Source organism: Brassica napus, unplaced genomic scaffold (assembly GCF_020379485.1).
Source record: "Brassica napus cultivar Da-Ae unplaced genomic scaffold, Da-Ae ScsIHWf_1518;HRSCAF=2116, whole genome shotgun sequence".
NCBI classification, from domain to species: domain Eukaryota; kingdom Viridiplantae; phylum Streptophyta; class Magnoliopsida; order Brassicales; family Brassicaceae; genus Brassica; species Brassica napus.
The window spans coordinates 76,442-136,786 of record NW_026014934.1 but is presented as its reverse complement, the minus strand read 5'-3'; the positions used below and the strand labels follow the sequence as shown (position 1 = coordinate 136,786).

The 60,345-nt window shown below is 33.7% G+C and overlaps 6 protein-coding genes and 1 pseudogene across 7 annotated transcripts; 3 read left to right on the top strand and 4 right to left on the bottom strand.

Moving 5' to 3' along the window:
- Nucleotides 1-872: 872 nt before the first annotated feature.
- Nucleotides 873-9,285, top strand: LOC125597701 (protein ALWAYS EARLY 3-like). 2 transcript variants are annotated; one of them, XM_048772270.1, is made up of 20 exons: nt 873-1,104; nt 1,524-1,649; nt 1,897-1,995; nt 2,187-2,249; nt 2,336-2,413; nt 2,830-3,001; nt 3,402-3,661; nt 3,822-4,167; nt 4,635-4,712; nt 4,814-5,022; nt 5,114-5,170; nt 5,321-5,575; nt 5,691-5,869; nt 5,960-6,242; nt 6,605-6,826; nt 7,290-7,448; nt 7,847-7,990; nt 8,084-8,296; nt 8,420-8,692; nt 8,916-9,285. In XM_048772270.1, the coding sequence occupies exons 2-20, from the start codon at nt 1,545-1,547 to the stop codon at nt 9,078-9,080; spliced, it is 3,360 nt and encodes a 1,119-aa protein (XP_048628227.1). In that variant the 5' UTR covers nt 873-1,104; nt 1,524-1,544; the 3' UTR covers nt 9,081-9,285. The 2 variants fall into 2 exon arrangements, with proteins under 2 accessions (XP_048628227.1, XP_048628228.1); XM_048772271.1 differs by having other exon boundaries at nt 922-1,104; nt 1,533-1,649.
- Nucleotides 9,286-11,403: 2,118 nt separating this feature from the next.
- On the bottom strand, nt 11,404-13,517 carry LOC106446003 (protein SRG1). Its single transcript, XM_013887669.2, has 4 exons — nt 13,093-13,517; nt 12,658-12,905; nt 12,006-12,333; nt 11,404-11,932 (listed from the first exon to the last, which is right to left on the bottom strand). The coding sequence occupies exons 1-4, from the start codon at nt 13,354-13,356 to the stop codon at nt 11,681-11,683; spliced, it is 1,092 nt and encodes a 363-aa protein (XP_013743123.1). The 5' UTR covers nt 13,357-13,517; the 3' UTR covers nt 11,404-11,680.
- Nucleotides 13,518-35,045: 21,528 nt separating this feature from the next.
- LOC125597700 lies at nt 35,046-36,527 on the top strand. Its single transcript, XM_048772269.1, has 3 exons — nt 35,046-35,341; nt 35,479-35,591; nt 36,099-36,527. The coding sequence occupies exons 1-3, from the start codon at nt 35,209-35,211 to the stop codon at nt 36,360-36,362; spliced, it is 510 nt and encodes a 169-aa protein (XP_048628226.1). The 5' UTR covers nt 35,046-35,208; the 3' UTR covers nt 36,363-36,527.
- LOC106431847 (clavaminate synthase-like protein At3g21360) lies at nt 36,431-37,802 on the bottom strand. Its single transcript, XM_048772268.1, has 3 exons — nt 37,349-37,802; nt 37,006-37,259; nt 36,431-36,938 (listed from the first exon to the last, which is right to left on the bottom strand). The coding sequence occupies exons 1-3, from the start codon at nt 37,703-37,705 to the stop codon at nt 36,575-36,577; spliced, it is 975 nt and encodes a 324-aa protein (XP_048628225.1). The 5' UTR covers nt 37,706-37,802; the 3' UTR covers nt 36,431-36,574.
- An 11,191-nt stretch (nt 37,803-48,993) lies between these two features.
- On the bottom strand, nt 48,994-49,674 carry LOC111215662. The gene is made up of 2 exons (XM_022719542.2): nt 49,507-49,674; nt 48,994-49,415 (listed from the first exon to the last, which is right to left on the bottom strand). Exons 1-2 carry the CDS (start codon nt 49,610-49,612, stop codon nt 49,297-49,299), a joined length of 225 nt encoding a protein of 74 aa, XP_022575263.1. The 5' UTR covers nt 49,613-49,674; the 3' UTR covers nt 48,994-49,296.
- A 232-nt stretch (nt 49,675-49,906) lies between these two features.
- Nucleotides 49,907-51,413, bottom strand: LOC106446006 (mediator of RNA polymerase II transcription subunit 6). Its single transcript, XM_013887672.3, has 5 exons — nt 51,118-51,413; nt 50,875-51,049; nt 50,719-50,788; nt 50,350-50,459; nt 49,907-50,245 (listed from the first exon to the last, which is right to left on the bottom strand). Exons 1-5 carry the CDS (start codon nt 51,366-51,368, stop codon nt 50,084-50,086), a joined length of 768 nt encoding a protein of 255 aa, XP_013743126.2. The 5' UTR covers nt 51,369-51,413; the 3' UTR covers nt 49,907-50,083.
- A 2,982-nt stretch (nt 51,414-54,395) lies between these two features.
- Nucleotides 54,396-58,830, top strand: LOC125575195 (annotated as a pseudogene).
- Nucleotides 58,831-60,345: the final 1,515 nt, after the last annotated feature.

Genomic DNA, 60,345 nt, shown 5'->3' with positions numbered 1-60,345 from the left:
ATGAGTCGGATTTAGTTTCTTTTTTCGATGGTTTCTTTATAATTTTTAGTTGACTTTCATCTATAGTTTTTTCTATTCACCAGTTAGATTTGTTTTAGATTTAGATCTAATTGGTCATGTATAAGGTGATGAGAGCTATTGTTGATCTTTTTTAGTTTAAAATCGCTTTTGTTGCATGTTCTTGTCGTTTTAGTATATTTTTCTAATTTTCCAAATTCGTTTTTAGTTGAAATTTAGTTCTCAGTGATTGTTGTTGCATGCTGATATCAAATTCTTTTTGAATTTTCTTCGATTCGATCTCATGTTTTGCTTGCCTTCTTGTGAGTGTTCGAATCTGGAGTTGTGCTTTCTCATTCCTTTTCATTTACTAATATATGTGATTGAGATCTATTTTCGTCAAACTTCTTGTCGGCGGTTTTAAAACTCACTTTATATTTCAAAACAAAAGTTGAAACATGTTTTTTTTTATATAAAAACTTGGATTAAATATTTTCAAATGGTAAAATAACATATACAATGTTACAGTAATTATCCAAAAAACCTGAAATCCTTGTAGGTTTTTTAGAGTTGGACCAGATTTTAAAATATAGATACATAAAATTGCTGGTCCGAACCGGTCGGACCAAACTCAAATATTTACAAGTTTTGTAAATTTTGTGGTTGAGTCCGAACAGACCAGCCTAATTGACATTTCCTGCTTTAGCCCTGCTTGCTTAACCATGAGATTTGAAGGTCAGAGTAAATTCGGTTTAAAATATCAGGAGTTGAACCGGTTCAACCCCAGGTTTTATGATTGCATCTAAGTTCTTGTATGTGTGATTGATTTAGCTCGTGTAACGAATTTGCATTTATAAAAGATTTCTATTTTTATTTATTTTTAAAGTTTTTCGCGGTTATATAATCCCCAAAAAAATTCTATTTTCTCATCTCTTCCTTGTTTCATATCTTTGCTGCTTCGTCTTCTCTCTTAAATCGATCGCTTAATACGTAAGCTCTCTGATTGATTCGTTCCGATCTCTCACCTGCTCCCTCAATTTCCCTTGTGTATCCACCTATAAATCGAAGTCCCGTCGATGTCTTCAAAGTGATTTTGGATTCTTCTTGGTAAGCTTCATTTTTTATCCTCTTTCTCTCGCGATGAAGATAGTTTCGATTTCTGATTTTCGTTGATTTCTCGTGAATTATTGGAAATAATTGAGCTCAATTCATCGTATCTTTGAATTTTGAGCATTCGATTTGAAATTCGAAGCTCAAATCGAATAGGTGTCAGGTCGTGTGATTCGAATTCGCCCAGTATAAACTAACCTAGAGCTGCTTAAGGAGATTTATTTCAAATTCTCTGATTAATCGTCTTTTTTCCTGGGGTTTGAGCGGAAGTAGTGTTGAAACTGATGATGAAGCAATCGTAGAATCAATTAGGTTTCTGCATGCAGTATTTAGTATGATCAATTACTGGATTGAGCTTTTGGTGATTTATAGTGCTATTGGGTTTGAATCTTTGGTAAGACTAAACATGGTTTCAGTTTTGAAAGAGGCTTTGGGAAATGGCGCCTTCAAGATCAACGAAATCTAAATACAAGAGAACTCCGCGTCCTAAAGATGTTTCTCCTCACAAAGAAGAAGAAAGTATGAGCAAAACCAAACCACGGGTAAGCTCGCTCTTTTCTTTCTTTTTATTCAACTGGGTAAGCTGGCTTTAGGTTATATGATTTGTGATACTTGTATTAATTACTCAGCCAAGTATTTGATTTTTAACAAAATTGTATCCCTAGGTTTCAGAACGATACCAATCTTTAGATGTTTGCTAGACTTTTAAGTTGTTGTTTCGGTTCCATTTGTTGTTATTTTGCCGGAAAAAATTGTATAAGGATCAAGCTTATCTTATTTTACATGCAGAAGAGGAAGTTGTCGGATATGTTAGGTCCTCAGTGGAGCAAGGAAGAGTTGGAGCGCTTTTATGAAGGGTACCGCAAATTCGGAAAAGAATGGAAAAAGGTCAGTTCAATTTGGCAAAGATCTAAGTCTTGGAGTGCGATTTGTAGTGCAACCTTCCATTTGGGAAGAATACTAATAAACTGCTGCCATAGTTTCCGATAAATGTTAGGGGGATAGTTAATTCATTTTTATAATCATTTTGGTTTTGTGAACTAGAATTATAATAGAGTTCTCCTCTCTATGGTTTGTAGGTCGCTGGTTTTGTACATAGTCGTTCTGCAGAGATGGTAGAGGCTCTATACACTATGAATAAGGTTATCATGCTCTCCCCCTTCTCCGGTTTATCTTTTGATATTGGTCTAGATATTTTTCAACTTATGTTGTATCATCTGTACTTTAGGCTTACTTGTCTCTTCCGGAAGGCACTGCTTCTGTCGTTGGCCTAACTGCAATGATGACTGATCACTACGCTGTTCTGGTAAGAGCTATAAACCGTTCGAATAGTTATTTAATTTCGGTATTTTGGGTATTCCTAACTTACACAGATGTGGTCCAGTTCAGGATACTAATTTTTATGAACTCAAAACAATTAATAAGTCTGACACCGTTCCTATGGAACACCTGCCAACTACTAATCATGCAAAACTTTCTTGTTGTTTCTTGTTAAATTTTGTGCAACCTAGGGGTGTAGCACTCTTGTCTGTTCAGATATTGTCACTTGAAAATATAGTTTAGCTCAGGGAAGACAAATTCTTACATTTTTTGTTTGGTGTTTCTTTGCTAAGTCGTTATGTGTTGATAAAGTAATACATTTGTGTTTCAAAGGAATATAGTTTGGTAGTGTGGAGTTGGTTTGCTTTATGTTATTATGTAACAACTCTTTCTCCTCTCTAGCATGGAGGAAGTGACAGTGAGCAGGAGAAAAACGAAAGTCTGAGGTCAGCTTCTAAGCGCTCTAAATTGAAATCCTCAGATCATCCCTCTGCAGGATTAGAGGGTCTGTCTGACCGCCTGCAGTTCAGGTCCTCTTCAGGCTACTTGCCATCACTGAAGAAGAGACGTACTGGTAGTGTTCTCTGCTTCTCTTTTCCTCAAAATCTGTTCACCGATTCACAAACATGAGTTTTGCGTGCACAAACGATATTCTATATATGCACGAGTCTTTGCGTGGTACAACTTTTTTTCTCTTTCAGTTATTGCAGTCCTGATGATACGATTTTGCTCTAAAGAATTAGCTTATATAGAACTGCTCTGTTTATTTTTAAAAATAAATAAACTAGCGTCGATAATGTACACTACTACACAAAGTTACTTTGCGGACATGCAACATAAGTTAGTACCCACTATTGGCAAAGGGGAACAAAGATTTATCTTGCCCAAATTTTATTGCTCATTAGCTATCCCTCTGATGGACAAGATCTATTATTTGCTAACTTTTCTTATAATCGTAATCTGCATGTGCCAAGAGACAATGCCTCGTGCTGTTGGAAAAAGGACACCTAGAATTCCTGTCTCATATACCCCTGAGAAGGATACTAGGGAAAGATATATGTCACCTGTTAAGAAGTCTCTAAATCAGAAGGGGGGTGATACTGATGATGATATGGAACATGAGATTGCATTAGCATTGACTGAGGCTTCACAACGAGGTGGTTCTACCAAAAACCCACACACACCAAATAGAAAATCAAAGATGCTCTCCCCTGATAAGAAAAGTGAAATAATGGTAATTTTCTTTACTGTTGCTCATAATTCATATATTTACTTCATGAAACTATAGCTATGTTTCACTACATGATAGTCCTTTCGCAAATTCAGTTAACAGAAATCTAGCTTAAGTAGCAACAGTCATATAGTAATATGGACTGATGGATCTTGATATTCAGCGTGCTGATATTGACATGGCGATTGCCAAGCTTCGTGCCACTGATACGGAAGATGCCCGCTGTGAACCAAGCTTAGAAAGTACTGAAGCTGAAAATGTGGATAACCCAGGAAGTAGAAATGAGTTGACGAATGGAGAAGATAGAAGTGCCATGAAAGAAAAACAGTACTATAGAAGGAGGTTCGGCATCAGAGAAGATGATTCAAAAGAGGCCTGCAGTGGTACAGACGAAGCACAAAGCTTAGGCACTCTCGATGAGAAATTTAAACAAGAAGGGGATGGGAAGTTTTTGAAATTCACATATAGAAGTTCAAGGAGAAAAAGTAAAAAAAGTCTTTTTACTGCAGGTGTGTTCTAGTCTCTCACTTCTTTGTTAAATTCACCTATCTGCTATGCACATCGAATTAGGATATAAAGAAACATCACTTAACCTTTATTCAAAGCACCCTTATAAAGGCAGGTGACCACATGCCTGCTACACTCTAGAGAAACACCAATTATAGTCTAGCAACCCATTGACAAAAATAAGACACGGAAGTATATCTGAAAATCATAAATTGAGTTAATGTTTTGGTGGTCACTCTATCTTGCGTTTCTTAACTTTAAAATCCTTATTTCTGGTACTGTCATTGACATTTTTCTTGTCTGAATAAAATTTGGGATCAACAACTGCTTGTTCTGCTTATCTAATATGAGTTGGCTACTGAGCTTGGAATTCAAATTTGACCAAATTAATAATGAGGTTTATGGAGGCATTCTTCATGAAGATTCTTCTCATCTATGACAAACTTAAGAAGCTAATTTTTCTCTTCAGATGAAGACACAGCATGTGATGCTCTCCAGACGCTGGCAGATCTATCGCTGATGATGCCTGAAACTGCCACGGACACTGGTGGGGATACCTATGTTTGACCTATAAGCGTTTTACATTAAGCCTAGTGTCTTAAGCTGGTTAATGTTTATTAACTTTCTCTATCGAATTTTTGTTTGAAGAGTCATCTGTTCAAGCTGAGGAAAAGAGAGCTGGAAAGGCTTCAGATTATAAAGAGACTGATTTAGCATCCATGTCTAAAAGGGGCTCTCTTAGAAAATCGAAACAGAAAAGACCCGTCTGCAATGATCTTTGTAATACTGAACCCGAGAGAAAGAGTCCAAGTAGCTCTGTAATCAGAAAGGGACGGCAGAAAGCATCACCAGCTAAAGTAAGAGAAGCTATATACTTAACAAAGATACTTGCTTTTACGGTTCTATTGTCTCAATTCATGACCATGTTGAAGTTGTTTCTTCCTGCAGGTTCCTAAAGATGAGCTTGCTGCAATTTCACAAGTCACTGAGCCTTCTAAAAACAAGGTACGTGTCTGGTATAGAACACATCTCTCTATTAGACAACATTGCATATATTATATCTTCGACAGACCATTTTTTAAAATATTTCAGGTTTGTTTTTCTTTGTGGAATTTCGTTTGTAGCTTTAATCTGGTACTGATTGTATTGTTGTAGGGAATAGGTGAGGAAATTAAGCCTGTTGGGAGAGGTAAACGGTCTGCAAGTATTCGAAACTCGTATGATAAGAAGTCTGTCAAACCCCAGGATCGTACTTCTTCAAGTAACAACATGGTAGATGACGATGAGTCAGCTCCATCAACTGCAGCCACCCAAAAAGAAGTTAACTTGCCAACTAAAGTTAGAAGCAGAAGAAAGATAGTAACTGAGAAACCTCTAACTATTGATGACGTGAAGAAGTCAGAGATTTTGGTGAGTGAAAAATTTCTGATCATACAACTCTGTTGCCAAATGATAAAGAATCACCAACGATATCAATTAATCTTAGTTTGTGGAGTTCCCTTATTATATGTTGTACCATATACAGGAGAAGTTTTCGCATTGCATATCTAGTTTCAAAGCACGAAGATGGTGTCTTTTTGAGTGGTTCTATAGCGCAATTGACTACCCATGGTTTGCCAGACAAGAGTTTGTTGAGTACTTGGATCATGTAGGGTTGGGCCATGTTCCTAGGTTAACTCGCGTTGAATGGGGTGTCATAAGGAGGTTATCACTACTAAAATGCAGTTTATTTATTAATTTCTAATTTTTCTGTGTGCATATGTATGTTTCTTTAATCATTCTTTATTGGTGCAGTTCTCTTGGGAAACCAAGGCGTTTTTCTCAACAGTTTCTGAAGGAGGAAAAGGAAAAGCTATACCTATACAGGGATTCTGTAAGAAAACATTACGATGAACTAAACACGGGTATGAGGGAAGGACTTCCGATGGATCTGGCTCGGCCTCTAAATGTTTCACAGAGAGTCATTTGCCTTCATCCAAAGTCAAGAGAGATTCATGACGGCAGTGTCCTAACCGTTGATCACTGCAGGTACCGGATTCAGTTTGACAACCCTGAACTAGGGGTGGAATTTGTCAAGGTATTCTTTCTGCCACTGCAAATTTTTCTGGCATTTCTAGAATCAGAATCTTTGACATGAAGAATAAACGTGAATATGGAATAATACTGAAACTGAAAAAAGAGAGAAATGAATCCTCGGCTCCTCGCAGTTGACTGCACATTTGTGATTTTAATTAATGTCTCAAAAACGTTTGGTAAATGGAATCACTACTGAATTTCTTACAACAGAATTTTAGCACTTAATAGTTGACCAATTTATCTGGTGCATACTTCACGAGGTTCTCTACAAAAGCACTAAGAACTAATCTGATATCTGTATGACTTTTGAGCGAGAACGAATTTGAATGTTAATAACATTTAAATCTCTCTCTTTTGCTGAAGGATACTGAATGCATGCCACTAAATCCTCTAGAAAACATGCCAGCATCACTTGCAAAACACTATGTTTTGTCGAATCATCACCGTCAGAATTCCAGTGAGGAGAAAATGCATGAGCGGGTAAAGGAAAGCATGCCTGAAGGGTACCCCAAACTTTCGTGCGAGGCAGGCTATCCCCTATCCTCACCAAATTATATCATTAACAATTCACTAAAGCAGGAAAAGGTTAATATTTTCTGACCATCACACATATATTCTGCTTTTGTATATGCTATAGATTATTTTGTGGAGGTTCATTTTCCTGCATACCTGGAAGAATTGATTTAGTATCACACACATCTAGGAGTTTACGGGGTAATTTGTTGTTTACTAGTTTCAAATATTAATGGGTTTCCATCTAACGAATACAATCTCCTGGAGTTTCTCTGTGTGAAGTCTTTGACCAATAACTGTATCTAGGAAGGTATGTAGATAATTCACATCTCTTACCGATCTTGTACAAAATCAACGTGCATGTTCTATCACTGTTCTCGCTGAGGCTGTAGCTAATGTTGTTCCTCCTCCTTACTTGCATCTACTCTCTCTTGCAATGCCTTGTTTGGCATTTGACCACAATAAATCTTATCTACAGTTTAACAAAATCACGATAGATATATTAATTATATTCAAGTTTGCCTTAATTATATAGGTAGAAATCTCAAGTTCGGATCCACAAGCTCAAAATGGAGTCGATGAGGCTCTTGCTGTACAATTGTTTAATTCTCAGCCTTCAAATATTGGCCATATTCATGCGAGAGAAGCTGATGTCCAAGCTCTTTCTGAACTTACACGTGCGCTTGACAAGAAGGTTCGGCCTGTTATTAATTCTCAGCCTTATTATACATGTGTGATACGTGCTTGTTCTTAATCTTCTTCAACATAACACTTTCTCTATGGCCTGGTTACTTTTCTGTCTGTTTTACATATTTCATGATATTGCTTCAGTTTTGCTAGCATTAAGCTTCTCCTTTCTTTACTACTATAAGTAGAGATTGGAAGATGATATGTTTGATGGAGTAATAGTTTCTAATTGACTAATAAGGAATGTGAAATCATGTAACTACTATTAATGTATTGAATTTGAGTTGTTACTCTTTGATTCACTCTATTTTTGATTTTTTTTCTTCCTTGTCTTCCATGTTTGTTTAGCTTTTCGACATTGTGGTTTACATTTCAACTAATTAAAGCTTAATCTACACACTGCAGGAGCTAGTTTTGAGGGAGCTAAATTACATGAACAACGAGGTTGTGGAAAGTGAGAAAGACGGACACAACGCTCTGAAGGATTCTGAATCTTTTAAGAAACAATATGCTGCAGTTCTCTTTCAGCTAAGCGAAATAAATGAACAGGCAAGAGTTTATGAAGGAAATGTAAGAGTAATCTTGTCGTCTTTACTACGTACGGCTCCTGAAGTTTCGCATTCTATGTCTCAATATGCACAGGTTTCATTGGCACTTCTTGGCCTGAGGCAACGGAATACTTACCAGGAGAATGTACCATCTTCTTCAATAACACACATGAGCAACTCAGGGGAACCTGATGGACAGTTGACGTACGTAGACAATGATGCATCTGATACTAATGGATTCCATGTCTCTGAGATTGTTGACAGTTCTAGAGTAAAAGCTAAGAAAATGGTATTCAGAGCTATACAGGTGTGTGTATAACGAGTTGATATGTTTCTGTGTTTTGGATCTACATGTGACAATGTACTAATCATTTGTTGCGTCTCCAGAGATCTAACCAACTTGACCATTTTGTCTCTGTGTCTATTGCAGGCATTGGCGTTACTAAGGAAAGACGAAAATAATGTTGTAAATATAGAAGAAGCCATTGATTTTGTTAATAACCAGCTCTCGACAGATGAATCAGAAGGATCATCAGTCCAGCAAACACAAGCTTCCCAAGATCAGCGTCTTCCCTCTACACCAAATCTATCTACCTCTACTCAACATGCAGATGATTCCCACGTAAACCCACTAGACCAAAATGACCTGCAGGTTCCGTCTGAACTTGTTTCACGCTGTATGGCTACATTGCTCATGATTCAGGTGACAATCTCAAATAATCCTTTCTGTTTATTAACACAAAGACATTATTAGTACCGAGTGTTATCTCTCTTCATACAGTTTTAGATATTAGAGAAAGTTAAGCCTTGAAGTTGTTTTCCTTTTGCTCTCACTCTCTGTAATGGCTGATTAGTTAGTTATCTTGTGTTGCTTTCTTATTTCGTTCTCAATTTGTGATCCTAACAACTGAAACCGTACGATGCAGAGATGTACAGAGAGGCAATTCCCACCAAGTGAAGTGGCTCAGGTTCTAGATTCGGCTGTAGCCAGCTTACAGCCTTGCTGCTCACAGAACCTTCCTATTTATACAGAGATACAAAAGTGCATGGGAATCATTAGAAACCAGATTCTAGCCCTCGTACCCTCCTAGAGCCAAGACTTAATAAACCCTCTTTGTCTCTCCATGCTGCTGCTTGTTTCTCTTGTAAAATTGATGTTCCCTTGTAGAAAATCTCTTTATATATACCTCAGTTATTTGGTGTGTCTTGACTGCGAAAGAGGAAAACCCATAAAGAATTCAAGACCGCATCGACCAAAACAGTTTGTTTTGTTCCGAATAAGATTTCCCTTAATGATTTGGAGTGTGTTGATTCATTAAACTTACTCGATTTCATTTTACGTAATAAAATCCATCAATCATTGGACACGACTGCGTAGCCATCCACTGAATTGGTTTCATTTCTTATCTTACTTAAATTAATTACATTCTTGTTTTCATTGTGTCTCGCATGTGTACTATATCTATCATCTTCATCTGTTTGAGAGCACTGTCTTCTACTCTTTAAAACCTTTCCATTATTGCTTGTTTATCAGCTATTAAAACAGGACTGCACTGCGGTCCATTATCAGTGTTTTATAGTGGTACTAAACTAATTTCATTCCAGTATCTTGTTAAAATCAATTTCTGTTTCTGTTTTCATTATGATTACCATCCTCATTCATCTATTTGAATATGGTCTAATCTTTAAACGTTTCCACAATTTGTTGTTATTTGTTTTTTTAATTAAAAAATAGGGAAATATTTATTTAATATAAGCTGTATGCGACCTGAGCATTCAACAATAAATATGTATACATGTCTTGTCTGGATTAAACTATATACAATAGTTTCAAAATTCAACATTCACTATTTTTTTAAAATATAATTTAACACTTCACATCATTTTTTTTTCTTTTCACTTCGTAATTCAAAACACATTTGATTTTAACACAATACAATGGTTTTGTTTAGTAGAATCAACAATCTATTTTATTTGTTAATAATAGTAATTATCAATGTCTAAATTAAATAAATCTAATCTCTAATTAAAAATAGTAAGTTTTTGTATAAAATATTAAATAAATTATTTAATTTATAATAAAATATTTATTTTAAATAATTAGGATAATATGAAATAATGTTTTTAAAAAATCAACATATACCGTTGGTGGTATCTACTTTTTTATTTTGTTTAACATATTGAATTTTTTCAAGTCCAAATAATCACATCATTGTATTTCATTTTTCAACGAACTTATTCTAATGATTCAGTTGTTGAATCTTGTATTCAACATCTCAGTTATAAATGGTCTAATAAGTCGATCGGTCCAGCCAGGCTCCACTGTGTCCCAATTCGGATAGAACATGCTTGGTTTGGCTGAGTCCGATTTTGGATCTGGTGTAGTAATGAATTGGCCCAGTCGTATTTTGGGGTCGACTTCAGATTTTTGTCTTTATTGAAACAATCATCAAAGAGTTAAAAACAAAGTGCCTAACAGTTAGTTTATATACTTCATACACATAGTAATGATATAAAATGAAAAAGTGCAATATATTTTTCTGGAGGAGTATAATTGAGATGTGACTATTCTAATTTATAACAAAGTGAACATTTTGATTTTATACGAGAATTATTAAGTTGTAATCTTATGTTAAATCATTTTGATATGATATTTTATGGTTCCCACCATATTACCATAACATTGACGTGTAACTACATCATCCTCCGTCCATTTTTTCTCTCTTCTAGTGCTCTCTCCTTTTGGTCTGCAGATTTTTTTCTTACCATTTGGTAGAAGCGACAATAACGACAAATAAATAAGAACCGACAATGCATTTGTTATGTAATTATTATTGAGTTATTATTAACTAATAATATAATAAATAAAATAGTTTTTTTGGTCTCATAATGGGGACCTTTTGTAGTTTAGTAAAACAAGTGAAACAATAATGAAGCCTTTTGCCTTGTCTCTTCTCGATTTTATCTTCCAAATCGTTCAAATTGATCTTTGAACATGATACTTCACATCCGTGAAGAGAGAAAAGTTGAGACCATGTCTTGATCACACATACAGATGTTTCTCTTTGATTAAACACTTCCAAAGATTTATTTTTCATTTACCAACACTACTGAACAAAATTATTTTTGAAATACCTCTTTCCGTTCAGAGAAAAGTTATATTAAAATTTACATAAATATATATATATATATATATATTAGTAAAATATTTTATAATTTAATTGTAAATACTTCATTTGGTTATTAATTATTTCTCGTAATTTTAAACAATTAAAATTTAATAAATATAATTAATTTTTCAAAGTTTACAATTTACTAATAATTTTTTTTAAGACCAGGATCATTTTTAAATGAAAGGAGTATATGCATAATGATACAAACTAACGAAATACATTATATATATGCACACATGTATCGACATAAACATGGATCTGATATTGTTCTTTCTTATTCTTTATGTTCCTTCTCGGCATACATATGGATACATAAACACACCCAACTCCACCCACACACACACATAATATATTACAAGTTGTAGTTACACTGGGGAATTTAATCATGACACTAAAACCCCTAAGTGGGAAACATTCCTGTACATCATACACACAAGAGTCCCACAACTAAATTCTTAAAAATAAAACAAATTAAGTGGTAGTTAATGGAAGGTGAAAGGGGTGTGAAAGTAATATAGTTAATTGAGAATCTTGGCAAAATCAAGTGACTTCTTGCCTTGGAGCTTGTTGGAGACATAGTGATAACTATAGTCACCATGATTGTAGCTTCTATACTTGCATGGGTTGGTTTCATCATCAACCAATTCACCCATTGGTTCTATTTTAACCTCGTAGTTGGGTGCATAGAATGTCACTATTGTAAGCCTCTCCCTTTCTCTATTTGTCACTGCTCTATGCTCTACACTCTTGTACTTCCCATTAGTTAGCACCTACACGCACATGTACAGAAATTCATAATTTGTAGATATAAGTTCTCTGATTGAAGTCTATTTAAAATAATACCTCAACTGTATCACCAATGTTAATGACAAGGGCATTTGGAAGAGGTAGTACAGGGACCCAAGTGTTGTCCTTGAGGATCTGAAGCCCAACACAGCTGTTCTTGCTCTGTTGAAGAACAGTGAGAGCACTTCCATCAGAATGTGGGCTGAGTCCCATGACAAGATCAGGACGTGAACATGGTGGGTAATAGTTCATCCTTACTGCTTGCACTGCTTCCCCAAACATTTCTTCAAATCTCTCTTCCTTTAGATCCAAGCTTATTGCTATGTACTTCAACAACCTCTTGCATAATTTCCTTATCTCTTTTGAGTAACCTTCAAGATTTTCACTATAGAAAAAAAAAGTAATTTCTTAGCCACATATACTTTTAGAAAAAGGAAATTTAATAATTGAAAAATATGTATCACTAAGCTACGCTATGTGATATTTTAATTATCTGATGATCCACTATAAGTTTTTAAAATATGAATCATGATTAATCTCGAACATGGATACAGTATACATGACACTTTCTAGCAAAGACTATTTTATTGCGCGCCACATGCTCATTAGTTAATCTCTACAGAATATGATGACCATGAAAACTGAACAAAGGTATTTCGGAAGATTAAATAAATTTTGTTATAAGAAAATAGGGAGTTTTGTGGAGAACCTGAACCGGGCCGGTTTAGAAGGCCATAGTTTGGGGTTACGAATAGAAGGAGGATGAACACCAAGAGCAAACATGTTGCACCAATCAAGCTTCTGATCTTCAGAGAAGATGAAAGCTTGACCGTAACCTTGTACGGTCCCTGGCTCCATTGGATACTTCTTCTTCTCCTCCAGTGGCATCTCGAAGAACTCCTTCGCCACCTTCTCTATATCTTCCACCACACCCACTTCAATCCCATGATTTATAACCTGTATAGAAGAAAAAAATTCTGATATTCATATGTAGTTCATACATGTTAAGATTGATCTAATAAACATGTTAAGGTTGATCTAATAAACCCAATTATCTAAATAATATGTTTATAGTGGACAATAGATTACTATACATGATTTTGACTAATAGACAATGTTTTGGAAAAAAAAAAAAAAAATTTACCTGGAAAAATCCCCAGTCTTCACAAGCTTGTGAGAGCTTAAGAATCTCAAAGAGAAAATCATCATCAGTGTGAGGTTTCGACAGTTTAGAGAGATCAACAACAGGAATATGATGATGAAGGTGAGTCTTATGAGACACTAAGACACCTCTCTCATTGGCTTCTCTTATGAACCTCTCTGGAACTTTGTTTGGTTTTGATTTTATTAATTCTTGAACATCATCTATTTTCCCAACTCTAATCGAAGAAATGGGTAGAGGAGCCATATTGAAGAAAGCAAACTCGGAAGGAGAATTAAGATCTTATTTGTTTTCTGTTTCTTTTTTGGAATTTAGCTAAAACAAGTTTCTCGTTGCGGTGTGAGTCGTGAGAGAGTCTACATTTATAGAAGAAATGCGTGGAGCTCAGTGGTGTCTATTATGTTTGCATGTTGTGGGTTAACTGAGTGTTGCAGGTTTTGTGGAGTGGGGGTCCATTTTGTGCACTTTCGAATTTCTTTCTATTTTTTTTTGGTTAAAACGAATTTCTTTCTATTTTTTTTTAAAGAATTTAGTGTTATGGCATAAGTCACACTGAATAAAAATATTTGTTTTCCAAAGCTCCTTGTATATTCATTTTGTCGACCAATTAATCATTAAAATCTTTAAATAATCCTCAAATTACCCACCAACCTCAATCAATAAGAAAAGTAATTGTTATTTAACTAACTGAAAACTCTCAAGTTGTCCATTTTATGTTTAATACACTATATTTATATAGTAGTAGTAGTGAAACAATACGGAGTATTATTTTGGATACTATATTAAAAAAAGTTTCCAACAATGTTTTCAGAATTTTGGTAGAAAAATAGCTAGGGTTACGTACTTTTCCATTTTAGTTCATGATACTGAGGGTTCCGATATATACTTTTTCAAATTTATTGTATATGTTCAGAGTCGGCAAAAATTAGTGATAGAATCTCAAGAATAGATTTTATATGCGCAACCGAGTTTAAATTTTCTATAACTCATTTTTTTTTTCCAAAAACTGGTCAATTTTTTTTTACTTATAATTTTGAAAATCTCAAGAAAGATTTGGTATTTAATAAAATAAAATAACAAGTTATGGAGTAATTAATCTTCATGTATATTGTATACATCTAGTATTAAAATTTCAATACCAAATTTTTCCAAAACGTTTGTGTATTAAAAGGACCGATCATGATATATTGAAAGATATAAAAAAATTAGTTGAAAATTTAATTGTTTAATTTTGTGTGTCCAGGACCTCTGAATGTATATCTTCGAAATGAAGGAGAAGTCAAATTCATTCTCTTGTATTCTCCTTTGTAACGTTTATCGGGACAAGAGACGATAAGGAACGATTGTGATGGATATTGGACTGAAAATGTTATACTTTGGGAATTTTCTTTTCAAGTGACTACTCACAATTTTTGCAGAAAGAAGAAGATTTTATGGAAACAAAAAATTCAGCCAAAGCATCCTGCCACAATTGAAACGAATACACCAAATTCACAAAAAGTTTGAAATAATGGAAGCATCGGATACTCATCAAAGGTGATAAAACAGTGGTTGGTAAGTGGTAACCGTCGTATGTTATTATTTTTTTATTAGTGTGTACATGGTGGTGGCAAATCTTGTGCAAGTTGGTAAACCATGAAAATATTGACATAAAAAGTTACAATGACTATTTGCATATTAAGTAAAAAAATTTGATAAAAAAATTAAGAACTCGATATTTATGTGTTAAGCCCTTTCTAAAAAAAAAATCGATATTTATGTGTTCAGGGAGAAATACTTGTTTCTTTTTGAAAAACAAAACGCTAACTATATAGCCCATTACACAAATATAAGCAAGAATTATCATTGATTATTATTAATGATAATTATTTAAAAAGATATTAATGATAATTATTTATAAAGATAATTAACTTTGCACAAAGATTAACATTACAAAGTATAATTTATTTACTTTCCAGCTTCCAGTTCCAGCCATCACACCAAAATAAGGAAACAATTGTTTCGAGGAATGTATTAAACTATAGTATTTTGTTAATTGGTAAAAGCAATGAAAAAGTGAATAAGACTTGCGATCCCTACTTAGCCTTTCTATGTTTTGTGTGTGTGAATACGATAATGAAAAGATGCAGTAATACGAATTTTGTTTGGAAAATCTAAAACTTCAATATAAAAGACGAAGGGCTTTTTGCAAAATTGACCTACAACTTAAAGTCAAACACAAAATTAACCTCTTTTTTTTTGAAAATTGGTTTTGCCCTATTCACCCCACAAGTTCATATAATTTACGAAAATGCCATCAATTTTTTTTTTTTTTTTAAAATGACATCTTTACTCCCTCACCCTCATCATCTTCAAGTAATTACAAGATTGTCATTGTCATCAATACCACAACCACCATGAACAACCAATTTGAAGCTCTTAATGCTCCCAAAATCGATTTACCCTTCTTCTTTTTTCATTCTTGTGAACTAAACACAACATATCTCTCACATTCTCTCTACAATGAGCTAAAAAAACCCAAGATTTTGATTCTAAAAATTTTATGGTTCATAGAGTCATAGAAGCTAACGATTCTGGGTGGGTGACTTTCGTTTGTGATTCTGTGTGCTTGGAGAAGCCTTATGTATGCTAAGGAACTTATCTCACCAATTTAAGGTATGACATCGAGTTTTTTTTTCAGATCTGTTCGTCAGACGACTTACTTGGAACGTCATCTAACTGTAGACAACTTACCTAGAAGTCGTCTGACTGTAGACGACTTACCTGGAAGTCGTCTGGTCAACACAGAGGTTATTTTTGCAATTGACTTTGAAATCTGTAACCTGAAACGACTGAAAGTTAAGTCGTCTACTGTTGTTTGGTTTTAAAAAAATTTCCAAAGAACCTAGACGACTTACATTTCAGTCGTCATAGGTTAGTTTTGCATTTGACTGGATAATTTCAGAAGTTTGACTTCCCCAGACGACTTACATTTCAGTCGTCTGTCGAAAATTAAAATAATAATATTTTTTTAAAAGTAAACGACTTACAATTAAGTAGTCATAGGTTAGTTTTGCAATTGAAAAAAAAAACTTCAAGATTTAGTTATACACAGACGACTTATAATTCAGTCGTCCACCAGACGACTTACTTGTAAGTCGTCCAGGATTTTTTCCAAGATTCTGGTCAAACCTCGTAAATCCTGGACGACTTACATTTCAGTCGTCTCGTGGACGACTGAATTATAAGTCGCCTGTATATAATTAAATCTTGAAGTTTTTTTTTTCAATTGCAAAACTAACCTATGACGACTTAACTGTAAGTCGTCTACTTTTAAAAAAATATTATTATTTTAATTTTCACTAGACGACTGAAATGTAAGTCGTCCAGAAAAGTCAAACTTCTGAAATAATCCAGTCAAATGCAAAACTAACCTATGACGACTGAAATGTAAGTCGTCTAGCTTTTTTGGAGTTTTTTTTTAACCAAACAATAGTAGACGACTTATTTTTCAGTCGTCCGAAATAACAGATTTCAAAGTCAATTGCAAAAATAACCTCTGCGTTGACCAGACGACGTATAGTTTAGTCGTCTTGACAACTTAGATTGAAGTCGTCCGCGTCTTCTCCGCTAGTTTTTAAGTCTTCTACGTTAGTTTTTGAATAACTTGTATTTTTAAGAGTGATAAGTAACTTCAAGATATGTAAAACTCATATTTACAAAATATGTTCTCTCCCTTAGTTTTACTAAATTTGACTAAGTTTTTCAACGCAAACTTATAAAAAATATGATATGCTTTGACTAGTTACTATTGTTTGTTTCCATCTCTTAAGTATTATTGTTATAGACAATAATGATGACTATTGTTATGAGTTGGAAGAAGGGTTAAATGCTTCTTAAAATGTTGTATCAATATGAAGCTACCAACATTCTTGTTTATTAAGATGAGAAAAAGGCCATTGGAGTTTATTATTGCATATGAGAGATCCAAAGATAAGAAAAAGGCTACTGAAGTCTATTATTTCATTGATTTGTAAATGTGTAAACACATTGTTAGCACATTTAATACATCATGGAAAATATTATTACTGATTTTACAAAAAATTCACAACTAAAAGAGTATACATGCAATTCACAAAACAGACCACAAACAAAACTATTACAGATCATTCATCTACAAAGACAAGCTTGGATTCCACTTGAGTAGACAAGACCAGACAACTTTTAAGAAGTCCAGACGACTTCTAAGAAGTCCAGACGACTTCTAAGATGTCCAGACGACTTTGTCAGAAGACTTTTTGGAAGTTCAGACGACTTCCAGACGACTTTACAGGAAGTCCAGACGACTTTTAGGAAGTCCAGACGACTTCCAGACGACTAACAGGTAAGTCGTCCCAGAAGTCTTCCAGATCTGAAAAACCTGCATATTAAATCGAGATCTGAAAAACCTGCATATTCAAAAACGTTCAAATGGCTTAAAAACAGAAAAAAATGAGTGGAAGATTAGATAAATCTACCTTTACAGAACACACAAAAATACATATCTAAAAATAATAGATCTACCTTTAAATTTGTGGAAGATGAGTACCATCTAATTAAAAACATGCAAAAAAAAAAATAGATTATTAAGAAAGACATGAGACAAAATTGAAAAATTCATATAAAGTTTGGTGTTTTCAAGTCAAAGAGATTAGAGTGGGTTTGGAAAGTTTTAGTTTGGGAAAAAAGTAAGAACTTTATACAACAAGAAGTTACCAAATGAAGAAAAATCAGACATAAGAACTTACCAAAACGCTCAGAAAAATTCTGACGACTTCCTAGAAGTCCAGACGACTTCCTGGAAGTCCAGACGACTTTGTCAGAAGACTTCCAAGAAGTCCAGACGACTTTCAGACGACTAATAGGTAAGTCGTCCCAGAAGTCTTCCAGATCTGAAAAACCTGCATATCAAATCCAGATCTGAAAAACCTGCATATCCAAAAACGTTCAAATAACTTAAAAATAGAGAAAATGAGTGAAAGATTAGATAAATCTACATTTATAGAACACACAAAAATACATATCTAAAATTGATAGATCTACCTTTAAATTAGTGGAAGATGAGTACCATTTGATTAAAAACCTGCAAAAGAGATAGATTAGTAAGAAATACATGAGACAAAACTGAAAAATTCATATAAAGTTTGGTGTTTTCAAGTCAAAGAGATTAGAGAGAGGTTGGAGAGTTTTAGAATGATGAACATTACATTTTTGTTGCAGCCATTTGAGAGGAGGAGAGAGAATGTGTAAATTTTTCTTTATATAGGGAGACAAAAAATCCAATTAGGTTAAATATTTTTGACTCAGACGACTTCCTGGACAACTTACATTTCAGTCGTCTGGTGAAGAAATTAAAACAGACGACTTACATGGACGACTTTAATATTTTTAGCGGAAAATTAAATATTTTTAGCGGGAAACTAAAATAGAAGACTTTCCAGACGACTTACATGTAAGTCGTCTGTTTTAATTTCTTCACCAGACGACTGAAATGTAAGTCGTCCGAGTAAAATGATCCGGTTAGGTTAAAACGTACATTGGTAAAATATAAGGTTCGGTACGATGTGGACGACTGAAATATACGTCGTCCGGGTAAATTATTCAACAGACGACTGAAATATAAGTCGTCCACACCCTAAACATAACCCCTAAATTTAATTATCTATTTAAACACTTCATAAAACCAAATCAAACTTGAAAAGTGTTTACTATACACAGAAATAAACACATATAGGTGAAAACTAATTTTTGAAAAAAATATTTTAGTTTTCCAAAATCTAACCCTAACAATACATACAATACTACAACATATGTTTGCCAAACTCCTAAACCAAAGTATTTCATGATTCACTACTTCCACTCATCTATCTTCAAAACAAATCAATTTTATCATATCTTAATTTATATCAGTTAAAACTGTTTATAATTACTTGATTTTTATTTTTTACGCATCAAAATATTTTTTTACAAGATTTATAAATTATTTTTAAAATAAACTGGTACCAGACGACTTACACTTCAGTCGTCCAGATGACTTACACTTCTGTCGTCTAGACGACTTTCAACATCTCAGACGACTCAGACGATTTACTGGGGCTATATTCGTAAAAATGGCTTATGTTTTTTTGTTTGGTCACAAGGGGCTGAGCTGTAATTTCACTAGGCTTTTAGGTTAGTTTTGCATTTGATTCAAGTTTGGGTATAGGTTTGGGATTAAAATCAAGTTGTGGGTTAGTTTTGGCAAAAACCCCAAAGACGAATATATAGTATGTATGTTTCTGTTTCAAAAAAAAAGTGTGTACGTTTTTCTCACTTCTCCAGCTTTACTTACGTTAAAAATAATATACATGTAAAAGAAGTCTTAATGTCTTAGGATCAGTGTTTAAGAAAAATCTTGCAAAAAGAAAGATTCGTTAAGTTTACTTTGTTGACGCTCACAGACCCACAGAAAGAGACAACTTATAAACCTAAAGTCAAGTTTCTTGAAAATTCAGTTTTCCTAAGTTTCCTGCAAAAATAACCAAAAGCAAACCAATTAGAGTTGAAATTTACCTAACCACATGCCAATTAGCTAGCCAATAGACCCAAGTTACTCTATATATGTGATATTCCCTGCAGGGGCAGATGTAGGATGCTAATTAGTAGGGGGCACAACAATTTTTTCCATTATGATTTAATTTTAGGGTAGAAGCATTCGATAAACCCTATAGTATTTAGCAAAGAAAATTTCAAAACAGTTGGGGGCACGTGCCCCCGTAGCCGTTGTCTTGTGTCCGCTCCTTATTCTTTGTGTATGATCAAATGATGGTTCTTATAGCTAGCAATACATCTTTACAAAATCTCATTATAGAATTGGTTTAGAAAATACTTATAAAAATATTTTAAGTTTAATTGATTTTGGTTTGGATTGGATTACCGTATGATTGTTTATTAACTTAAATGGACTTCCAAGTTAAAATCAGTTTATGTAGAATATATATATATATTTCTTTTTGCTAAAGACGGTTGAACATATATTGGTTGGTTGATACTTACCTATGTTATTGAAATTTATACTATATAACATATGTATCTTTGGAGTATGCCATCATTAGCTTAGCAATGTAAATCCCAATGCATGCATCCACAACCGATGCTTGTCTATTATTGAGTCACTAAGACTATCTCCAATGGTTTACTCTATTTTTTACTCTAAAATAGAATAACTCTATAATAAAGTTTGAATTTGCTCCAATGATATTTTATTTTAGAGTAAACAATAGAATGATGAACAAAAAAAACATTAATTTATATTTGGAGTAAACCAATTTTTCACTCTATTATAGAATACTAGAAATATTTTTTACTCTAAACTATATTTTAAAATAAAAAATAGAATGAGGTTAGAAATGCTCTAAATGTTTCATATATGGTCAACTAATTTTCAGCGTTCATACCAATGTCTTTACTTGGAAGTCTCCGTCTTATATTCGTTCGATGTTGTTAATTACTTGGAGCATTCTGTCTTATATTCGTTCGATGTTATTAACTGAATAATTACTCACATTTTGAAACTTGTACGTCTCTTTCTCTCTCGACCAAAGTAGACTTGCCACCCAATGAAAAGAAAAATTCTAAAAGTATATAAGAATTTTTTTTCCAAGAGTTAGAAAAAGTAAAAGGGAAACTGAGTTTGAATATAAAAAAATTGAGGAGTTGAAAAAGAAGAAAGTGGGTAATTTAAGGTAGGGGCCAAAGTTTTTGTGTTTATGAGTTTCAGAGAGAAAGTGATGTGCCGACCAAATCTAGTGATCTTCTCGTAGCACTTCCTTCCCACATTGTGCCTTCTCTCTTTTCCCTTTTCACTTTCTTTTTGTTACTATTTTAATACTATTTTCATATTTACTTAGCATGAAATCACATGGTGTAACATTGACTCGCCAACCAAAAAATCAAATATAACATTTCTTATATAATTATTTTAACCGTGAAGTGTATTTTTACAATCAACACACGAGAGCGCCTAGTCTAGAGACAATCTAGAAGTAGTGACAAAAATTCAGAGGAATCTTTTCTGCTTTTTGACGAAATGTTTAGAGGAATCTCATTCATTACAACTTGGCCATAAAGGTTTAACAATGTGTGGGAGGAAAAAAAAGCTTTTCCGAAGAAAGAGGAATATGTCTGTTTTGATATCATTATATGTCTATTGACAAAAACACAATAGTTTAACTCAGACAAACATCTAAATTACAAGAAACACATAATGAAATAATTATTTGTTTTTTTTGTAAGTTTTAGCCATTATTAAACCAGTAAACCCCAAACAAGAAAAGAAAAAAAACCTTTCATTATTCTCAAAACATGTTTTGCTCCACAATAATTTGTTATTGTTATTTTTTTTTTTGGTAAAATGTTAAAATTTATACCAGATTTTTAGTTTTTTACTGAAGTTACAAAGATATACAAAAAAACGGATTTGCAGAAGATAAGCTAAACACAAGAACCTAAACCGAGAAAAAAGAACAATAGAACTTTAAACAAACAAGACTACAACTAGATCGTTGAAAGATTCAAAGGATACATAGGCCAAGGCTGAAACAAGAAGCAAGAATACCATCCCCAAGAAGATAGTTAAACCACAAGAACTCACCCAAAGACAACAGCATTCGGCTCGAGTCCACATAACTAGCAGGAACAGACCATACGCTAGACAACGCAGAACCTAGCGACTTAGACTGCATGAACAAAGTCCTAAGGAAACCAACCCCTGAACACAAGCAAGGAGTGCGACCCGAGACGCAAAACTAAGGACCACCAAAAGCGTCAAACCGCACAAACCACAACAACCACCAATCCCAAATCTACATACGAAGCTTGAGTAGCCGAAAGCAAGTAGCAGGACAAACACGGAGAGAGAGCAGAAGAAAGAGAAGAAACAACAACTTCAATGCGGCAGAGGCAGGTAGAAACCGGATGAGAAGACCCACCACCACCAGCTCATCCATCAAAACTACCTGAAGAACAGAAAGCGGACCCGACGATAGAAACACGCGACCAGAACAGAATCGAAGAATCAAGGTGTGGAACCCATCCACCGGAGAAGCCGAAGAACAACCACCAGTGCTAGGAAGAGAGGTACCACCGTGCCCCCACAGCAAAGCCTCCACCACCGGTAGACAACTCCGACGGAGAAAACGTTGCGACACGACACTTCCGAGAACCGGAGAGACACGAACCCTAAGCGATGCTTGCCAAAATACCCCTATGAACGCTTCTTCGCTTTGCAAGGGGTGGATCTACGCTGGAGAAGGAATTCCACTGAGGCACACGCTGTCGCCATGAGCGGATCGCCGGAGATCTAAAAAATTGAAAAACTAGATCTGGCCACAAAACTCGATCCTAAACGCCACCCTCTCCCCTACAACAGCCATCCCTCAGTCTCGCTGCTTTTCCATGCTTGTCGTAAATCTCTACAGTCCCGAAGACAATTCGGAGGCGCTCAACAAAACACAGAAGCACAAGTATGTCGACGAGGATAAACTGATGGAAGGAGAGGGAAAGGGAAAAAACATGAAAGGAGAGGAGGAAGAGTTCCGGCACCGAACCCGGACCGAAGAAACATGAGAGCGAGAGAAGAAATACTTTTAGAGAGAACTTTAGAGAGAGAAGTCTTATAGAGAGTGGTTTTGATAAGTTAATGGTCTGTTGTTTTTCTTAAAAACTATTGTGGGTAAACTTTTATAGTGACTAACCCCACTCCGAAAGGCCCTATATCCAGGAAATCCCAAAGGATTTATTCGGAGAGGTACAGTACCACAAAACAGAGTATCCACTACAAGAAAACATATTTTTTACGAGGGCAATATACGTTGTAACTTCGTCGTAAACGGGGTGTTACGACGAATGAACCTCGAAACACGTTTCATCGTAAAACGCCCGTCGTAACCGACGTTTCGTCGTAAATGACTTGTTAAGTTTACGACGAAATATATTCCTCGTAAAGCGCAGGGCAGAGATTCGTCGTAAACGACACGTAAAATTTCGTGGTAAACTCCACGTAATGGATTCGATGTAAAGCACACGTAAACATTTTCGTTGTAACACCCTCATAAATGTTTCGATGTAAACTCCACGTAACATTTCGATGTAAAGACCACGTAAAATCTTCGATGTAAAAGACTCGTAATTATTTTCGACGGTAATCAGTTGTAAATGTTTACGTCGAGCCTACATCGACGTTTCGTTTTATAATATATTTTGAATATTGTTTTTAACCTCAAATATATATATATAAATTTGAATTTATTTAAAATTCAGAATTTTAAATAATTTTAATTTTAAAACGAAATATGAAAATAAAAAACATTTATAAAAAAGCATTTAAAAGTCATAATATTTAAATTCATAATACAAACCGAAATATTAAAAAAACTACATATCATCGAAGTAGTCGGTGGGGTTGCTCGGCTGTTGACGGGTTGGATCGGACTCTTGGGGATCTCGTACTGGCAACCCAAGAGCGGCTCGTCTCTGACTCAACATTCTCTGCATAACCGGGTTTCCCACGGCCATCACGTCTAGCAAATCCTCAAGAGAGTCTAAACGAACCTGCTGGCTATCCATTCGAGCTTTCATCTGAGAAGTCTCTTCATCCCGTCTCGAAGTGTATGACGAAGTTGCCCTTGCAACTTGGTTAACAGAGCCTATACCGACTATTCGTCCCTTCTTTCTAGGAGCCAGCTATAAAATTAAAACATATATTAATATAGTTATTAAAAATAATGTAAACAAAAATTTTTAGTTGTACTACCTCTTCGAAGATTCTGTCGGCTTCTTCGGTGGACAATGTGACGGGTAATCCATCGGGAGACTCCTGAGTTAGTTGCGTCTCCCGTTCTTCAATCCGAGTAGCCACTGCTTGAGCGAGTTTCTCAGATGCAGGATCCACAAAAACTCCGTCGGATGTGGCGTGAGTCATCTTGAATAGGTCAGACAGAGATGGTAAGACTCCCGTCTTCTCCAACTACAAAAAAAAAATTAAAAATTATATTAATTGAATATTTTAAAATAAATATTTAAAAACAAAACTTACAACTTCTAGACGGATGCCTGCATGTGGTTTTTGGCCGGTTCTGTGAAGCATGGGCAAATTACCATCTTTATCCTTCGTTCTTCGAGAAGCCGAGCACGAATTGGCCTTTTTGATCGAAGAGGGGTGCTTCCAGTAGGCGATGAGGCCATCCCACACATCCTTCGTGAGCTCAGTGGGCTTTCCCTCATACCCGTCGAGCTCCCACTTGTCCTTCCAATCGGAGACTGTGTTGCAGAGGCGGATCTTTGCTTTTGCAACGAATTCCGCCTTCACCATCTCGGTGATTCCCAAAGACCAATGCCACTTTTGCTGAAACACAAAAAATTTGAAAAAATTACAATTAATAATAATATTTAAAAAATATATACATATTTAAAAGTGAAAATTTAATTAAATTTAAAAATCTTACCGCAAACATTTTAAACCAAGTGATCTTAACGTGATTTGGAGTCTTGCTCCAGTTCGGATATGCCCCGTCGTAGTAACCCTTAATCGTTTTCGAAACGCTCCGGCCAACACGGTTGTTAGCCCCAAACCTGAAAGGAAAACAATTTAACCGTTAAAAAATAAAAATAATTTAAATTTTAATGTAATAAAAATTAATAACTTACCAATAAGTTCCTCGGGGTCTATCGGGGTCTAGAACATCCAAACCCTCCCGTCCAGGCTGGGCAAGCAAATCCTCTACCGTATATCTCGCGAATGGGGCATATGAAGGCACACGCAAATCCGGATGAACTGCACCTTCTGGGACAGGCTCAGGTGCAGCCGCTGGAGGAGGAGGTGGAGGCATATGCGGTGGAGGCATTTGCGGTGGAGGCATCTGCGGTGGAGGAGGACTCCAAGCAACTCTCTGAGAAGGCTGAGAGTCTGGAACTGCGGTGGAGGATGATGGACCGGAAGACGATGGACCGGAAGAAGATGTACCGGAACCATCGTCGCCAAACAAATCTCTATAGCTAGGTGCTCTGGATTTTCTTCTAGGAGCCATCTAAAAAAACTAAAATAAATTTAATCAATTACGACATAATAAAAATATTATTCCGTTACCTAACTAATCACCTAAACTAATTACCTAACTAATCACCTAAACTAATTCCGTTACCTAACTAATCACCTAAACTAATTAAAAAAAAAAAAAAAAGAGAGAAGAGAGAGTTTACCTTAGAGAGAGCAAAGGAATTTGGGAGGAATGAGCGAGGCAGCCTCGCTCTCGGCGTCTCCTTATATAGATTAGGATTCGTCGTAAAAGCGACGTAATTTACGACGAATTTACCAGGCCCGCGTTTTTCTATTTACGACGAATTTACCAGGCCCGCGTTTTTTCATTTACGACGAAATTACCAGGCCCGTGTTTTTCGTTTTACGACGAAATTACCAGGCCCGTGTTTTTCGTTTTACGACGAAATTACCAGGCCCGCGTTTTTCCATTTACGACGAAATTACGACGCTTAACCCTAAACACCGAGAATGAAATCCCTAAACCCCAAAGTCACATATCATCTAACATCATATCTTATTTCATACTACTTCTTACTCTTTCTTTTAGAAAATGTTACAATAGAGAAATCCAACATTTGATACATATATTACATCACTCTAAATCGTTTTCGTTCTCATCACTATTACATCACTCTAAATCGTTTTCGTTCTCATCACTATCATTACAATCATCATCGTCGCTTCTCTCGAACTCGTCTTCACGTGCTTCATCTGTCGCATCTTCGGGAATATCTTCATATTGAAAGTTTTGCGGGTCGATCAAAAGGATTTCATCAGTTGGTTGTTCTGGTACCTCAACTTCAGTGATAGCGTCTTCTTCTTGCAAGGGCGGTTCTTCTCCAACGACAATGCGTCCACGAGGTGTAACTTTGATAGCAGTTACCCAGTTTATCCCGGAAGTTCGAAGCCGAGGATAAGGAAGGAAGCTAACTTGCTCGGCTTGTGAAGCTAAAATGAAAGGCTCAAATTTGTTGTATCTTCTCCCAAAATTGACATCCACAACACCAAATTTGTTATACCGAATCCCTCGGTTCACAACAGGATCGAACCATTCACATTTGAAGAGGACGCATTTTAGCTTCAATAACCCCGGAAATTCCACTTCAATAATCTCCTGCAATATCCCTTTCACACATATTCCGTAGTTACTCGTTGCCCGATGTCTCCCATACTCGTATGTGTGAAAGGTAAATCCTCGTGTGAAATACATAGGTGATGTGGTGACCTTTGCAACTGGACCTTGAACCAATTCGTGAAACCATACGGGATAATAAGGATCGTCATAATCAACCTGCAAAAAACATATATATATTCTTAAACACTTACTTAATTAATATAATAGTATGAGATATATTACCTGTGATTTTAACCACTTGACAAAGTGCTTATCTTTACGTGTATCCACATCAGTTGCAGATATTCCTGGTATTGCTTCTTCAACTTGAGATACAAACATCCTGCAAATTGAACAAATAATCAAATCATACATAATTAATTTTAATTCATATAATTAACATTCACAAAAATATTTACCTTTCAAAGTAACGGGTCATTGCATCCTCGCAGTTGAGCAGAATATAAGTGTGGGCACTATGTTTATCTTCTTCACATGACCACCATACTTCTTTCGTTTTACCACCAAACCGTCCAATTTCGCAGAAAATGTCAGGAACACCATCAATTAGATATGATGTCGGTACTCCACCATCATCATATCTCCTAGGAACTCTTTTTCTCGTACGAACAGTTGGAGCAAAGTAGTATGATGTGAAGTTAGATGTTTCAGCTGTCAAACTCCCTGCAACTATTGAACCTTCTACCTTTGCAAGATTTCTTGCTTTCCCCTTCAAATGTTTCATCTGTCGCTCATACGGATACATCCATCCGTTGTGAACAGGTCCACGAAGCAATGCTTCATACGGTAGGTGGACAACTAGATGCTCCATGACGTCAAAAAATGAAGGAGGAAATATCTTCTCCAGGTTGCACAATATGATCGGAATGTTCTGATGAAGTTGTTCGATGACTTCTTCTTTGAACGTACGTGTGCTAAGATCTCTGAAAAATGCTCCGATGGCTGTATATTTTAAAAGGAATCAAATTAATAACATTTCGTAACATATGTATATATATAAATTTATAATTACCTGCAAGTGCTTCGTGGACATTTGCTGGAAGGAGCTCGGCAAAAGCAAATGGAAGCAGTCGTTGCATAAACACATGACAATCATGACTTTTCATTCCGGAGAACTTTTGACCTCGTTCAATACATCTTGACATATTTGAAACATAACCATCAGGAAACTTAACTTCCGATGCAACCCAGTCAAACAAGGTTGTTTTGGCTGCTGATGACAACCGGAAGATGGGAACAGGAACGTTTCCATTGCTCTTGATATGTAACTCACTTCTTGAGCAAATATCAGGTAAGTCCATCCTTGACTTTTTGTTATCTTTTGTCTTCCCAGGGACGTTAAGTAATGTATTCATGATGTTCTCAAAAAAGTTTTTCTCGATATGCATGACATCCAGATTGTGGCGTAAGAGAAGATCCTTCCAATAGGGTAGCTCCCAAAATATACTCTTCTTATGCCAATTGTGAGATACACCATACCCATCAGGCATATTTCCAGGAACATGCCAATTTCCTCCAACCTTAACTGTTTCCTGAGCTCCGTAATAATCAATGTCCGCTTCGATCTGCTGGCCGGTGAGATATGGAGGAGGACTGTCTCTGACAATTTTTTTGTGTCGAAACAATGTCTTATTTCTTCTGTACGGATGGGCAAGTGGAAGAAACCGACGATGACAATCAAACCAACAACTCTTCCTACCATTCTTCAGTTGAAAAGCATCCGTGGATCCAAGACAATACGGACAAGATAATCTTCCATGTGTTGTCCAGCCAGACAACATCCCATAAGCAGGGAAATCACTTATCGTCCACATCAGAACTGCTCGCATCGTAAAATTGTTTTTCAAGGAACAATCGTACGTCCTCACCCCTTCTGACCACAATTGCTTTAGCTCTTCTATCAACGGTTGAAGAAAAACATCAAGAGACCGTTTTGGATGCTTCGGCCCTGGGATTAATATGGTCAAAAATAGAAATTCTTGTTCCATGCACATATCCGGCGGTAAATTATACGGCGTAAGAATGACTGGCCACAAAGAATATTGTCTACCAGACATTCCAAATGGACTAAATCCATCGGTGCATAACCCAAGATAGACATTCCGAATATTTGTAGCAAAATCTCCGTGTACCTTGTTGAAATGTTTCCACGCTCTTGCGTCTGATGGATGTGCAACCTCACCATCTCTCTGGACATGTTCGGCATGCCACCTCATCGACGCAGCAGTCCTCTCAGATTGATATAATCTTTTCAATCTGTCTGTAATTGGTAGGTACCACATCCTTTGGTACGGTACCCTATTCCTCCCACGGCCTTGCGGTTTGAATCGTGGTTTTTTGCAGAATCGACACTCTTCTAACTTGTCATCTTCCTTCCAGTAGATCATGCAGTTGTCGATGCAAACATCAATCATCTCCGAGGGTAACCCAAGACTATAAACCAATTTCTGAATCTCATAATAAGATTCAGCAGACACGTTGTCTTCTGGCAAATACTCTTTAAACAACTCCGCCCATGCATCCATGCAATTCTCAGGTAAATTATGATCCGTTTTAATATTCATCATCCTAGCTGCTAGAGACAATTTAGAGAGACCTTCTCTACAACCAGTGTAGATTGGTTGATTTGCAGCATCTAGCATTTCATAAAACCTTTTTGCATCCAAATTAGGTTCTTCTACATTTCCAGTTCCATCTGCTATTGTTGTAGTTGTTTCTAAAAATGCATCACTAATCATATCTTGAACCCTATCATGATCTACCATCTGCTCCTCTTGATGATAATTATGTTCATTATGCACATGATTCAGTTCTTCATTATGATGAGCATCCTCAAAATTAGCATTACTACTACTAGCTTCATTTCCCCCATAACCCTCTCCATGTTGATACCAAATGTAGTACTGTGGTGTAAATCCTCTGTTTACTAAATGATTCCATACAGTTTCACTACGTGCAAATTTTGAATTCTTGCATTTTGAACAGGGGCGGAACATCTTACCGCTTTCCTGCGTGATCGGTGTACAGCCCGCCTGGTGCATGAATGTCTCTAGCCCGTTCAGAAATGCATTCGTCACTCTCCCGTCCGAATCTTTGTGCAAATACATCCAACTTCGTAACTCGTAAATACTACCGCCACCGACCATTTTTTCTTCTATTTTTTTTTTTAATTTTTTTTTTCCGTTTGGATCTTGTGAGGAAGAGAGTTGTGTGTTGTGAGGAAGAGAGTTGTGGGAAATGACATATATATAGAGAAATTTTCGAGTTGGGTAGTTGAAATATAACAACGATTTTACAAGGAAACTTTTACATGGATTTTACATAGTTTTTTTACAACGACTTTACAACGAACTTCGATAAGTTTTTCACCTAAATATAACGGTAACATGATTCGTTGTAATATCGATGTAAAGTTTTCTTTTCGACGTACTTACGTCGTAATATTACATGGCGTTTACGACGAAATTTGGTTTCGTTGGGTTCGTCGTAATTGCGTTGTTAACCCACCATTTACTATTTCTAAGACAACGATAAGGAACCTGTGTCGTTCGTCTGTCTGCCAATTCAGTGGAACGACAAGGAGAAAGTGGACGGAAGTGCAGCTGGTTTGTACTTGAGAGGAACCTTTGACGATGGTCGGAGGTTCCACTCAAGTATAAACCAACTGCACTTCCCTCCATTTTCTCCTTGTCGCTCCACTGAATTGGCAGACAGACGAATGACTCATGTTCGTTATCGTTATCTTCGAAATAGTAATTGGTGGCTGAATGAGGAGTTGTGTGTTGTGAGGAAGAGAGTTGTGTGTTGTGAGGAAGAGAGTTGTGGGAAATGACATATATATAGAGAAATATGGTAAGTTTTACATGGATTTTACATAGAAAATTTACAACGCGTTTACAACGAATTTAGGTAAGTTAAAGCACATTGAATACACGTTTTCACCTTTATATAACGGTAACACGATTCGTTGTAATGTCGATGTAACGTTTACAACTATTTCGCATTCCACGTACTTTCGTCGTAAACTTACATTGACTTTACGACGAAAACGTTTTGTCGTAAATTACCATGGAGTTTACGACGAAGTTATGTCTCGTCGTAATTGCGTTGTAAAGCGTATGTAAATTTACGAGGAAATTATTTCCTCGTAAAACGCCGTTGTTACTGCTACGTTTTCTTGTAGTGATCGAACATGCGACTTTTGGCAGTCGTTTGTGATAATCTCAAAGAACCAGTAGGCCACTTTGATATCTCATTTTGTTATTGTATTGTGAGTCACAGAACAAGCTAGGCAATAAGAAAGGATCTCAGACTATTCTTAACTACCTCCACACATAATTGAATGTACACCATCACAATAGAAGCCTGATCTCTACTAACCATGATAGGGACAACAACAAGAGTTTGAACAAAGAGAAGAGTATCCTTTATATACTAAAGCACAAGTCACTTGACTAATAGAATTGTGACAAATGGAAAAGAAAATTTTTTTAAAAAAACAATTGATTTAAAATAAAATCTCTTACATTCCTAATTTTTAGCAATTTTCTTTATACACGTTCAAAGTCACTTGACCATGATTTCAAACTGTTTTTGATTTTCCTCTTTTATATAATTTACTCTCTGTTTCTTTTTTTCCTCAATTTTTCTATCTTCTCACGCAAACAAAAGAATGAAAGATCTTTTCATCTCTCTTAAATTTTCCTTGGGTTTCTTCATATTTTTTTTCTGCACCAATTTATTTTTAAAATTATTCATCTAGATTAATACTTAAAAGCTTATTATCAACAAGATTTAGATTGATATAGAGGAATTACGGGATGCAATTGATATTGGTACGATAACTTTGAAGAGATTTGATTTTAGATCACTACAACATAACTAACTTAGAAACTTTCTCGATCTTTTGATTTACAGGGCTTGGAGGTCACAGTTTAGAGAAATAGAATGGAACATACGTTCAGCAATAACTCAATTGCAGTTGTGATTTGTGAATCAAAGAAGCACAAGCTTTTGACATGACAAAAAAGGTTTTAACGTTTTCCATTCTTTGCTATTTTTTCTGATTTGTTGACTAATGTTTCATTGGTTGAATCAATTATTTCCAGTATTCACAACTGCAATTGAGTTATTGCTGAACGTATCAAGGAGATTATTTTTTTTTATCCAAAGGTAAATTTACTTTACTTAATTATTGCTATACAAATTTTTAATTTACAAAATGCAAACTTAAGCTGTAAATTTCAACCTTATAAATTCAAAAAGAAAATTGTCAGGTAAATCAACATGTGGAAAATAAGTAATATGAATTAATTTTGTTTACATGTGTGCTTTAAAAAATATTTCAGGTAAATCAACATAAAATGTCAATTTTAAACTATAAAAATTAAAATAGTAAATTATTAGATTCATCATATCTAAAGTTACACTAAACTAAATTAAGTATTTTTTATTCTGTACGTAACCATCAAATATTGATATAAAGTTTTTCTTTCAGACTTTCAACCACTTTATTTCAATGCATGTACCTCTAAAATGATATGTTACTGTTTATATAATATTTTAAATAATATTCACTATGATTGAAAATTATGATGATGATCAAATAATTTCTAATATAATGAATTGATCTGTGCGTAGCACAGGCATCTATACTATACTAAAAGGGAGATATAAACCCCTCTTAGAGTGTCCACATCAGCATATATAATCATCCAATCAGAGAGCCCGAAGTTGCCACGTCGTCTCATTTATTTTTTCGTAAAAAATGAAAAAAAAAGCAAAGGACAGGATCGAACCCGGGTTAGTATGACATAAATATAGAGCATATACCGCTAAGCCATTGAAACTTTCTTGAACACATATACAAGAATCACTAAATATGTAATCACAAACTCTTATGTACATTTACAATAATATGGATTCAACTTTCAAGACTTCGATATTTTGTTTTGTAAAAAAAATAAGAAAGTGACTAAGCTAATATATTCTTTGAAAGTGTGAGAACATTGACAAATATGAAAAAGCATAGATTTTTATTTTCGTGACAAAGTTAAGACTTTTGTAAAAGTAAGTTTACATAAGCTTGCTTTCCCCGATTCTATATACACAAGATTCTATATACACAAATAAATATAATATAACAACATAAGCTTGCTTTCTCCGATTCATATGAAGACTTTTTAAGTTATCCACCAAAGCAAATTAATTAAATCAATCAAATTGTTAGAATACAACAAATTAATATATAATTTTATTTTAAATTAAATTATTTAAAAGTGTATTTTCATTAAAAAAAAATAAAAAAAAAGTAAAACTGATTTGATGGTAATTTTTATGACATATATATATATATATATATATATATATATATATATATATATATTATGTGAAAGAAATATAAGCTTAATATGGAAAAAAATCTTAAATACAAAAAATCCTAAAATTAACAAAAAAAACTAATAAAAATTAAACTATGATATCAATTGAAAGCTTCTTAGACGATATTAATAAAATATTTAAACGATAATTAGACAAATTTAATTTTTTTTGCCAGCCAAAAGTGTATTATTAATTAGCATCAGTTATTTCAAGATGTTTAAGAAATGATGGACTTAAATGATATATGAACTATGAATAGTAGTACTTTGTAAAGCTGACTTAGATAACACATCTGCACATCATTTCCAATCCTTTTTGATGCCTAAATTCAATTTCTTCAGAGCAGTTATTCCACAAAAAGATCGTATGAGATATTGTTTTGATATTCAGATTTGTTTCTTGAATGTTAAGAAGATTGATAACTGTAAAAATATCTCCTTCGAATATTATATGTCTATAACCGAATCTCCAACATGAGACAACTTTGTTTAAAAAGTAAATAATTTTATTTTTCTTATATTATATAATAAATATATATTATTTACTGATAATAAAAATATAATTATTCATCTATCACAAATATCTATGCAAATATGTGAATCAAGTACTACAATCAAACAACATAATGATTTCCACAAAGAAAATTTAAAAAATATATTTATGTTATGTAGTCTTATTTTATATTCTTTAAATAATGTAATACAATATTATACATTATTTTTTTAGAATTGAGAAATACATATATATCAGTTAGACAAATTAAGCAATAATTAGACAATTTTGACTCTTTTTTTGCCAGCCAAAAGTTTATTATTAATTAGCATCAGTTATTTCAAGATGTTTAAGAAAATATGGACAAAAAATAGGATGGACATAAATGATATATGAATTATGAATAGTACTTTGTAAAACTGACTTAGATAACACATATGCACATCCATTTTCAGTCCTTTTTGATGCCTAAATTCAATTTCTTCAGACCAGTTATTCCACAAAGAGATCGTATGAGATATTGTTTTGATATTCAGATTTGTTTCTTGACTGTTAAGAAGATTGATAACTGTAAAATGTCTCATTTGAATATGATATGTCTATAACCGAGTCCCTACATCAGACAAGTTTGTTTTAAAAGAATATAATTTTATTTTTCTTATATTATATAATAAATATATATTATTTACTGATAATAAAAATATAGTTATTCATAAATCACAAATATCTATGCAAATATGTGAATCAAGTACTACAATCAAACAACATAATGATTTCCACAAAGAAAATTTAAAAAATATATTTATGTTATGTAGTCTTATTTTATATTCTTTAAATAATGTAATACAATATTATACATTATTTTTTTAGAATTGAGAAATACATATATATATCAGTTAGACAAATTAAGCAATAATTAGACAATTTTGACTCTTTTTTTGCCAGCCAAAAGTTTATTATTAATTAGCATCAGTTATTTCAAGATGTTTAAGAAAATATGGACAAAAAATAGGATGGACATAAATGATATATGAATTATGAATAGTACTTTGTAAAACTGACTTAGATAACACATATGCACATCCATTTTCAGTCCTTTTTTATGCCTAAATTCAATTTCTTCAGAGCATGTATTCCACAAAGAGATCGTATGAGATATTGTTTTGATATTCAGATTTGTTTCTTGACTGTTAAGAAGATTGATAACTGTAAAATGTCTCATTTGAATATGATATGTCTATAACCGAGTCCCTACATCAGACAAGTTTGTTTTAAAAGAATATAATTTTATTTTTCTTATATTATATAATAAATATATATTATTTACTGATAATAAAAATATAGTTATTCATCTATCACAAATAACTATGCAAATATGTGAATCAAGTACAACAATCAAACAACATAATGATTTCCACAAAGAAAATTTAAAAAATATATTTATGTTATGTAGTCTTATTTTATATTCTTTAAATAATGTAATACAGTATTATACATTATATTTTTTTAGAATTGAGAAATACATATAATATCTTATCCGCGCGTAGCGCGGTTAAAAAATTCTAGTAATACTAGTAAAGATATAAAACATGAAATAAAGCTACAAGTAATATTATTATACGAACCTGATCTCTACTAACCGTGGAAGCCCATTATAGAGACCAATGATGGCACGGTTACGATCATTCACATGACCATCTTGATCACTCCGAGAGGAGTTTACTGACCTCTGGGCTGAAAATTATATGGGCCTTTATCCATATTGTTTGGGCTAAACAACCAAAAAAAAAAAAAGTGGGTTTGGAGGTTCTGTGCGCGAGTTCGAAAACCCATTCAAGGCAAACACGTTCCTTCACTTTCTTGGTTCTCTCTCTCTGTGCCTCCTGAATAAGGCAGGGGAAGGGAAGGGAGGGCTACCGTTATATCCCTCCACATTGTAACCATCATCTGCAAAACAACACAGAGTTGTAATCTCTTGTATAATAAGAGTATCTCAATGGGTCAGCAACTGCGTCGAGCCGTTGGGAGAGTCAAAGAAGTTGAAAAGTTTCCATCAAGGCTCGATCGGAGATCTCTTCCAAAAGAAGAACTCAGCGCCGGGAAATCTCCGTCTATCAATGATGTTTCTGGTATTCCAAAGTTTTCACATTTCTACTTATCAACACTGATTTGATGTTGCAGAATCTTGGATTTTGTTTCTTCTCTAGACATGTTCCTTTTGTTTTGTTTTTTTTCTTGAATCTGAGTTTTGTTGGGTATTTTCAAGCTCGAGGAAGCAGCAGTGATGATAGTGAAAGAGACCCACAATACGATACAATGTTGAACCAAATGGTTGGGAGAATAAAGGCTAAACCCGGTGGTAAAGCTGAGATGGGCGAGGTTACTAGTGTCTTGTTTTTTTTTTTTTTTGATGTTATCAGGACAAGTATATATGTGCTATTAAGTTAGTGTCCATCCTAATCCATCCACAAACGGCTAAGTTTTTTACTGTACTATGTCTGTTATCTCAACTTGTGTGACTGTGTGAGGTTTTTTTTTTCATTAGTCATGTAAAGATCTTGTAGCTGATTGAATTTAAGTTGATAGTTGGATGAAGGTTTCTTGAACATTGCCGACTTGTTACCTATTGTAAGGTGATAATAATATTTTCACAGATGGTGTTGGGGTCTCCTACACGCTAGAGTATATTATATTTGGCATGAGTAACTGTTATATGTCGTCTAGCCCCAAACAGACTGTATCCCATATCCTGCTGTTGATCTTAGTGCTGCTGATTGTGTAGATTAAGTTAAATGAGAGATGAACTGTGAGGATATTGATAAAATAATAGTATCATATTCTTGTCTTTCCGTCTTAACAAAAGGTCATGCTTTGTGATTTAAACAGGCATCGGTAGTGGAAACGTCGAAAAGGCCACTCCCAAAGCTCCGGAACACTACTCCTGAATCAACAAGGTACGAGGCAAAACCGGTGCCGCAAGGAACACTAAACGTGGCTCAAGTGAGACACATCATGCTTCTCTATCAGGGCAAGGCTCAGGATCACAAGGGTCCAATGACTCTGAACGAAATTGCCAAAAACTACAGGATTGACGTCTCCCAGGTCCAGAAAAATCACCCAGTTCCTGTCCTTGCCACCAGAGGCTACTGATAAGCAGAAGAAACGATATGAATAAAAAGTAAAGACACTTATGTGCGTCTATGTAACACAGAACCAGAGATGACAATGACTTCGAATTTTTATTCTTTCTCTAAGGAATAATGTAAGACACTAGTAGCTAAGAATACAAAGCTTTAGTCACGTGTGACAATACCATAAGGATGAGTTTGTATACAGGTTGTGGAACAAGACAATATAACAATCTATTTGCAGAGCGATGCAAGCACTCTGCGAGGAGGAACAAACGGTCTACGTGAGTGAAGAACAGCCCAGTTGTCTATCAGCAGAACATCTCCTCTCTGCCACGGAACAGCAACACATTCTTCTTCGAGTATCCTTAAACAGTCATGGACTATATCTTCCGGTAAAGGCTCCCCATCTCCAAAAGTCACAGCCTTCCTTGGCTCATTCCTCTTATCCTCCCACCCTGTGTAAGCAGCCACCATGCTGTTAAACCACACTTTACGATTCCTCGACTTGTCAAACTTGATCGCTGGGATTGGACCCATTATAGTCTTGGCTCCTCCTTCCTCGGTCCACTCCAGTTTCATTCCTAGCTTAGCCGCCCTGTTGATTCAAAGTCCTCATTGTTATCAAGAGAGAGACTATTAAGAGATGATGAAGTTAAAGTTACCTTTCCTCAGCAACGTTCTTGTCATGAGTCAAGAATGTTGATTTCCAGCCACGGCCGATGGGTGAAGAAGGATCATCATCTTCACCTAAAACCCTGACGTAGACCAAACCATGTTCCTCCAACCTCTGAACAAACTCTGGATGCTTCTCCTTCATTCTCTCGTACACAACGTGACTCAACACGATAGGTGTCTCTCCTCCAGAGTTAGGCTCCACCTCGCAGTAAAAGAACAACTTTGATGGAAACTCAGGAACCTAACAACAAACATCTTTCAAAGATCCAATTTTTATATATTCATTGTAATAAAAAAAAAAAAAAGATAAAACCTTTTTTTAAAACAGACCTGAGCCATCTCGTGGTGAAATGGGATCTTTTGATCAGGTGGGGACTCGTTGGCGGTGAAGACACGTCCTACGACGCTAGTGCGTGGCGCGGCGCCTCCTACGTAAGGAAGCTCGTCGAAACCGAAAGCCTCAACGACGTCGTTGAAGTCGGTGGCGGAGTTCACGGGGAAGCCTCTGAAGAGGACGGCTCCGGATCGGTGGAGGAGGGAGTCGAGATAGGGTTTGTGGGTGGTGATGGTTTGTGTGAAGAGTGGGAGAGACGGAGCAGGGAGTGACGGCGAGATTACCGCCGGGAAAGGTTTCGATTCGTAGAGCTTTTGCTGTGGGATTCGAGTTTCGACAAACGGTTCGGCCATTTTTGTCGATGTTTCTAATTTTTTTTCAGGCTATGTTCTTGCAAAAGTCTGTTGCTCGACAATTCGTGTCAGTATCTGAGTATGTCCATGTGTACTCACTCAATGTTGTTTGTTATCTCTAACGATTGATTTATGAAAATAAAAAAGCTATTAAATTCATATTTAGCTCTCCTTTTTCACATGGAGGTTTTTAACATTTTTTTACAGTTTTCTTAGCAAAATCAACAAAAATTCAAATATATTTTCACATTGAATACTTTATTTGTTTCTTTTTTTTTTAAAAGGATCCTCACTCTCAATCGTAACCCTATGTGGCTGCTAAATCAATACTATTAAAACAGAAGACCCTTTTTTGAGGTGCCCTTCTGTTTCAACAATATTTACAAAACAATGCCACTAGATTATTTTTAAACTATGATTTTAATTAAATTATTAAAGCATTATTTACTTATTCCACAAAATCTTCTCTTCCAACAAACTAATCTATTAAATCATTAAATCTATCGTAACCTAACTAATCTTATATTATTTCTCTATACTAAAACAAAAATCTAACTATATTATTTCTATTAACATAACCAATCGTAAACCATATGTTTTTTTTTGAAGTATATGGTGTTGTGTGGGTTTTACGTATTGAAACTTACACCATCGAATAACATACAAGATTTTCAAATTGACATGTAATATATATACATAAAGTCTGATATAATGTATTTTGGCAGTATTCATAATTATACGTTCCTAACATATATGATCCCTAATTCACAATACCCTAAACCCCAAATCATTAGTTTTTATTTTATGTTTACCCCTCATCTATTGAAAATAAACCATAAAAACAGAATTAGGGATAACTGTTAAATTAAAGTCGAAGTGTTTTTTTTTAAAATATATATGCTTAATAACAAATTTATTATTATACTAATTTCTTTTTTAACTATTCAAATACTGTGCCGGTTGTTATCGTAGTTGCAATTTTTTTTTCAAATCAATAACAAACAATAGAAGTTAGAAAAATAAAAAATCGTAAACCTTAATATTTAAAATATTAGAGCAGAAAAACTAGCGCCCAATCATTATAATTCTCAATCTTCCACAAATCAACTTTTGTGAAACAGAAACTAAACAAATGGTTAGTTTATAACAAACTGACGAATATGCTGAAATGGTATTAGATGGTATAAAACTTTTTTTTTACAACAAGATGGTATAAAACTACATTCATCAACAGCTTGACAAAAGCATTTACCACAAATAACAAAAAAAGACTAATCAGTCGTAAAATTAAGTTTTCTTAGCAAGATTAAACTTTTTAAAACTTTTTGGCGGATTCAAATCAAAGTGCTTCACTCATGGAAGCAATTCACAGCCAGATCCGAAGCAAGCTTGGAGATCATATTCTCATATGCATATGTAAGTGCGCTTTTGAGGGTTTTTGGTATATTACGGTCTTATTCATCTATATTAAGTACTGCATTACATATAATGATCACATATACACCATAATATTTTTTTTTTTAGTTTTCATTTCATAACTAACATAATCAGTTCTATCCCTAACTTATAAAATTATTATAATTTTTTCCGTCTATTGTGCTTAACAGAATCAGTTCTATGCTGATCTAAAAAGAATACTTTCATTGCTTTCTTTTATCTCACTTAAACTTCACTGCTCCTTCTACAGATCCTACAGAACATTAAAATTTTCTATCAGAACAAAAACAATATTGTATCAACATTAGTAGTTTCATTATAACAAATACAACATTATATAAGGCATCCAGAGACTTATATACGTGTTGTTTCAGGCAGTTTAGAAATTCCTAAAACAATTCCAAAGTAGAATAGTTAATTAATTTCCAACTATACATACTCTATATAACTGGCTATGAGGACAAATTAAAACAATTAAATCCAAGCAGGTTAAATTTTTGTAAGGAATTAATTTATTAAAAAAAGCCTTACGAAAACTTACGTCTTTGAACAAAAAAAAATTCACCTCACTAAAATCTTGAAGTTAAGAAATAGCATTACTTACATGAGTTCTTTGTAAACTGCATCAGCTGCTTTCATTTATTTTCTTATGTGTCCTTCGAAGCTTGACTAAATCAGAAAATTACGAGATAAAAAAACCCAACAAGTACCAGATTAAACCATGCGTGTTTCTTCTTCGAAAAGGACCCCACTTCATCTTCCTGAATTATTTGCTAATTCCTTATCTTCCAACATCACCTCATCTTCACTTTGTTTTTATGTTAGATCCATCTGATTTTTTTTTCTGTCAACAGATTCATCTGATTTAAACCATGCGTGTGAAGAATATTTATACACACAAAAATCCAGAAATTAAAAAAGGTCAAAGAAATTGAACAAATACCTTTAGAACGTTGAGAAATCTCTAATTAAACATATGCCTTTGAGATATATTGATATTACTTTACATATCTCTCTCAGGATTTACTGTATATTTATAATTGAGCAGTTTTTAATAAATTATAAAATGTTTAAGGTTGTACTAGATTACTTTTTGGAAAACAAATTATGTATACAATTTTACCCCCAAATAGTATTCTCATTGACAAAGTGATATATAAGTGATATTGAATTATGTGTTAATTTGTTTAAAAAAAAATCATTAACACTAAATTAAAATTTTCAATTGCAAAATCCATAATTGTAAGTTTGTAACCTTTACATAACTACTACAAATCTCAAAAATTTAATTGTAACCTTTACATAACTACTAAAAATCTCAAAAATTTAACCATTAAATAAACACAATAGGTGTAGATTATATCTAAACTCTTCCCAAAATTCATAAATGCAACTCTTATAAATACTAAAGAATTCATACAAATATATATAATGATGTCTTTGTTGCAAAAAATGTGATACAAATTCAAAAATACAAACTGATATCAAATTCAAAAATACAAACTGGTAACAAATAAAATTTTGTTTGAAAAAAATATTGCGCTTTTAAAGCGCAAGTAAGAATCTAGCCATGTGTCAAAATGGTATAATCTATACATTATAAATTATTTATAACAGAAACATTACAAATTGATATATTTTAAAAATAAAAATAAAAAATTTATATGATAATAATATATATACAAAAATAAAAAATCCATACATTTTTTTAATAATTAAAGATGAATCATAGTAACATTTTTCTCTTATAATAGTAATTTATATCTTATTTAATATGAAAATAATAATTACATACAATTTCAACTAATAGTATAGATGGATCATAGTTTAATATGTAGTTAATGTTTTTCCTTAATCATAGAAATTAGTTTTAATTTAATAAGATATAAAAAATTGTAATCTATTGTGTCTTATTTTATTTGTAATCTATTAATTTAAAATTTCACATTACACAAAAATATAGTTACATATTGTCACAATATCGAAACAATATTACACATCTTGAAGTTAAATCTCCGATGAATACATAAACATATTGATGATTTGATATGTTAATATAACATGAAATAAATCCCGCGCTTTCAAAGCGCGGGTCAAAATCTAGTTTGTATTATATAGACAAGGAATATTCGAATCAATTTAGCCAATGCCCGTCAAAACACTGAGTTCAATTCGTACTAGGAAAAATTATTTACAATACTTAGATTCCCGTCAAAGAAACGAAATCACATTTTTTTAAACAAAAAAAAAGACACCGGGTGAATTTAAGCATTTATATACTAGTTTTTATTGGTCAACACAAATACGGATATACCATATATACGCATAAATGACTGTTATTGGATGAATTCCCCTTAAGAGGTTCATTATATTGAATAGGATATACCATATATACACATAAATGACTGTTATTGGATGAATTCCCCTTAAGAGGTTCATTATATTGAATAGGCTATATAAAGCTAAAGTTGTTAAACATATCACATATAAATACTAGAAAATTAGGAATATTCTCCTATATTCTTTCACCCTCCCGCAGTCGAAGCATCGTATGGTAAGATGGTCAGACTGGATCGGAACTGCTGAAAGAGTGTTGCCGGGAGTCCTTTGGTAAAGATGTCCGCATATTGGAGTGGTGTTGGTACATATAACACTTTCACTTTGTCGATGGCCACCTTCTCGCGTACGAAATGGATATGTAGCTCCATGTGTTTTGATCTTTGATGTTTGACGAGGTTAGAAGAGAGGTATACTGATCCAATTTTGTCGCAGTAGACGACAGAGGCTTTGGTGATCTTGTAGTGGAGTTCAAGCATTAGGTTGCGTATCCAGCATAGTTCTGCAACCGTGTTGGCCACGCCTTTGTATTCAGCTTCAGAGCTCGATCTTGAAATTGTTTGTTGTCTATTAGCTGACCAGGAGACTAGACTGGGGCTGAGAAAGACACAGAACCCTGAGGTGGATCTTCGTGTATCAGGACAGCCTCCCCAGTCTGCGTCTGTATAAGCTGTCAAAGTGTCGATATTCCCTCTATAGAGCTGTTGTCCATGTGAAATTGGGCCCTTTACATATCGTATGATGCGCTTCAAAGCTTGAAAGTGTGGAACGCGAGGGTCATGCATATAGAGACAAATTTGATGGACTCCGTAGGAGATGTCGGGGCGTGTGAATGTGAGGTATTGTAAGGCGCATGCTAAGCTGTGATATTCTGTGGGGTTCGCAAGCTTGTCTCCTTCTTCAGCTGAAAGTTTGGATTTGATGTCTACGGGCGTGGTGACCAGTTTAGACGTGCCCATGTTTGCGCGCTTGATTATGTCTTGAGCATAAGCGCTTTGACTAGAAAGAGGCCTTGTTTGTTGAAGTCCGCCTTTATTCCTAGGAAGTGCTGCAGACGACCAAGATCAGTCATGGGAAATTCGGTTTGAGTGCCTCAATGATTTTGTTGAGGAGTGTTGTTGATGATGATGTTAAGACAATGTCATCAACGTATAATAGAATGTATGCTAGTTCAGCTCCTTTCCTGAATTCAAATAAAGATGTATCTGTCCTGCTTATGACAAAGCCAAGTTTCATTAGAAATTTTGCAAAGTGCGCATTCCAGGCTCTTGGAGCTTGCTTGAGGCGAGAGATAGCCTTTCGAAGCTTGCAGACATGGTTGGGATGTTGCTTGCTGACAAACCCAGGAGGCTGATGCATGTAGACTGTCTCCTCTATGTCTCCATGGAGGAAGGTGTTTTGTACATCCAATTGATGTATCGGCCAGTTGTTTGCAACACCTATGTGGAGTACAGTTCGAATGGTTGTTGGTTTTACCACTGGAATAAAAGTTTCATTGAAGTCAATACCTGCTTCTTGTGATTTACCATTCGTAATTATACAAGACTTGTGCTTCTTAAGCTTCCCATTCCCTTCGTATTTGTGTCTGTGGAGCCACATTGACCTGATAAGATTGACATTTTTTGGATGTGGTACCAAGTCCCAAGTCATAGTCTTAATCATAGCACCATATTCATCAAACAATGATGGGTTCTAGTTAGGGTCGGCTAAGGCTTGGATGTGGCTCTTTGGTAGTGGCGATTTGGTAGTGGTAAGAAGGGAGACTATAGGTTTAGGTTTTGTGATTCCTGACCGTGCTCTCGTTGTCATTGGGTAATGAGATGGAGTCGTCTGAATCGTGTTAATGGGTGGGTTTGTTTGTGTTGGCTGTGGTGCCGGCAGAGGTTTTGTAAGGATGGTTTTGAAAATGGGTGCTGGTTCATCTTGATGGTCAAGAAAGTGATACTTTGAGCCATCATGTTTTGGTTATGCAGCAGGAAATTTGTCCTCGTCAAAGTAGACATGTCTGGAGAGGATTATTTTGTTGGTTTTTAGGTTTAGACAATGGTAACCACGGTGTTGGGATGGGTAGCCAAGAAATAGACAAGGTGTAGAGCGAGGTGAGAGTTTAGGGAGATGAGAGTGGTTGAGGTTTGGAAAGCATAAGCAACCGAACACTCTTAAGTGGCCATAGGTCGGGGTTGATGAAAGAGGACAATATGAGGTATTTGGTTTTGGATTGCTGCAGAAGGAATGATGTTGATGAGATGAACCGTGACATGGAGGGCTTCAACCCAATAACTCGGTGAAAGTTTATCCTGAGCAAGTAAAGACCGTATAGCATTGTTGATCGTTCGGATCATGCGTTCGGACTTACCGTTTTTCTGAGACATATGGGGACAGGAAAATCTAACTTGGATTCCATTCGTATCAAAATAATTTTGAAATTGAATGTTGTTGTATCAAAATGTTTTTAATTGTTGTTTTGAAGTCAGAAAGAGAATAGAAAAGAGATGTAAGAGAAGAGATGATAGATAGGAGTTGGCGTAGAAGAAAAAAAAAACTTAGATCAGAAGCTATAGCTCTGATATCATGTTATTGGGTGAATTCCCTTTGAGAGGTTCATTATATTGAATAGGTTATATAAAGCCAAAGTTATTACACATATCACGTAATACAGTGAGATATTAACAAGATAGATACTAGAGAATTAGGAATATTATCCTATATTCTTTCAATGACTAGCAAAATTAGTTAGGTTATAAGGCAAGTTAAAAAAAATCTTACTTAGGTTTACGATACATTGTTCTTTAGCTTAGCAGCAGCGTCAGCATGCATGTCTCCAAAGGAAAAAAAAATTGAGGAACAAGTTAAAATATTAGAAAAATTGCTTTAGATACATTGGAACTTCACTTAATCGAATAATTAAGCTTTTGCATATACTAACATTTAACACACAGAAAGAAAAATTGTTATAATTGTTTTCTTCAGTGAGCCGTTTGCCACAATGAGTTCTTATTACCTACGGCATACGAGCTATTACATACTGTGTGTATTATAAAATATTAATGGATTATAAACGAGATCATACGAATTATATTGATGAAAAAATATTATAATATTACTCCTATGGGTTAATTTTACGTTGTTTGAATCTGGTATTGTAAAATCTATTTTTTGGTTGCTGATGATGTATGTAGACCGTATGTGCAAGTATGCTGTCGATACTATAAAATACTTGTGGTCGTGTAATATGACCCAGCATCGAGTTTTCGATGGTAGATTATTGCATTCAATTAGTTATCTAATAGAATTCTGAATCAAATTATATTTAATTTTGCTTTTAGTCATAGTTGCAACTTGCATGCATGGAAAATAGTTGACTTTTTGTAACTCAAGAAATAGTTTACTTTTCTCAGCCAAAACTAGGTGATCTCATTCCCATAGTTATTTATAAAGACATTTTCTTACGTGGCTTCCGTCTTGCGGATGGGGCTCACTGCTCACTGGCCATTCTTTTAGTTTGAAGTACCAACAAGACGTCATCGCACGTAATGAATTAGAATGGTTTTGAAAAGAGTTTCTCACTCATATTTGCATATTATGCGATTATGTAACGTTTTTATAACCAAATTTAGCTATCTTCTATATCCATTTGTTAAGTAGTCGTTTTTTTTTTGCTGAACTATTAATATCAAATACCAAGAAATTCAAATTTGTGGAAAAGTTTGTATGAGTATTAATGATTAAATTTTTTTTGTTCTCGAGTACTACTTCATGTGGAAAACAATAAACTACCAACGTTCTAATGGCCTACTAGTAGTTCTCGGGTTTACATCATTTTGATACAAAGTGTTATTTTAAAAAATTAAGATCTGAAATTTCCATAATTAAAAAATAATAAACAGGAATAGTTTGTTAGCAATTCTCTTTTAACTATTTTTTTCAAACCCTGAAAATATATTATAACTACTCATATGGGTTAATTTTATGATGTTTGAATCTGGTATTATGAAATCTATTTTTGGTTGCAGGTGATGTATTTAGACCGTTTGTGCAAGGAACTTTTACACTGATAAAAAATCTGCAGACTTCACTAAATACTTTTTTAAGAGGATGTTGAATTCAAAGGAACGATACTAATTGAATACTTTTCGCTTGCAGTGTAATTAGAGCATCTCTAAAAAATAACTCTATTTTGAAGTTTCCAAAATTCTATATTTGAAGTTTCAATGTATTTTTCTCCAAAAGTAAAACTTCAAACCGAACTTCAAAATTATTTATATTTTACACTATAGTCATTATATTTGTCATAGTTGATGTAAATTCGTAAGACTTCTATAAATAACTAGTACATATATATAAATATTACAGAAATATTAATTAAAAAAATCTTACACTAAAATATAAAATTATAAATAAAAGTACATTATTAAATATTAAACTGCAAGCAAATAATATATTATTCCATAAAATTATTTTCGTAATGCTCTCATATATGATCAACTAGTGCATTTAGAAGTAAAAAATGATTCTCTTTTTTTTTTTTTTTGTAGATTACGAGCCAAAAATTGTTGAAATATAATATCCTCATAATATACCCGCTGATAGTTTGATATCATCAAACGAAAAAATCATTGATCTTTTAAACGAAAGTACAACAAGCAGGGAAAAATGTCATGAGATGATTGAATTACGACTGCAAAATGAAGCAAAAAAATTAGCTTTTAAAGAAGTAAAAGAGGAAAATAAAATATTTCTAAAAAACTTAGCTTCTATCGTTGATGTTAATATTCGTGAATACATTCGATCTGAACAAGAAAGAATGGTACGAAAAAGGCGTCAAGAGAAACAACAACAATCATCTTCGGTTACACAAAATTTGTTTGGGCAATATTTTAGAGATTTGGGAGGTTTTGGAGCAAATTTACCAGACTATTAGTGTTGTTATAATATTTAAATTTGAGTGATAATTATGTTTTCATGTGTCTTTTTAATAAGTTTTTATTATGGTTTTTTGTAATATTCTTGTTGTTTAATTCTAGTTTTAAAATATTATAAATCTTTTTAAATTTTTTTTATTAATTTCACGTGTAAAACTTAAATTTATAAAACAAATTTAAAATATTTATGAGATATAAAATTTATAAGGATTAAAACAATAAACAAAAAAATATTTAAAAATTATAAATACGATCTATAATTGTAAGGACCAAAATGCAAATAAAAAGATGAAATTTCAAATTTGAATTTTTGAAAAGTGAAACTCTATATTTAGAGTTTCACTCTTCAAAACTTCAAATTTAAAGTTTTGAAGTTTTTTTTTGGAAAGCAAAAAAACTCTATATTTGGTGTTATAGAGTTTCTTTTGGAAATGCTCTAAGAGCATCTCCAAAAAGGAACTCTATTTTGAAGTTTCCAAAACTCTATATTTGAAGTTTCAATGTATTATTCTCCAAAAGTAAAACTTCAAACCTAACTTCAAAATTATTTATATTTTACACTATAGTCCTTATATTTGTCATAGTTGATGTAAATTCATAAAAACTTCTATAAATAACTAGTACATATATATAAATATTACAGAAATATTAATTAAAAAAATCTTACACTAAAATATAAAATTATAAATAAAAATACATAATTAAATATTAAACTGCAAGCAAATACTCCATTATTCCATAAAATTATTTTCGTAATGCTCCCATATATGATCAACTAGTGCATTTCTTATACCCGCTGATAGTTTGATATCATCAAATGAAAAAATCCTTGATCTTTTAAACGAAAGTACAACAAGCAGGGAAAAGGGTCATGAGATGATTAAATTACGACTGTAAAATGAAGCAAAAAAATAGCTTTTAAAGAAGTAAAAGAGGAAAATAAAATATTTCTAAAAAACTTAGCTTCTATCGATGATGTTAATATTCGTGAATACATTCGATCTGAACAAAAAAGAATCGTACGAAAAAGGCGTCAAGAACAACAACAACAATCATCTTCGGTTACACAAAATTTGTTTGAGCAACATTTTGGAGATTTGGGAAGTTTTGGAGCAAATTTACCAGACTGCTAGTGTTTTTATAATATTTAAATTTGAGTAATAATTATGTCTTCATGTGTTTTTAATAAGTTTTTATTATGGTTTTTTGTAATATTCTTGTTGTTTAATTCTAGTTTTAAAATATTATAAATCTTGTTTTAAATTTTTTATTTAATTTCATGTGTAAACTTAAATTTATAAAACAAATTTAAAATATTTATGAGATATAAATTTTTTAAGGATTAAAACAATAAACAAAAAAATATTTAAGAATTATAAATATGATCTATAATTGTAAGGACCAAAATGCAAATAAAAAGATGAAACTTCAAATTTGAAGTTTTGAAAAGTGAAACTCTATATTTGAAGTTTCACTCTTCAAAACTTCAAATTTGAAGTTTTGAAGTTTCTTTTTGGAGAGCAAAAAACTCTATATTTGGAGTTATAGAGTTTCTTTTGGAAATGCTCTTAGAGGCATGAAGTATGCTGTCGATACTATAAAATACTTATGGTCGTGTCATATGATCCAGCTGTATCTACTTTTTCGACGGTAGTTTATTGCATTCAAGTAGTTCTCTCATTGAATTCTGAATCAAATTATATTTAATTTTTCTTTTAGTCATTGCATGCATGGAAAATAGTTGAGTTTTTGAAACTCTACATAGTTTACTTTTCTCTGCCAAAAACTAGGTGATCTCATAGTTATTTATAAAGACTTTTCTCACATAGCTTTTCTTTTAACCAACAAGACGTCATTGCAGGTAATAAATTAGGAATAGTTTCGCAATAACTTTTAGCAGCTCCAATTACAGTTCGTCGGTTTTCGATGGCTTCGAGCATGTGGTGGTTCTCGTGTTAATGACCGCCACATCTAATGTTCGGCCTTCGTTCACATCCCAGCACTACATGAGCTTGATTGAGCTTCTTGTGGTGGTGTGCGAAGCAATTGTGTACAGAATGGGCTCGGGTTATGGAGTACGGAAGTTGCGGCCTGTTTTGCTCGGTTCGATATCTTGTACAAGTCGTATCCAGGTCTAATAAATGCTCGGTTTGGTTATTGAAAGTGTGGTAGACCGCTGCTGTTGCTGCTTGTTCGTGGGCAGGTGTTTTGATACTCTCGGCGAGCTGTTTTTAGATGGGCCATTATCTTTAAGAGTGGATTCATCGGAAAGGCCAAAATTACCGGGTTTCGACTTTCGGTTGAACTTGGTTCATCTTTTTGCGGCAAGTTGATAGTGCGGATTTAGTCGCGTTTCGGAGCTGTAGTTGTGGTTGTGGTTGTTGTGTTTGTCTTGCCTTTCGTTTTTAGATCGAGTTTGTGTTTAGTTTTTTCTTTTTTTCTGCTTGGTGTTATTCTCTATAATTCTATCAAAAACTTAAAATTTGGTAATAATATCTTAACATTTTTACCAAATTTTTTTTTTTTTAGCAATTCTCAGTTAACTATTTTTTCCAAACCCTGAAAGAATTTCAACGTTGTTGTGAACTCACCTGATCAAATTTTTGATTTATTTATGATTCTTCATCAAATCCAAGGAGGTCATCAAAACCAACTTATAACTCATCTGCGGAACCCAAAAGTTTTCTTATTAAAAACATAAAGAGGACTTGATTACTTACTTATTAATACATCAAAATATTACAAACTTATATACTTTTAATACTCACCAGTAGAACCCACAAGTTTTCTTATTAGAAACACAGACTAAAGATCGTGTTGACTTATTCATACATTTAACTATTACAATGATATCAACCACTTCCATTATCCCCTCTGATACCGAAGTCGTAATCATTAGGGACCACCGGGACAGCTACATGGGCAGCAGAAGCCAGGTGCAGCCGGTGCGCAACATTCACAGTGTGGACACATGAGAAGTGGTGGTGATGGTGCCATCAACTTACGCCCTCCACCTATTTCCATAGAAACGTAATTTTATCTCCCTAAGAAAAATCTACAAACCATGTAAGATAGGGAAATTCAGAGATAAATTTTCTAACTTACCTCCTAGATGCACACTAGCTGCTTGACATGGGAGTATTGGAGACAAGACCAGTGCAAGAACTAGAACATATATGAGGACGCTGGACTTCGATGGATTGGTTTCCATCTCCGATTTTTTAATGTAAATTGGTGAATATGTTTAAAACGTAATTGATTTGGTGTTGAAACTTGAGACCACGGTTGAGTGTAGTATGTTTATATATGAGGGTATAGAGAGGTAGTAAACTGCAACTAGTTGGTCAAGAAGATGACTAAAATAATTGAGAGATCAAATCTAGTTACCATTGACCAACATAAACCATTCGTTTTGATGATGCAACTCTCTTTTGAGTTCACATAGTAATTGTCAATTTCATTTCATTAAGTACATGATAGATACCAATTAGTTGACCTTGAAGTGTTTGCCGCGAGATGACTTACTTTCAGATAAAATTTGACAAGTGACCAGGTAAACAATACTGTGACGAGTTCAAATTAGAAGATAAGAAGAAAGAAAAAAAGGTAGAAGAGTCTTTGCTAGTACCTAAGAATTCTATTTATCTGAGAAGCGAAGATGAAGAAACAATCTTGATGAGCTTTAGAACTTCATTCGTTTAGCAGGACCTTGATCGATAATAGGATCAATTTGAGGCTGTTGTGACTCTCCTCCCTGTGTTCCAACCTCTTCTTCCTTTTCCCCTAATGCTTCCTGGCTAACATAGCCTTCAGGGAAGGGTGGTGGTGGAGGTGCTGGGGGTAGCTGCACAACGCAACACACATAAAGAAGCAAGTCTCCCAATCAGAAAAAAGGTAATAAGAAGTAAAGCCAGAACAGATTCACGCAAGTATGTATTACGAATGTACCTTGCTATATAAAGACTTAAGAATCAAATCGACTCGCTTCACTTCCTTAAGATCAACCGTCTCACTAGCAGGCTTTGACTCAGAAGGTTCGTTCTGGCTTTTAGCATCACCTGAAAAATCCATAGATAAATCACAAGATATCGATGAAGTAAGCGCTTTCTCAAGTTCAACAAAGACCACAAGTAGTTGAAAAGTGAAGCATTTGACTATGAGCTTCCTAAGTTAACTGACAAAGTATTTACATTTGCATCTATCAGCCCAGTCTTATGGACTTAGCTTAGTAGAGCCGGGAGAGAACTTTAAATCTAACTCCTAGTAGCAGAAAGAAACGATTTGCATCACATCAAATGAGACAGAACAAAAGCTTACCTTGCCTAATGGTCTCCAACTTGGATGCAGCAACCGAGAAAGCGTTAGATATATTATAAACAGCCCGACCCTAAATGAGAAGGAAACAAAAAAAAACAATTAAGCAGCAACTATCTATAAAAGCAGACAAGAGAGAAAGGGAGAAGAAACTCTCACAACACGAGCTGCAAAGACAGTACAAAGCTGAGGAGCTTGGTATATAGAACCGTCCAAGATATAATACGTCAGCATCGGTGTGACTTTCTCAGGACCATCTCTCTTCTGCTTCCGAAACACGAAAAAGTTTGGCTCAGTGGCATCACTTATCACATACTCTAGTCCTGTCATCTTCCTGCACATGATAATTTATAATCAAAACCCTAAAACTCGAAATTGAAAGGAGGGGGAGGAGATGATTACGAGAGCTGAGAGTGGTCGAGAGGGTGAACGGATCTACGACGAAGGATCTCGTTGCTGCAGGTGATATCGTAGAAGGGAGAGAGGGCGAAGTAGTCGAAGACGTAGTTACGGTCTAGAGGGTAGGAGTTGATCCAGAGCTGATCTCTGAAGCAAATACCGGTCATATCCGTGCCTGGTGGTTGCAGCGGAGGAGCAATCTGCTCCCCCGCATTGCCGTTGAAGGTATCGGCGGAGAGAAGAGAGGCGTCCATGGAAGTGATGCGTCGCCGTGTGGGCCTCTCTACTTACTGAGTGACTCAAGAGTTATATATTTCGGCCCATTTTATATTTCTATTGGCCCAAAATATTCAGCTATTCGAGTATCGAACCGGGATTTGGATTGGGTAAGTGCCAGTTGGAATTTGAAGGCGTCGTTAAATGAATCATATGAAACATCTATTTTAGTTTCATCATTTATACATTATTTCCTTTTAATTAAACAAGAAGTTTCACACCTTGAGATGAAACATCTATTTTAGTTTCTAAAATATACGTGATTAACATAATAGGTTTCTTATTTTAAAAGTTATTAAAATATATGTAAATTTTATTTTCTGCTTTTTAAATTTTAAATTAGACCAGTGGTCAAACAAAATTAAACCGTAAACCGGAATTATTTATGGATTGTACATGTAACAAATCCAAAACCATTTAAACCAGTAAAATTTTTTATATTTTTTTTGATGAAATTTCAAATTTATTGATCTATCAAAAAAAATGTTATTTACATATCAGTCACCTACTATGTAAAAGAAACTCTAATCTGAAGTATGAAAATCAATTCTAAATCATAGTCATCTTCGAAGTAACCCACCCACCCAGCTTGTGCTCTAGCTTGTATTTTAGAGAACTAATCCTATTCTTCATGTCCTTACCGATGAGTCTGGGCATATGATCTGTTGAAGTCATGATGACGCATAGCATTCCTCTTTTACCATATGTGGTAAACTGTCATCTAAAATGGTAACTTTGCTAGACAAGCATCCACTCCCTTCACCCCCATCCTTTGTTAGCGCTGCAACAACCACTGCCAGTCCCGATTTATATTGTTATCTACAAGTCTTTGAGCAAGATTCTCTCATACCGTATAGAAAAAGAGACATGCAAAAAACAGATGGTTCCTTATCTCATCCTTTTCTCCACACAGCTCACATCATTAACTGCTAAGATCCAGAAATCATGAACCAATGAACTGGATAAAACCAATTTATTTATAATTAAGTGTTATTAATCATTTTTAATTGTTTTTCTTCTAAAATGTATAGAAAAGACACTGCTATAAATAAAATTTTGGACATTTTTATTATTATTTTTTTTATAAATTTCTAAATATGACTACAAAAATTATAAGTTAAAATAGCAATTTTTATAATTATGATTAATTATATTAAAATTTTCAATAACTAAATATAACTATATTCGTAAAAATTTCAGAAGATAAATAACAAAATGGTTTAGTTTTTATTCTATAATTAAACTCAACTGAACCCGGTTGAACCATCAGCTAAAAGCTTTTCCGGTTTGGTTATGGATATGATTTTAAAAATATTGGTTATAACCCCATAGTTTCAAATCCTATGACTTTTAGGGTCATCAGCCGTTAGGCCATTCTGAAAAAGACAAAAGGAGTTAGATTAGTACAAGTTCCATTGTTCACTCGAAGTTTTGTATTAGGACATTTCCAACCCTACTCCATTTTTGACTCCAAACTTAATTATGGAGTAAAATCTTCTCCAACCCCATTTCATATTCAACTCCAAAATGGAGTAATAGCTAGGATTACTCCATTTATGGAGTAATTTTACCCATTACTCCATTTTGGAGTTGAACTTTTTCTATTTATGAAATAGTCATTTTAATCTTTAATAATATATTTCATACTTCAAATAATATAATAACATGAAAAAATATAATACTTCGCAAAAGATTATTTAATAATTTACATAAAATATGCATAAACTCATAAAAGTCAAAACTAAAAATAAATAATATAATATAAATAAGTAATTTAATAATTAATTTGGTAAATTGTTTTCGAAACTATCAAAATCGGTGAAGTATTATTCATACGGAACAAATGAGTTTTTTTAATCTTGTGGGTCAAAATTTTGATTGATAACATTTGTACTTGTTGAACTTGATATATGCACAAACAGTAGGATCCAATACATATTTCAAATAACAAAACAAAACTTTGTTTTTTTTATGTTCTTTTAATGCATATAAATATTTTTGAATTTGAAAAATTGCATATGTAAAAACTGCATGAATTGTAATTGAACGATAATCTCTAGTTGTGTTTTTAATGATAAATACTTAATTTAAATAAAATATATTATTATGGAAATTTTGTAAAAATAAAATAGTTGTGTTAATTGTTAAATTTTTATAAGTTGAAGGTACTACTAATAATTATTAACTAAATGAAAAAAAGAATATATTTTTTTGGAGTAAAAAATGGAGTAATACATTGGAGTAAAACCCAACTCTATTTTAAAATTACACCATTTTGGAGTAAAATTTGGAGTAATACATTGGAGATGCTAGTGAAGCATCCGCGTAAAAGCAATGTTCTTGCCCAAAACAAATAAATAAATGATGAGTGTTGACATTTTGTTTCAATTATTGAACTCTAGTTCGATGATAACCTAATTAATTATAAGGAAACATAAACAAAAGACAGATCAAATAATCACCAAATGAAACTAAACTCAAAGGTCAAAGTCACCAATAATCACCAAATTTTATGTGTTGTTATTTTATCAAAAAAAAAAAAAATTATGTGTTGTTGCATGCACGTCATTTCTGGACCAGCAAAGCCAGTTTTTACATGTATTCTTTGCGTCTTTTTAAAATGATCTAAAATCACTATTCATATTTTTTTTTGGTTATCATCACTTTTCATATTTTAGCCATGGTAGCACATTATTAACACTTGGATCGTTGATTTTAAATCTTTTATAGAACATGAATCAAATTTGACTTCTTAGTTTAGTTTTATTTTGGTTGCAGACAGCTGACTCTTTTTATTTATTTATTTTTATAAACTGACCACCAAAAACCACATCGGCGCTTCTTCTTTTTTTGATAAAGGGTTTCACATCGGTGCTTATTTGCTTTCAACAATTTCCATTATAACATTGTTCAGAAAAAAAAAAACAATTTCCATTATAACGAGACATCTCAAAAGTTTTATGTGTGTGTGTGTTTTTTTTTTGTAAATGTACCACTAAAGAATAATGGAGAAACATCCTCAGGCACTTCGGTTATTTGCGTTGATATGCATCACTTTTTCTTCCCTTTTACATATCGTTGAAGCTCAGGACCAAAAAGGTATTACATACACGGTTCTAGTATTTCTGTACTACACTTACGTTGAAAGATCGTTCTCATATACAAATATTGGTCCGATTACATCTTGCTTATATGTGTAATGTGTTACTAGGATTCATCAGCTTGGATTGTGGCTCACCACCTAACGAGCCTCCTTACAACGACGTTCAAACCGGACTAACATTCTCAACGGACAACGGTTTCGTGCAAACTGGCAAAACCGGAAAAGTCCAAAAGGAGATCGAGTCGCTCTTCCCTAAACCGGTTTGGAATCTCAGGTACTTCCCAGATGGAATCAGAAACTGCTATACCTTGAACGTCACGCAAGGCTCAAAATATCTTATCAGAGCTTTATTCGTGTACGGTAATTACGATGGTCTTAACGAATACCCGAGTTTCGACCTCTACCTTGGTCCAAATCTTTTGGAAACGATTGATTTGAGTCTATGGGGACAGGTGGAATGTTCGAGGAGATCATCCACAAACCCATATCTAAGACTCTGCAGGTCTGTTTAGTTAAGACAGGAATAAGTTATCCTATGATTAATACGTTAGAGCTACGACCATTACAGAACAATAGTATTTACAATACTCAGAGCGGCTCTCTGAGGCATTTCCGACGGAATTATTTCAGCACTGCAAGCCGTACCGTAAGGTATCAGTCATCATGCATGCCCTTATGAATAAAACTTAATTAAATATTATACCCTTTTAAAACATTTTGTAGCTATTTCGTCAAAAATATTAATTTTTGAAAAATCTTGCTTTATTTGATACGGTTACACAAAAATTTCGAGGCCGGTTGAGGTACTTTCGATTGAAATATTTCTCTACCGTTCGAGTTTACCACAAGAGTTTAGTTCAAAGTGATTGGTTCTTGATCCAAGTTTTGTAGACTCTAACACATGATTAAAATATTTTTGCTAGGTATCCCAATGATGTTAGCGATCGTGCATGGATACCCAATTTCAATGAGAAAAACTGGACACAAGTAACTACCAATCTCACCGTAAACACTTCTAATGGTTATAACCCACCACAAGTCGTGATGGCGTCAGCCTCAACGCCTATAAGTGCTTTTGCGTCCTGGAATTTCACCTGGTTATTGTTTCCTTCCACGACCCAATTTTATATCTACATGCACTTTGCCGAGATTCAATCTTTACAGGCCAACGAAACCCGAGAATTCAGTGTATTGGTGAATGGTGATCCTATGCACGAACGCTATAGTCCTAAACCGTTGTCCACAGAAACGTTATCCTACTTCACACCACAACAATGTGATAAAGGAAATTGCATCGTAGAGTTATTAAGAACGTCAAAATCTACTCTTCCTCCTCTCATAAATGCTATCGAGATTTACATGGTGATCGATTTTCCGCTGTTGGAAACAAACCAAGATGATGGTATGTCAGTATAATATTTTCCTCTATATGACTCCTTTCATTTTGTATGCATGAGTAGTTGATTATTGATTTAACAAGAATTTTATACCAGTTCTTGCTATCAAGAGTATCCAAAATACTTATGGACTGAGTAGGATTAGCTGGCAAGGGGATCCTTGTGTTCCTATAGAGTTCTTATGGGATGGTTTAAACTGTGACAACTCAAATGCTTCAGAGCCACCTATAGTCACTTACTTGTAAGATCATTCTTTAAATTATTTTGCCAGTTCTCTCACAATGCGGTGTCCTTTTTTTTTAACATCTCACAATTTATTGACATTTTAAGTAAAATGTGTTCATGAATATGTCTTTAGAAATTTATCATCAAGTCAACTAACCGGGATCATCGCGCCTGGCATTCAAAATCTAACCAACCTAAAAGAATTGTAAGTAGAGGGAAAACATCATCATCTTTATAACATCGTATATATTATCCTTTTCTCCAGACATCTCACATCATTAACTGCTAAGATCCAGAAATCATGAACCAATGAACTGGATAAAACCAATTTATTTATAATTAAGTGTTATCAGTCATTTTTAATTGTTTTTCTTCTTCTAAAATGTATAGAAAAGACACTGCTAATTTTAATGTTCAAAAAAAAAAACGTCGTATATATTTCATATTTACAATAAATGTTTAATCAGAGACTTGTCAAACAATAATTTGACTGGAGGAGTACCTGAGTTTCTTGCTGGCATGAAAGCACTCTTGGTCATGTGAGTCGCTTTTGTGGCCATCATTTTTGTCTGTTGTCTTCCTTCATTATAGCATTGCTTATGTTCCTAACTCTGTCTATCTTAACAGAAATTTAAGTGGGAACAATCTGAATGGATCTATTCCTCAAGATCTTCTTAAGAAAAAAGGACTAAAACTAATGTAATGTTTTTATCATATACCATATTTTCTTCATGAATATATTAAACCTATTTGATTCTAACTAAACATCACTGGTAATTAACTTACAGTAGTGATGGAAACCCGGATCTTATTTGTGCGGATGAATTATGTGCTAACAAATCCGCTGGTTCCAAGAAAAAGTCTAGTGTAGTACCTATTGTTGTATCGGTTGTAGTCGTTGTTGTTCTTGGATCTGCATTGGCTTTCTTTTTTGTATTCAGAAAGAAAAGACACCAAACAGTGCAGGTATACAAAAAAAACATTTTAAACTGACATAAAATTTCATTACATTCATAATACATGCATGTTTCCAAAGTCATATCACATTTGGTCTATCATCTTATATGCATGTATCAGATCCTAGAACAACCAGATCTTCAGTACCGGCAATAATGACGAAAAACAGAAGATTTACTTACTCGGAGGTTGTAACAATGACAAATAACTTTGAAAAAATCCTTGGTAAAGGAGGATTTGGAATGGTCTATCATGGAACTGTAAATGGTACTGAACAAGTAGCTGTTAAAGTGCTCTCACACTCATCTTCTCAAGGGTATAAAGAATTCAAAGCAGAGGTAACCGTTAGCAAATATCTATACTAAAGATTTATAGAAAACAATACGGTACTTTAAAAATGAAACGTTACAATTTTGTTATGGTTCTTCTACACTTCTAGGTGGAACTTCTTCTCAGAGTTCACCACAAAAATTTAGTTCGCCTCGTCGGATATTGTGATGAAGGAGAAAATTTAGCTCTCATATACGAATACATGGCTAACGGAGACTTGAGAGAACATATGTCGGGTAAGTATTATTAATTTCTACAAAGAGCAAATTTGTGTATGGTAACATGTTCATATATTGACTGAAACGTAGGAAAACGAGGTGGATCTATTCTGAATTGGGAAACTAGACTAAAAATAGTCGTCCAATCTGCACAAGGTTTGATATGAGTTTCGATGTATAGTTTCTTGTTTCTTCAATTTATTTGCTTAAACCTTGAAATGAAAAATTGTTGCATAGGTTTGGAATACTTGCATAATGGATGTAAACCACCTATGATTCATAGGGATGTCAAAACCACAAACATATTATTGAATGAGCATTTTCAGGCTAAGTTAGCTGATTTTGGACTTTCAAGATCTTTTCCAGTTGAAGGAGAAACTCATGTGTCCACGGTTGTTGCTGGAACCCCTGGATACCTTGATCCAGAGTAAGTTGTATAAGGCTGTTGATTTTTATTGTGTTTTAAATTGTATAAACTCTGATGTTTCATTCGTAGCTTAATATATACCACATTTTTGCAATTTCTCTTCTCTTCTAATGACATAAAGAAACAATTTTGCAGGTATTATCGAACAAACTGGTTGAACGAAAAAAGTGATGTTTATAGCTTCGGAATTGTACTATTAGAGATCATCACAAATCAGCCTGTAATCAATCAGAATCGTGAAAACCCATATATTGCAGAATGGGTTGGGGTAATGCTTACAGAAGGAGACATCCAGAACATTGTGGATCCAAAACTCCATGGAGATTATGACTCTGGTTCTGTTTGGAGAGCAGTTGAACTAGCAATGTCGTGTCTAAATCCTTCGTCAGCTAGAAGACCAACTATGTCTGAAGTCGTTACCGAATTAAACGAGTGCTTAGCATATGAAAACTCAAGGGAAGGAACAAGCCAAAACATGACTCACAGAGTTCTATAGAAATGAGCATGAACTTTGGTATTGGAACTACCCCTGATGCTTGCTAGACAGCAAAAAAGTATATTATCTTTGTTCTATTGGGTTAATCTTCTTCTTTTAAACAATTTTTTTTTGTAATGAATTTTTGTCATTGGGTAATGTGATTTGTATTGCAATCAAGATTTGCAAATTTAAGGTCTTGAAAATATATAACAATTGACTTCCATTGGAAATTTCCAAAACAGAAAAATTGGTCTTGAAAATATAACAGTTGACTTCCGTTGGTAATCCCCTATATATTATTTGAGAAGCATTGCAACATTTTTTTATAGCCACATGTCATCACTAGAATGATTCTTAGAATCCTTAGAGAAATAGGTTGGTCTATCTAAATATATAATAAGCTTTTTATTAAACCACAATAAATACATTATTAATGTGCTTCATTATTTCCTTAAATAAGATTATAGAATTTGCCTAATGTGGCTAAAGTATATATGACAATTAATGATTTTGAATAATAAAGATTTGATAGAAATAAGTGTGTATTATAATTATATTTGTTTAATTTTAAGCTATTAAAATAAATTAAACCATCATAGTAACCATATAATAAAAATTAAAAAATTATTTATATATTATAGTTTGAATTTTTAAAAAAGAGTATAAATTACTAAAACTATTAAAAGTTTCACATTCAAATTTTGTGATCTATGATTTAAAAATTTTGTTATGACATGATACAAATAATTAAAAAATAATATAAGTTGAAAGTCTCATTTAATAAGTATCAATTATAAAAGATATATAAATATAAGTATCATTTTTAATTAAACTATATGGCATATAAAAATACATCAATATCTTAATTTTGAAATTTACTTTGAACATTTTTTTGATAAAAAATTTGAAAAAATATTGACAACTTAATTTTTTAAAATATTATAAATTACTTAAACCATTAATCCCACAATGAAAATTTTGTTATTACTAATTTAGACTTTTTGTTATAACAGATACAAATGAAAAATAAATATGAGCAAAAAGCATCATATAATAAATATTAATATTAAAATATACCATATATATGTTACTATCATTTAAATTTAATTATATATTATATGAAATAGAAAAAATATTTTTTCGATTTATAAAATTTATTTATATGTTCGCACCAATTTAATTATATAAGTAGTAGATAATGAATTTTTAATTATTTAATATATATTTATTATTTCATAATATGTTATAAACATATAATATAAAAAATAATTTATATATATAATGTTCATCCCGCGCAAGGCGCGGGTCTTAACCTATGTGATAAGTATAAACACAAATTTGGACGTAACAAACGCTCAATATTATCTTCAAAATAACATCGCCTAATGATAAGTCAATTAAATCATAAACATCTAGTTAACATTATGGGTCTAAATGGTGACCAAGAAATAAAAAGGAATGATGCATTCTTTGCTATTCCTAATTCTTTTTACCATTTATAAGGAATAATTTTTCCTTTCTGTTCCTTCTCATTCCTTTTATTCTAGAGGAATATAGAATAAATTTGTTTCTCACTAAAATTGATAAGGAATAATGTTCCTCTTTATTCTTCTAATTTTATTCCTCTGCATTTTTTCCCTACTCATTCATATTGTTCATATATTGGTCACCAGTTAGAACCTATGTATACTTATAGAAATGATTAAGAGAATTCATAGATATTTTTTTAAAAAATTGGTTTTAAGTGGTTTTGTTAGTGTGTGAGTAATACAAACCTTTCTATATTGGATGTATAACATAATCGAATAATCTCGATATTA

Excerpts from the sequence above, each read along its gene's own strand:
- LOC125597701 (XM_048772270.1), top strand. The coding sequence starts at position 1,545 with ATGGCGCCTTCAAGATCAACGAAATCTAAATACAAGAGAACTCCGCGT. Across the intron at positions 2,414-2,829 it reads CTGATCACTACGCTGTTCTG|CATGGAGGAAGTGACAGTGA; the intron begins GTAAGAGCTATA and ends TCTCCTCTCTAG. Across the intron at positions 6,243-6,604 it reads TAGGGGTGGAATTTGTCAAG|GATACTGAATGCATGCCACT; the intron begins GTATTCTTTCTG and ends CTTTTGCTGAAG.
- LOC106446003 (XM_013887669.2), bottom strand. The coding sequence starts at position 13,356 with ATGGCTCCTCTACCCATTTCTTCGATTAGAGTTGGGAAAATAGATGAT. Across the intron at positions 12,334-12,657 it reads TCTAAACCGGCCCGGTTCAG|TGAAAATCTTGAAGGTTACT; the intron begins GTTCTCCACAAA and ends TTTTTTCTATAG. Across the intron at positions 11,933-12,005 it reads ACATTGGTGATACAGTTGAG|GTGCTAACTAATGGGAAGTA; the intron begins GTATTATTTTAA and ends ATGTGCGTGTAG.
- LOC125597700 (XM_048772269.1), top strand. The coding sequence starts at position 35,209 with ATGGGTCAGCAACTGCGTCGAGCCGTTGGGAGAGTCAAAGAAGTTGAA. Across the intron at positions 35,342-35,478 it reads GTCTATCAATGATGTTTCTG|CTCGAGGAAGCAGCAGTGAT; the intron begins GTATTCCAAAGT and ends GGTATTTTCAAG. Across the intron at positions 35,592-36,098 it reads GTAAAGCTGAGATGGGCGAG|GCATCGGTAGTGGAAACGTC; the intron begins GTTACTAGTGTC and ends TGATTTAAACAG.
- LOC106431847 (XM_048772268.1), bottom strand. The coding sequence starts at position 37,705 with ATGGCCGAACCGTTTGTCGAAACTCGAATCCCACAGCAAAAGCTCTAC. Across the intron at positions 37,260-37,348 it reads TTCACCACGAGATGGCTCAG|GTTCCTGAGTTTCCATCAAA; the intron begins GTCTGTTTTAAA and ends GTTTGTTGTTAG. Across the intron at positions 36,939-37,005 it reads AAGAACGTTGCTGAGGAAAG|GGCGGCTAAGCTAGGAATGA; the intron begins GTAACTTTAACT and ends TTGAATCAACAG.
- LOC111215662 (XM_022719542.2), bottom strand. The coding sequence starts at position 49,612 with ATGGAAACCAATCCATCGAAGTCCAGCGTCCTCATATATGTTCTAGTT. Across the intron at positions 49,416-49,506 it reads AGCTAGTGTGCATCTAGGAG|GTGGAGGGCGTAAGTTGATG; the intron begins GTAAGTTAGAAA and ends CTATGGAAATAG.
- LOC106446006 (XM_013887672.3), bottom strand. The coding sequence starts at position 51,368 with ATGGACGCCTCTCTTCTCTCCGCCGATACCTTCAACGGCAATGCGGGG. Across the intron at positions 51,050-51,117 it reads CTCGACCACTCTCAGCTCTC|GAAGATGACAGGACTAGAGT; the intron begins GTAATCATCTCC and ends TATCATGTGCAG. Across the intron at positions 50,246-50,349 it reads TTAAGTCTTTATATAGCAAG|CTACCCCCAGCACCTCCACC; the intron begins GTACATTCGTAA and ends TGCGTTGTGCAG.